Below are 62,719 nucleotides of genomic sequence, written 5' to 3'. Positions count from 1 at the left end.
AAGTTTGAGTTTCTTGTTTTTCTGTACTCAGAAACAATTCACAAGTTTTTTGAGCATCTTAAGTGAAATAATTAAAGCAAAGCGCACAGCACAATGCCTGGCACAAAGCACTTTGCAAATATTTGCTATTACCACCTTTCGGTGATTCTCAAATACACATCTTTTCACATCTCTGAAATCAGAGATGTGTTTTACAATCAGTAGTATATTAGAACTTAATTAGATGAGTTTTTTTTTCTTGAAATAGTACCTTAGAGAATGGTGTCCTATCAATGATGTCTCAGATGTGACAGAGAGTAATGTCACTCTGCTCGTTGACATTAACATAGTAATTGTCATGTTCTGTATACTTTGAATTTGTATTTCACCCCTCCCCCCAACTATTGCAACCTTACTTGAGGCCCTCATTTTCTCTCACTGCAACACTGAAACAGCCTCCGGATTGGTCTTCTCATTGTCTACATTGCTCTCCTCCAGTATGTGTGCCAACTTCCTACCAGAGTGCTCATGTGCCTCCCATGCCTAACTCATTTCTAGACAGCTGCCTGTGGAATGAAATCCAAATTCTTTCTTATGGCACTAGAAGCACTAGAAGCTCTAACTTCACTCTCTGGGTTTATCCCTAAGCCCCAGCCAAGCTGAACTCCCTTTTTGTACTTACAGATTACCTAACATCCCATGTTGTTTCAAAACCCACGTTTCTCACCACACTGACCTATCTACTTAGAATATATTCTGCATGCGTCTGTATCAGCTGGGAATCCCTCTGGCAATAAATAACAGAAAAACAACTACTAGTTGCTTAAACAAATAGGAAAGTCCATAGGTTGACATTTCAAGGTTGCTACAATTGCCCAATAATTCTGGCAGAGAACAAGGCCTTTTCTATCTTTTGGTCTTCCTTAGTAAGCAGACCTTCTTCATCCTCCTCCTGCTGCTTCATCATCTCAAGATGGTCACTGAATCTTCAAGCATCACATCCATTTTCCACACAGGAAGAATGAGGAAAAGCATTCACTGTGGGACTACTGAAACTTTCTCTTTTTATTAGGAAAGCAAAAGTCTTCCATAGCCCACTCCCCAGAAGTTTTCCACTTATATGTCATTGGTCAGACTAGATCAAGCTAGACTCATAGCCTGAAGCTGGCTAAAGAGAAGGATATGAGTAAATAGCCAACAAGCAGTGTCTGCAATAGTCTGCTTGGCAAATATCTTCTCAATTTTTGAGACAGAGCTCAAGAATTATATCTTAGGAATTTAGGAGATATATATATATTCATCATTAAACGAATATTTATTAAACACCTAGTACATACCAGGTACTGTTGCAATCTAGGCTCTGACGATATAGCAATGAATAAAAGCCTTCCCCTTGTGAAACCTCTTCTAATATTGACCTTTTGATCCAGTATGTCTACTTCTAGTAATTTACCTTACAGACTACTCTTCAAAAACACAGATGCCCATTAATGCAATAACTAGAATAACAACAAAAAAGAAAAATTGAATATCAATATGGCATTGATTAATTACAATGTAAGTGTAATAAATCAAATATATCAAATCAATATATCTCTCTCAATATAGACATTTATGCTGACATGGATAGTTATCTTTAAGATATATTTTAATGGAAAAAATGTAAAGTAAAATGTATACTATAGTAAAGCCACACTTTTGAAAGAAAATCCATAATAAAATTCATGTGGAATCTCAAGGGACCCTGAATAGCTAAAATGGTTTTGAAAAAAAAGAATAAATTTGGAGGATCCACACTTCTTGATTTAAAAAATATTACAAAACTACAGTAATCAAAACAGTGTGGTCCTGGAATAAAGACAGACAAATAGATCAATGGAAGAGAATAGAGAACCCAAAAACAAATCCTCACATATATGATCAAATGGTCTTCAACAACAGTACCAAGACCACTCAAGATGAAAAAGGCAATCTCCTCAACAATTGATGTTTTGAAAACTGAATATCTAAATGCAAAAAATGAGGTCGGATGCTTATCTTTTACAATATACAAATATTAACACAAATTTGGTTAAAAAAATAAATGTAGGATCTAAAACTATAAAACTCCCAGAAGAAGAAAACAGAGAGGAAAAGCTTTATGACATTGTACACGGCAATGATTTTTTTGGCTAGATACCAAAAGCACGGGCAACAAAAGCAAAAATAGACAATTGAGACTACATCAAACTTAAAAACTTTTGTACATCAAGACATGATCAACAGAGTGAAATAAAATCTGTAGAAAGGCAAAAAAATACTTAAATCATATATATTTGATTAGGGGTTAATATCTACATATAGATATATATAATATATAAAGAAATCCTACAACTCGGGATCCCTGGGTGGCGCAGCAGTTTAGCGCCTGCCTTTGGCTCAGGGCACAAACCTGGAGACCTGGGATCAAATCTCACGTCGGGCTCCCGGTGCATGGAGCCTACTTCTCCCTCTGCCTATGTCTCTCTCTCTCTCTGTGTGTGTGTGTGTGTGTGTGTGTGTGTGACTATCGTAAATAAATAAAAATTAAAAAAGAAAGAAAGAAAGAAATCCTACAACTCAACATTAAAAAAATCAAATAATCAGATTTGTTACATGAGCAAAAAAAGCTTGAATAGACATTTCTCCAAAGATGATATACAAATGGCCAATAAACCACAAAAGATGTCAGCATCACTAATCATCAGAGAAATGCAAGTCAAAACCATAATGATATATTATCTCATACTCATTAGGATGGCTACTATCAAAAACAAATAAAAATGAGGATGTGGAGAAACTGAAACTGTCCACTATTGGTGGCATTATAAAAGAGTGCAACTGCTACAGAGAAGAGCCTACTTAGCATGGTGTTCCTCAAACACTTAAACATAGAACTACTAAAAAAAAAAAAAAAAAAAAAAAAAAAAACATAGAACTACTATATGGGGATGCCTGGGTGGCTCAGCGGTTGAGCGTCTGCCTTCGGCTCAGGTCCTGATCCTGCGATTTGGGATCGAATCCTGAATCAGGCTCCATGCGGGGAGCCTGTTCCTCCCTCTGCCTGTGTCTCTGCCTCTCTCTGTGTGTCTCTCATGAATAAATAAATAAAATCTTAAAAAAAAAAAAGAACTACTATATGATCCAGCAATCTCACTTTTGAGTGTGTGTGTGTGTGTGTGTGTGTGTGTATAAAGACTGCAGAATAGTTACCAAAAATTAAAATACATTAGCAATCTACACCATACTTTTTAATTACATGGAAAAATTACATCATTGTATCTAATTAATTAATAGAGTTATTTGTAATTACTGCTCTTTTTGAGCTCCTGGACCCAATTTTAATGGGGAGGGCACGGTCCAGCACATACAACAAGCAGGTGTCCAGGTACCAGCTGAGTGTCCTACAATTCAACAATTTCTAGTAGTACTATAGTACCTGTAGAGAGCATCAGGTTCCACAGGTTAAGGGCTCAGTCCTGCAAGGTTGCTCCATCACCACCATTTCAGACCCTGGTTGCAAGCCCAGGCTGTTACCTAAGCTTCTGACTACATTGAAGGTTCCAATGGCTTCCTCATTGGGTTAGATTAATTTACTAGAGGGGCTCACAGAATTCAGAAAAACATTTTACTTGCTAGATTACTGGTTTACTATCAAAGGATATAGCTCAGGAACAGCCAAATGGAAAAGATGCATGGAGCAAGGTATGTAGAGAGGGATATGGAGTTTCCATGCCCTCTCTGAGTGCACTGTCCTCTTGGCTCCTCCACATGTTTACAAACCAGAAGCTCTCCCACTCAGTCCTCCTGGGTTTTTTTTTTTTTAATGGAGGCTTCATTTCATAGTCACAGTTGATTAAACCATTCATTGGCCATTGGTGAATGATTCAACTTTCAGCCCCTCTCTCCTCACCAAGTGTCAGGGGATGGGGGTAGGGCACTGAAAGTTCCAGTGCTCTAATCACATGGTTAGTTCTCCTGGCAACCAGCCCCCTATCCTTAGCTGGGGTTTAAAAGTAATCTCATAAACATAATAAGAAACACAATTGTCTCTTCTCAATACTTAGGAAACTCCAAGGGTTTGTGGAGGAGCCATGGATCAAATATAAATGTGAAATACATATTTGGTCATTTGCATGAACAAATATATATTTTTCTTATAAATCATAATATTGCAGTTACCAAAAGCTAAAAACTGGAAAAGTAGAATTTTATACACCCACAGTTATTAAAGGAATACTATCTTTTTCATACCCTTTGTTTTGTAAATAACATGACTTTACTTCCAAATTATACTGCATTATTTCAAATTAAGTAATAGGAAACTACATATATGTAGCTTGCCATGAAAACACATGAATTATAAGAACAATGACTTTTAAAACTTAACAGTTTTTAATAATATCTTACAAAATATATTTCATTATTTATTTCTTAAACATTGCTATAGTACTACTAGAAATTGTGGGATAAATAACCCACAATTCAACTAATAGTTAAATAACCTTTGGGCATCACAGAAAACCAAATAAATTAGAATATCTAGAGCTCTTAGATCATTACTCAGCTCATCCATCTAGTATGTACTATGTAATTTCTAGGTATCATCACTATTGTTGTTGTTAGTATCGTTAACATCTAAGTAATTAAAGCTTGACAAATAACTTCACCTTTTCCTATTCTTAAAATCTGACTCCAGTGTTTTCTCCTAGACTAGGTATAACTCTCTAAAATAAAAGTTCTGGGGTGCCTGGGTGGCTCAGTCGGTTAAGCATCTGACTCTTGATTTTGGCTCAGGGTCATGAGATTGAGCCCTGCGTAGGCTCTGCACTGGAAGCCAAGCCTGCTTAAGATTTTCTCTCTCCTTCTCAGCAACCACGCCCCCCCCCGCCCTCTCATAAATAAATAAATAAATAAATAGATAAATAAATAAATAAATAAAATGAAGTTTCTGACTCTAAAAAGCTCCACAGTGAACATGAGGCCCTCAGAGAACAAAGTGGATCATATGGTGAAGCGATGAAATAATCCTGTGTGTCAGTGTACACAGGTGCCCACACATATGCACAGAATTTTTCAATCACCAAAGGAAAATTTACCCTGCAACCTATCCTGTACCTTGCTTCATATTCAAAAATAAACTGCATATAGTTAAAGATAAAATATCAACTACAAATACTTAAATTATAAAAACAATATAGCAGGTTTTTTACAATTTTGGGGTGCAAAAAGACTTCCTAATCAGAAAATAAAACGCTTAGACAAAGTTAATGTACAAGCAACAGCCTTCCTATAAGTTAGGAAGGACAATGATGCAGTACATCACTAGTAATCATATACATATAAAAGAAAAGAAATATATAATGCACCACTCTCTACCAGATTGGGAAATTTTTCAAAGATGTAGAAAGGTAGTTTTGGGCATTGCTGGTAGATGATAATTAGCAGAGTCATTTTACAAGGTGAATGTGACAGTATCCCTACAAAGTTTTAAAGTTATGTGCTCATTGACTTAGCAAATTCACTACAGATTCATCATACAAAAAATACTTCTACGTGCCCACAAAAGTATTGTAAGGACAATCACTGAGTTGCATTGTTTGTAATAAGTCACTTTAGTTCAGGCACTCACTCCTCTGTATGGCAATGTAGAATCTAGTAAAATAAATTATTTGTGGATGTCAGTACTCTTTAGAAGCACAAAGGAACAAGTGGACTTTAAAAGATAAAACATTAAGCTTTTTGATAATTTTGAGAAACTAGGGCAAGCATATCGTTTGAATAGAAACAATCTGAGAGTTCATTTTGCTTTTTATCTTTGTACATTCAAATATTTTTCTCATCAAAAATTAAGAGAGAGGGATACCTGGGTGGCTCAGCGGTTGAGCTCCTGCCTTTGGCTCAAGTCCTGATCCGGGAATCCAGGGATCCTGTACCACATCAGGCTCCCCACGCAGAGCCTGCTTCTCCCTCTGTCTATGTCTCTGCCTCACTCTGTGTGTCTCTCATGAATAAATAAAATCTTTTTAAAAATTAAGGAAGTAGCATAAATGAGAAACAATCAAATCTTTAAGACCATCTCTGGAGATACATATGGTCTGAACTCCCAAGGTTCTCCTCAAGGGGTGCTGAATACACCCTCTGATAGAGTGAATATAGTATGCCGTTCATTAAGCTTCCTGACCCTGAATGTGGTTAACATGTAACTGGCTGAAATGTCCTTGATTTCACTGTCAGGGGCCACACTATCCTGAACATTCTCTTCACCTAGACAAAGTAAACCGGGTCTAACAATTGTTACCACTGGAGAAGCCATATTCAGTCCCGGTAAGCACTATACCAAAACAATGGAAACATTTTTTTTCTATGTATTTCTGTTGGAACCCATCTACCTCCTAATCCTATTTTTTCTCAATTCCCAAATAATCCTCCCTTGTTCTTAAGGGCATGAGTTTTCCTGCATTTCACACCCTTACTTTCTTTTTGAGGAATGGCCTTTCTTCTTTCCCCTACTTTCTTTCCTATATTATGCTTTTACCTCAATTTTTTAACACTAAATATTTGTGAACTACTTCAAAATTCTAGAAAACTTGTTCTCTTTTCTATCAAGGATGTGTTACTCAGGTCCCCTAACTCTCTTTATTTGGATACCATCCTAGACCAAAGCCCAGAGCCCTTCTTCAATCATTAAGATTCAAAAGATAGGGACGCCTGGGTGGCTAACTGGTTGAGCGCCTGCCTTTCGCTCAGGTCATGATCCCCGGGGTCCTAGGATCGAGTCCCACAGTGGGCCTCCTGCAGGGAGCCTGCTTCTCCCTCTGCCTATGTCTCTCCTTCTCTCTGTGTCTCTCATGAATAAATAAATAAAATTTTAAAAAATATATTCAAATATAAATATCCATTTTCACTGGTTCACTAAGGTTTGTAGTTTTGAAAACTCTTTTTCCACACAGCATCATGTGTAAAACCACCCCCCAGGAAGCTGAGAGTGCATACATCACCATCCCCATATTTATTGGCGAGGAAGCTGAGACTGAGGGAAGTCAACTGAGTTACTTACAGCTGGGTCAGAAAGAGGACTCAGTGTCCTGACAACTGATGTAGTCACTTTTTCCCTAAGCTCACTTGTCTTCTTCCCAAGAAGAGAAGGCTCTATCTTGGATGAAGGGAGCATTTTTTGATAAAACTTACCTCTTTGTCTATGATTATATGGAAGTGGTGCCATTTCTCCTGAGGATAACTCCTCCACCTACTCAGTTACATCTGCCTCACACAGCTTCAGCCTCTCTCTTGGAATTATCACTTCTCTCTCCACAATACTCCACCTCTGCCCTTTCATTTGGCCCTCCCACTCAGCATTTGGAGAAGCAACATTTCATTTAAATTTGTTCAAGTCTCTCTCTCTCTCTCTAAAAGAAACTCATCACCCAACATGTCTGCCAAGTACTGCCCTAGCAACCCCCTTCCCTTCAGATGAACTGTGAAATTGGCTCCAGTTGCTTGTTTTCCTCTCACTCCATGAGCTGCCATCGGGCTTCTGCTCAACACAGACACTGAAACTGCTGGATCCTGTTCTCCTTGTGCCTAAATCTAGGAGAAGGAAAAAAGATGATAATTTAATATGTTATTAGATTTCACTGTGGTATTTGACATGGATAGCCAGGGATTTAACAATAACAATGTTTACAGACCATCTTTGTAAGTTATAAGACAACAAATTAATGCTCTTAATGTTATTGATACCTCCTACTTTAAGTAACTAATCTTGTGACTAGGTTTTTAGTTATTTCTAGTTTCTTAAAAGCACCTTGAGTTCTGTTATATTTTGAATCAGTACATTATAAAATCATGCAAATTAAAAATAAATAAATAAAATAAATGAATAAAATCATGCAAACTTTTGAAATTTTTTTTCTAATTCTGTATGCCATTTATAGATGCCTTGGCATCAAGCACCAATCACCCTTACTAGTAAAAATCTTCTCCTGACTATACTTTTCTTAAAAATGTGCTTGGGGGAATGGGTAGATAGAGATCCCATCCCATGTTTCTCTTTCTGTCTGTCTTTTCTTGTTCCATTAGGCGCACCTGCCCTTCATCTAGACCCTGGTGTTCCTTGGGGCTCTGTCCTGGGCTCTTTTCTCTTATCACCAACATATCCTACTTGGCTATTATCATCCATTTCCCTAGCATCAGCTTTCCCAACAAACTGATAAATCTCTAATCTATTTAAGTAGGCCAGCTTTCAGTAAACTGGTGGTGTTCCAATTGCTTTAACTTTAACCTGCACTAGCAAATTTTGTACGTTTTCATAGGACAGCTCACAATGGAACACTATAATCACATTTTCACAATGTATGAAGACACTCACAGTTAAGAATAGACATGATAATAATCATAGTGATAAAGAAATAATTTAGTTAGGATATAAGCTTTGCTGCCCCAGCGAAGAGATATCAAAACACAATGAGAGAATGTATTTTTCAATAACATGAAAGTCTAGGCTAGAGTGGCCTTTGGATGATTCAGAAATTCAGACTATATCTTGCTTGTTGCTCTGCCTTCTTTGACACATGGCTTCTATCTTAGAGCCTACAATAGAAGGTCTGAGTATAGTCACCATGCCCACATTCCAGCCAATGGTAAGGAAGGAAGGGGGAACACTAAACACAACTCTTCCTTTTGAGTCATGAAAAGCTACTCCACTTATACTCCAATCACCAGAATATAGTCATATGCCACACTTAACTTCAAGGAAGAAGGCTAGAAAATGAAAGTTTTTAGCTAGGCAAATTGTGCCCAGCTAAAACTCAGGATTTCTTTTTTTTTTAAGATTTTACTTATTTATCTATTTATTTGAGAGAGAGAGAGAGAGAGAGAGAGCATGAGTTGAGGGAGGAGGGAACAAAGGGAGAGGGAGTAGCAGATTCCCCGAAGAGCCGGGAGCCTGATGCAGGACTAGATCCCAAGACTATAACCTGAGCCAAAGTCAGATGCTTAACCAACTGAGAGCCACCCACGTGCCCCTCAGGAGTTCTATTATTAAGGATAAGGATAGAAAGATAGAATTGGAGAAGCAGTGATAGGATACAACCAACAGTTTCTGCTGCATGGATATCAAACAGATGTTCCTGAAATCATTATTTTTACTTATTCTGTTCACTATACTATAATTTCTATTTTATTATATTCTAGCACATTTTTTTAAATCTTGGTCATAACTCACTGATAATATCATAGCTCATTGTAGATGATGACCATAATCTGAAAAACATTTCTCTAAGCCTACTGCATCAAACATATCAACCAGTAGCCACATGGGTTATTGAGCACTCAAAATGCAGCTAGTCTAAATTGATATGTGTTGTAAGTGTAGAATCACACACCAGATTTCACACTTAGTACAAAAAAAGAACATGAAGCATCTTAGCAATTTTTATATTAATTAAATGTTGAAATGATAATATTTTGGATACCTTAAGTAAAATATATTATCAAAATTAATTTAATCTCCTATTTTTGTTTTTTAATGTGGTCACTAGAAAGTGTAAAATTACATAGGAGGCTCACATTATGTTTCTATTAAGGCATATCACTCTAAATTCTAGATGCAAACATTAAACTCCCTTTGAATATTAATACTTGAATATTCTACAAGCACTTCCTTTTTTTTCTTTCTTTTTATTTTTTTTAGAGAGAGAGAACCCATTGGAAAACAGGGGAAGGGGTAGAGGAAGAGACTCCACTTTCAGGGAGGGCTGACTGGGGTCTCAATCAAAGGACCCTGAGATCGTGACCTGAATTGAAATCAGGAGTCGACGCTTAACCGACTGAGCCACCCAGGTGCCCCTACAAGCATTTTCTAAAACTAGACTCTTTGTCCCCCCAGCCCTCAGCTTTTCTGTCCCTCTTTCCCACTCTGTATTTCCTCCATTTCATTCAGCCAGTCAAAGGCAACACAATTCACTCCATATTCAGCCAGGAAAATTTAAAAGAACATGCCATCACATTCATATATACACTGGGTACTGTAATTTTACCTCTTAAATATGATATAAACCTATCCATCTTTTTCTAATGTCATTATGAACACGCTAGTGCAAAATACCATCATCTCACCTTATATCAATTCCCAAATTGGCCTCTCTGACTCCTGGATTGCCTCCTCCCAGTCAGTCTTCCAAATTTCAATAAAAGTGACCTTTCCAAGAAACAAATCTGAAGAAGTCATGCCACTGATAACTCCCTATGCACCTTATTAGTATCAACAAGCTCCTTTTTTATTTGAAGCCAGTTTGTTTCACCACGTTTCTGAGTGCATGGGCACTTTCTCAATACCAAGTATTGTCCGTTTCACTGAATGTGTCATGATTATTCTCACCTCCTGAGACTTTGTATATGTCGTTTCTTATGTGCTTAGAATGCATTTTTCATTGCCTTCTTTCCTCTGGCTAAACACTAGTTATACTTCAAAGCTTAATGAAAATTTTGCTTTACCAGAGATTGCCTTTCCAAAGTCCGAGAGCGGATTGTGCATCCCTCTTATGCACTCCCACAGCATCCTGAGCTTTAATAATACTGTTTGGCTACTAAAAGGATGAGATCATGCCATTTGAGACAGCATGAATGGCCCTTGAGGGTATTATGCTAAGTGAAATAAGTCAGACTGAAAAAGACAAATACCATGTGACTTTACTCATAAGTGGAATCTTTAATATATATATATATGCATATATATATAACAAAAAGAAGAATCAGACTCATAAATACAGAAAAAAAACTGTATTCTCCTCACCAACTGGGAGGGCGGGCGGTGGGTAAGAATGACTTGATGGGCAAAATGGGTGAAGAGGAGTGGGAGGTATAGGCTTCCAGTTTGGAGTAGATAAGTCAAGAGGATGAAAGGTACAGCATAGGGAATATCGTCAATGATATTGTAGAGCAATGTATAGAGACAGATGGTAGTGACACTTACAGTAGTCACAGCATAATGTATAATGTATAAACTTGTCCCTATGTTGTACACCTGAAACAAATGTAACAAGGTATGTCAACTATACTTAAATAGTAAATAAGTAACATTCCATAAAAGCACATGGACAAAAGATATTTCTCAGAGTGCTAGATGCTTCAAAGAATCAATAGAGCTCTTATCTCAGTGTACACATTGCTCAGCAGCATGTGCACTGTGTTGGTAGTGCACTCCTGAAAGAAACATGCACAACAGTTGTTGGTAGAAGTGGTGTCTGAGTGAATGAAATCACGCCATCAATTTTTTAGTAAGACACTGTATTTAACACTTTGTGCTGCATGTTAAACATTCCATATAGGAATATGTTCAGGGATCCCTGGGTGGCGCAGCGGTTTGGCGCCTGCCTTTGGCCCAGGGCGCGATCCTGGAGACTCGGGATCGAATCCCACGTCAGGCTCCCGGTGCATGGAGCCTGCTTCTCCCTCTGCCTATGTCTCTGCCTCTCTCTCTCTCTCACTGTGTGCCTATCATAGATAAAATAAAATTTAAAAAAGAAAAGAAAAGCCCTCCTTTAAAAAAAAAAAAAAAAAAAAAGGAATATGTTCAAAGGGTGATTCTGACAATGCTGGCTTCATGAATGACTCAATTTGCTGCTATTTCAAAATAAGAAGATAGAAAATCTAAAAAAAAAGAACCAATCACAGTTGAAGAATATAATAACAAATAAAAATATCCTAGAGGAAATCAAGAATAGATTAGGAGATGCAGAAAAACATAGAGATCTGCAAGCCCGGGTAATAATAGCACCCAAGTTGAAGAGCAAAAAATAAAAGAATGTTTTTTAAAGATTTTATTTATTGGTTCCAGCAGGGGCCGGGGGGGGGGGGGGGGGGGGGGGGGGGTAGAGTGGCAGAGAGGGAGGGAGAAGCAGATTCCCAGCTGAGCAGGGAGCCTGACTGAGCTTCATCTCAGGACCCAGAGATCATGACTTGAGCTGAGGGCAGAAGCTTAACCAACTAAGCCATCCAGGCACCCCAAGAAAAGAGTTTATAAAAATGAGGATAAGTTAAAGAATCTTTTTGACTGGATCAAATGAATAAATATGCATATTTTAGGGGCCCAAATAAATAATAATAATGTTTGCCTACTGTATTTTTACTGCTAGTTTGTCAGGTTTCACACCCATAGAACTTAAGACCTTTCAGTGCCTATCTGTTTCTACATATGTGACCATTCCACTCCATAATTTTGCATTATACATAGTCTTAGTAGGCTCAATAAATACTTACAAAACAACCAAATGGATAGATGGATGGGTGTAATAGTTGATTTGATTACAGGTTGTTGAGGAGTAGCATATTTAGAAAGCAGTAACAAAATTTGTTTGTATAGTTGATGATAAATTGGGTTCTTTGTTATCACAGTAAGTCAAAGCTTCTTTTTTTTTTTTTTTTTTAGGTTCTGCTACTTCTCTTTTCATCTTTCCACTTTCTTAATTCAGGAAAACATTTTCTATTATCATCCTTCCAGGGTCTGGCTTTTCATCCTCAATTCGGTACTACCCCTAAGGTCAAAAACCTATTAGCTGAATCCAATACCATTCCCATAGGGAACTACTGAGTTCTGAATGTGCTTCAACATTTAAGCAGGCATATCTAACGGAGGACTCGCAGGCACACTGACTTCTGAAGTGAAATCGCTATTTTGAGCCTGGACAGTGTTGCTTAAACTGTAGCTTCCCTTGCCAACTATTCAGGCAAGAGACGTGAGGAAAGCCATAAAAGGAGCTGCGGGGAAGTGGAACGAGGGAGTGAGAGAAGGGGTTGAAAAGCCGGGGGTAAAACAAAGAAAAGAAAAGCCGATTAGCTGCTTTACAGTAAAACCCAGAGAAAGTGAGCACTGATGGAAATGTGGATTTTATCCCTCCAGGAATTCTAGTCAGCCCACCCGGAAATAACCTTGGCTGTAATTAGGCCCCTGAGAGCAATGACCCTTCCACAGAAGTTCAGAGACCTCTGCTTTGTTTAGACACCAAGTGTGGGTGGAACTTCCTGTTTGCACCAGGAGCTGCATAAAGCCTAGTTGCCCTGGGGAATGTTTGGGATCAAACCAGTTGCAGGGAGCCGGGTACAATACAGTCTGGTCTCCTCAGGGCCCTTCTCCCTGCAGCATGAGGAAAAACAAACTCCTTCATCCCAATTTTATTCTCCTCCTTCTGGTCTTCCTGCCTGCAGATGCCTCAGTCTCTGGAAAACCGTGAGTTTCACAGAGAACATAAAGAATCCTTTCCTTTAAAGAGAATCCTTTCTGATTCTTATTTAGATGATTCATTTGTCTTTCTCACAAAACTGTCACCTTCTTAGCTTTAAGATCTCTTCCAGTTATCAGAGTTCATAAATTTGGTTTGTTCATTCTTTCCTTCTTCTTAACTAGTTTTCTCCAACTCTTTCGATCTCTCACTTTCTAAATTTTCTAGGGATATACAAAGACTTTCGAAGGGGCATTTGCAATTGATACTTTTAAAGAATCAATTTTTAGATCCTCACATTCAGATTGATTTTCTCAAGACCATGCTGTTTATCCTTTCTTACTTCTCCTTTTTAATTGCTCATCTCACAATTTATGAGACAAACCTCTCCCTCAGTGCTCAATATTACCATGGAGCATTGTCCTGGAGTATAAAAAATCTGTAGGGCAGAAATATTTGAAATACTGTTAAAGGAACAATTTGAAATATTGATATTGATGTTGAGAAAGCAAAGGATTCTAACAGTGAGGAAGAAAATTCATTTGCAGATTATGTGGTAATGAATTATTTGTTTAACAAAGTTGAGGGATCCCTGGGTGGCGCAGCGGTTTGGCGCCTGCCTTTGGCCCAGGGCGCGATCCTGGAGACCCGGGATCGAGTCCCGCATCGGACTCCCGGTGCATGGAGCCTGCTTCTCCCTCTGCCTGTGTCTCTGCCTCTCTCTCTCTCTTTGACTATCATAAATAAATAAAAATTAAAAAAAAAAAAAAAAACAAAGTTGAAACACCGGCTGATAGGTGATTAGAAGCAATTCTTGATAATAGGTACTGAGTGATTTTTGGTACCTAATGCAGGAGTTGCAAGAACTGATGACAATGATATAATTGTTTTATCTGTATTTTATTTACCTTTAAACAATGTCTCATGGCACTCATGTCCATACAAACTAAAAATAGCAACAGAATTAATGTTAAGCCTCCTTCAGTTCCTGCAGTTAAAAAATATCCATCTAAGGGAGAAGAAATGTGTGGGAAATATCAGAAAGGGAGACAGAACATAAAGACTCCTAACTCTGGGAAAGGAACTAGGAGTGGTGGAAGGGGAGGAGGGCAGGGGGTGGGGGTGAATGGGTGACAGGCACTGAGGGGGGCACTTGACGGGATGAGCACTGGGTGTTATTCTGTATGTTGGTAAATTGAACACCAATAAAAAATAAATTTATTATAAAAAATATATATATCCATCCATGGATACACAAAACAGCTCATTGTTCTTATTTAAGATGTGTTTCAAAAATATTTTGATTTTATATCTAAAATTAAAAATAGCTGAAACATAATTTGTAATATGTTTATTTTGTTTTGATCAGTTGCATACTAGTAAGACTTGAAAATAATTCAATCCAGAAGAAAATGTTTAACATGTACAGCTTTATGAGTTAAAGTTAAATTAAGCACCCATACATAATATTATATATGTATGAGTTCATGTACATATATATACATATATATAGCCCACATATATATATATAGTTAATAAAGAAGCAAGAGTTATCCATAAAAATATTTGGAAGCATAAAAATCTTAAGATAAACTTCTAAGTAGTAAGTGGCATGATAATTCAAGTTTAAGGAGGGCAAAAAAGGAAAGATGTTAAATTTCTGATCATCACAAAAAGAATCTTTTGATGTATTTTTTAAGTAGATCATACTGAGTAACTTATCACTATATTTTAGAACCCATTGAAAACTATAGAAGACTAACGTAAGTTTTACCTTAAAATGTCATCCAAAATAATATCTTTTGGTACTATGTGTGATAAAAATATAGATGTTTACTTGGAAACATGTAAGGAATACGTAGTGTCTAAAAATTATTTTAGGAATTCTGTGAGCAAAAATGTTTGAAAACTACATAGTCAATAAAATCATATATGAGGGTATTGGCAAAGTTTCTGTTCTGCTCATGAGTTACCAAGACCCCAAATTCCATCACTAGAAGGCCATTTTTGGGTGGATCCATTGTCTAGCTATGAGTTGAAAGGCAAATATTTAAAATGCAAACAGTCAGGGTTAGATAATATGAATATTTCATTAGTTACTTACCACAACTGAGACTTTAATGACTCACTTTCCTCAGATTCCCTCTGAAAAGTGGAAGCAAGTATGTGCCGTACCATTTTCACAGGGTTGTTGAATATATATACTTTTGTTACCCAACGAAAGTACTATTTATTGATTGATTTTAGTAGTGTCTCTCCTGAGGCTTTGCTTGCTTTTTACTGCCATCCTAGTGTAGAATTGATTTACCGCATGAAGAAATATAATTCACATATTTTCATTTGAATTTAGATGATCACATATTGTGTTCCTTCAAGTTCCTTCAAGGTATCCTAGCAGATTTTAATCTACTTAAAGCTCACTTCAAGCAAAATGTTCACTGCCATGGCAATGATGATGGAACGAGAAATCATTCTCATGCATGCCATTCAACAGCAGTAATCAATGTCATATTTATCAATCAATATGTCTTATCAATTGGTATAGAACTAATGAGAGTAATAATCATTGTGATGGAAAATAGTGCTGGTGATAACAATACCTCTCCTCCTTCACTCTCCTCTAATTGGATTCCCCCATTCCCAGGCAGTACATGGTCCTGGTCCCCTCCCTGCTCCACTCTGAAATCCCTGAGAAGGGCTGCCTCATTCTGAGTTACCTGAATGAGACAGTGACTGTAAGTGCTACCTTGGAGTCCGTCAGGGAGAATAAGAGCCTCTTCACTGACCTGGTGGGGGAAAAGGACTTATTCAACTGTATCTCCTTCACTGTGAGTATTCCTGTTTGACTTCACATACTTGATTCTATTGGTTAGGGTCATAGGCATCTAGAATTCAGTCAAGACATAGCTTTGAGAGCCTGGCAAAAACTCCAAGAAGAAATCTGCAGGAGATAAATATGTATAGGCATATTAAAGATCAACTTAATGATCAAAGAAAATTTCTATTAGCCAGGGGGGTAAAAAGCAGTATGTACTAGACAAAAGGAAAATGTGACTTCTTAAAATTAAAATGGAGAAAATATTAATAAGGCAAATTAGACCAACCCACCACATAAGTGCACAGTGGTGGTCTGACAAGAACACATCAGCCCATATTAAAGAGGGAAAATTGTAAAATTACCATAAGCAAATATCCAATAATCTCTTCAGCATTGCCCGTATGTAAAATGCTTACAGCCTATGGCCAATAAAATATGGTAGCCTTATTTCCCATATGCTTCTACCATGCCCTGTTAGCACATAGCATCAACTTGGTAAAGTTCATTATATAACTGAATCAAGACTATTAGCTGATCTACAAGGAGATGTGAATCTCACTTATGACCTCTTTTCCTCCATCTTCTGTTCTGTCTTCCCATTTGTAAAATGACAGAAGTAATTCCTGTCCATGCCATCTTCCCCTGATGAAAATGAAGGGGGTGCAGTGAAGGGGCCAGATCTCCAGGGAAGAGAGGAACAGGGAATGAAGGAAGAAACTTGCAAGACTGACTAGGTTCTGGGGGTCTATCCTATATTTCAGGTGCCAAGATCTCCATCCAATGAGGAGGTCATGTTCCTCACTATCCAAGTGAAAGGACCAACACAAGAATTCAAGAGACGGACCACAGTGGTGGTTAAACACCAAGAGAGTCTGGTCTTTGTCCAGACAGACAAACCCATCTACAAACCAGACCAGACAGGTACAAAAAGGCCCTACAGTCAGAACAACTCCAAAAAGGAAAGGCCTTCCAGCCCTGCATTTTCCCCAAAGACTCTGTAGTTCTGGTTCTTTAAGTTTGATTTACAGGCTACTAATCCTGATTTAAAGTTTCTAGGACTCACAGAAAATGTTTCTGTTTCAGTGAAGTTTCGTGTTGTCTCATTGGATGAAAATTTTCACCCCCTGAATGAGTTGGTGAGTCTCTAAATATCTATATAGAATCACTGTTATCTGTGTAGTCTGAGAGTGTATTTTTGGTGCTGGGGGAGGACCAGAGAGAGAAAGAATCTGGTATCACTAGCAGTGATTTCTGGCATTACAATACTGCAAGATCCTCATTTAAACCAGAATCCCACGGGATGCCTGGGTGGCTCAGCGGTTGAGCATCTTTGGCTCAGGGAGTGATCCTGGTCCGGGGATAGAGTACCACATCAGGCTCCTCGCATCTATCTCCCTGCTTCTCTCTGTGTGTTCCTCATAAATAAATAAATAAATAAATAAATAAATAAATAAATAAATAAAATCTTTTTTAAAAAATAATAAAAGATTTAAAAATAAAATAAAACAAAATAAACCAGAATCCCAGGTTAAGAAAGTAGCTAATTCTTTCCATCTTAGTACTGGTAATCAGTCAGTTGTCACACAATTAAACTTACTCTTTATAAAGTTTTCGATTAAGCAAATTAGAAAAGTATGTTAAATTAGGCAAATTAAAAACACATACTACATCATCAAATAACTTAAATTCAAATAACTTCTCAAAGATTTAGAATTTTTATAAATTCAAATAACTTCTCAAAGATTTAGAATTTTTCTAAACACACCTACCAAAACCTCTTCAATAAAGGAAGAATGTAATCAGTGTTTGTTCTTTGAGACTAACACCTGATATTTATAAGGAACAACTTTTTCAACTTTAATGCAAAGATCAAATCAGAAAGTCCTCATTTTTCTCTCCAAATCTACTGCTCCACCACATCTTATTTCAGATGCAATTCTTTTCTTCTAATTCCTAAAACAAAAGCCTATCATGGGGCACCTGGGTGGCTCAGTTGGTTAACTGACCTGCTCTTGATTTCAGCTCAGGTCATGATCTCAGGGTCCTGGGATGGAACCTGGTGTCAGGCTCTGTGCTTCAGTTCAGCAGGAGTCTGATTGAGATTCTCTCTCTCCCTCTGTCCCTTCTCCCACTCTTGCTCTCTAAAATAAATAAATCTTTAAAAAAAAAGATTATTGTATAATCCATTTTCTCTCTTTCTCCCATACCTACATCCACTTTATCAGAAAATCATGTTAATTTGAAATATATCCAGACTATTTCTATTTATTACAACCTAATTGCCAATCTCATCCTGGCCAATATCACCTCTAAACAAGACTGTTGCAGTAGCCTTGAAGCTGGTCTTCTAGTTTCTACTTTCATTCTTCTATCTAAAATAAACACTTCATCCATCACTGTAGCAGCCTTACCATTTTTTCTTCTCAGCATCTAACTACCTGATGTAAATCAGGTGTGTGTGTGTGTGTGTGTGTGTGTCTGTGTGTGTGTGTGTATTTATCATATATTGTCACCCTTGAGATATATATCATTTATATATTTATATACATATGTAAAATGAATGCTGAATCAATGAATCATTGATATATATATCTCAAATGAATGCTGAATATAAAATGAATATCAACTTATGAATATGTGTTTATATTTACATATAATTTACATATTATAAATATGTAAATATTAAGTATATAAAATATTTATCTCCAAAATATATATATATATATGCGTGTGTGTTTCTTTTTTTTAAGATTTTATTTATTTATTCATGAGAGACACAGAGAGAGAGAGAGAGGCGGTTGGGGTGAGGGGGAGCAGAGGCACAGGCAGAGGGAGAAGCAGGCCCCACACAGGGAACTGGATGCAGGACCGATCCTGGGACTCCAGGATCATGCTCTGGGCCGAAGGCAGGTGCTAAAACACTGAACCACATAGGGATCCCCTGCAGGTGTGTTTCTTATATATCCAACCCTACTAGAATCAGATATATTGTTCTTTTGTGCCTTTCTGTACTCCCAGCACCTAGAATGATGTATAGCACTTGGTGAGCACTTAATAAATATTACTTTTTAAAAAATGACTAAATATTGATAGTAGAGGAGCTATTCCTCCTCTTTATTCTTAGGAGTGAGAATTCTGTGACACATCTCAATATTTGGATCTGAGTGTGGTTCTTATAGTTAGTGTTCATTTTTTAATCTGTAAAGTTTCATAAGAAAGGAGTATTTCTCACTGGAATTTAAGTAATATTAGTAAATTCCATTCCTAATGAGTGGCTGTGCACATGGATATTTGTTGCTGATAGCCTAATAGATTCTTAATATTATTTATTAATTGCTTAAAATAGAATAATTAAAATTTTTGTAAAATTTAACCTGGATTTCCTTTCTACTTTACTACAGAGAGTTATTCTACATAAAGCTGTTTTGCTTAAAAAAAAAAAAAAAGCTGTTTTGCTTATAAATCAGAATTGAGAATAGTTGAGAATAATTCTACATTCCTTTATTTCTCTTTTGTCTTTCAGATTCCACTAGTATATATTCAGGTAAGCAACATGAAACATTCCACAATCAGAATTAAAGTAATAAATGTAGAGAAAGTGTTGATTTTTGAGAGGTTTTTACAATATACCAGAAACTTGACATTAAGGCTGAAACCTTCAAGCTCATATAGTGCTAGATGGTTCTGACTCATCTGCCCTCCCCACCCCTCACCACCACACCATTGGTTCTCTTTGTGGATAACATGGGAGTTTCTATAGATGTCTTTTATTGTCTCTAATGCTCTAGGCTCTGTTGTAAGTTCCAATTACTGTATCCATAGGACCCGAAAGGAAATCGCATCACACAATGGCAGAAACTCAGATTAGAGAATGGTCTCAAGCAATTGAGCTTTCCCCTCTCATCTGAGCCCTTTCAGGGCTCCTATAAGGTGGTGGTGCAGAAGGAATCAGGTGAAACGACAGAGCACCCCTTCACCGTGGAAGAATTTGGTATGGATTATGAAAAGTCATGGAGCATTTTTCTTCATATCTAAACTTCTGGGCCCAGAATTTGAGCTTATTTAGAGTCCTTCCATTTCCTATGTGTGAGGTTGGGCTTTGAATAGAGTCATTTATGTCTCACTCCAATGAGATTATCAATGATCTGTGAAGAGAACTTCATATACCTTGGTTATTTTTTGTAATAATTTTTAATCTCAAAGAAATGTAAAACATCTTTGTTTTAGAGAAGTCTTCCATAATTCATTAAGGCTTCAGTGATCTGTCAGAGTCCTTCAATCAGAATATCCATTTGAGGGGTGCCTGGGTGGCTCAGTGGTTAAGCATCAGCCTTTGGCTCAGGTCATGATGGGGTGTGTGGATTCCTGCTCATTGGGGAGTCTGCTTATCCCTTTCCCTCTCCCTCTGCTCCTCCCACTGCTTGTGCACTCTCTCTCTCTCTCTCTAATAATTAAATAAAATCTTTTTAAAAAGAATATCCATTTGATAGTAAGGTAGTTGTATTGGAGAGTATAGCTACCTTTTCAGAACCCTAAAATATTTTTAGGGAATTGTTACTGAAAATACTAATTCCCCAAAAGTTGAAAAATAATCACTAACTTCCTTTATCATCAATGAACAGTGCTTCCCAAGTTTGAAGTGAAAGTAACAATGCCAAGGATAATCACTATCTTGGAAGAAGAAGTGAATGTTTCAGTGTGTGGCCTGTAAGTTACATATTTTTTAATCTTTTGAAAAATTATTTAAAGGAGACTCACCATTTGTGATATTTTGACTCGTTTCTTTAGGAACAGTGGGAGCACAAATACTTAAAGAACATGGGATCATCCCATCTCTGGAACCTTCCTCACCTGTTGCTTCTCTATTTTTCCCTCTTATTTTCTTTCTTGTCCTTATCAACATTATTATAACTATCATGGGTCAAGCAACTGTTCCTAGGGAAGCTGTCTACTAGGATTGATTCTGAAAGTGACAAAGCTACACACACACACACATAGGCAAATAGGACAGTGTTAAAGGGTATAATCACTTTCCCCTCCCCAGGTTGGAAAGGAAATTCTTGTCATCAACAGATCATTTACCGGACCTTGCATACATAGTGGGAAAACAGCTTAGATTCAGAATTTGTAAAGATAGGCATATTACCAAAATCTCAGCTGACTCTTTGGTCTACCTAAGGCTTGTCACATACCTCTCAACACTGCCATTTTTTTTAAAGAATTTATTTATTTATTTGAGAAAAAGAGGGGAGGGGCAGAGGGAGATCCAGAAGCAGACTCTCCACTAAGCAGGGAGTCCAAAACGGAGCTTGATTCTAGAACCCTGAGATCACGACCTGAGCCTAAGGCAGATGCTTAACCAACTGAGCCACCCAGGCACCTTGTCAGCACTGTCGTTTTTACTGATGAGACTGGACCTTTGGTCCAGTTTGGTCCTTTTCAACTTAAAAATTCATGTTTCCAAAATCTTATGCTCCCATCCCAGTAGTCCAGTGGTAGCACTAGCAGATAGAGCACACAGAGTGAAGAGTCCAGCCCTGCCTAAGGGCCACACATGTAAGGCATCCATGATTTAGCTGAGTCCGTGCTCCAGCACTGTCTCAGAGTAATTGCCACCGAGTTCCTGATCCCACATAACTGGTGAGCCAATACTCTTGCAAATAAAGATACAAAGGATATTTTTAGGTAGAGAAGGAAACAAATACCCTTGAAAACACATCAACCATCAATGACAAATAGATGATAGATAGATAGATAGATAGATAGATAGATAGATAGATGATAGATAGATAGATAGAAGATAGATATACACATATATGTGTGTGTATAATCATAACCCCATTTTTGTAAAAAGTAGACAAGTTAAAAGTCATATAAATAGAGCTACACATCGGAAGAGGTTAATAGAAGGAAACATCATTGTATTAATAGTTTGTATTCCTAGATAGAATTGAGGGCATTTTCTCTCTCATTTTCGTTTTGTTGGTGCTGGGTTTTCTTTTTCTTTTAAGAATAGATGTAGCTTTGGTAATAAATCTATCTTTTTAAAGATGAAATTAAAAATAAAAATTATAGGAAAAAAGATATGATCAAAGAAGGCTATAGTCAATTTCAGCATGTGGTACTGGAGATTTTTTTAAAAAGGTCATAACTTAGCCCACTTGCTTCGACACTGTGAGAGCCCTGCGGAGATTAGAGAGAAATACAGAATAAACATACTAAAGGGGAAATAGAAATAGATAGAAAATGGGGATGTTCGATGTCTGCTTTGATTCATTTGGCAATGTTCTTATGGCAGATACACATATGGGAAGCCCGTCCCAGGACATATAACTATGAGAGTGTGCAGAAAGTACAGTAACCCTTCTAACTGCTATAGTGGAGAGTCACAGGCTGTCTGTGAGAAATTCAGTCATCAGGTAGGTAGAAGACTGTTCCTTCTACGGTCTAACAATGGAGACATTGTTGATAAGCAGTGAACTACAACCTGGTACTAACTCAGGAAGAGAGCAAGCTAGAAGAGAGCAATCTAGAAGAGATATTGTACTAATTTTTTATATAGTGACTTAGCACAATGGGAATTATTTATTTCTCGGAATTGTCCACTGTGGGTGTTCTTGGTTCATCAAGCCCCCAGAATAATGGAAGTTGAGCAATCTCTAATACTTGGCCCCAAAGCTGCCTTGGGCATCTACTTGTATGAAGGAAGAAGAAAAAGCATTACACCTATTAATCACTTTGGCTGGGAAGGGCATAGGTTTTGCCTTCTTTCCATGAGTGAGAATTTGTCATATAGCACCCCCCGCCCCCGGTGTCAAGGAGGTAGGAAACAGTCTCCAGATGTGCAGCCCTTCCCAGCAGCAGGTGCATGCTATGGAAGGGGAGTCTGACTTTGGTGAAATGTTAGTTCCCTGCTACAGCAGAATTACCCACAAATTGTTAAGACATTTTTATCTCATTAACTCTAGGGAATATCAGATATTAAGAAATACATCTGATAAACCAGATACAATTGTGAAATACAGTCATAATTAATTCCTAGAGAATATTTAGTGTTCTTATCATAGAAAATCCCTAGGTTATATTGTGCCCCCAAAATCCTACCAGATTAAAAGACCACTGATCTGCCCAGTATTATGTTTTTGTATTTTATCTTATCCCCTCCTAGCTAAACAGCCAGGGCTGCTTCTCTCAGCAAATAAAAACCAAGATCTTCCAGATGAAAAGACAAGGATATGAAATGAAACTTGAAGTGGAGGCCAAGATCCAAGAAGAAGGAACAGGTTTGTGTACCTCATGGGTATGGAAGAAAAAACAATGTACATCGATTTATTTCCTTTCCTGAACTATGAACTGAAAGGGAAATAGTAGTATAGGAAGTTCAGGGATATCATCCTTCAAAAAAAAAAAAAACTCATATTTTCTTTTTCTTTTTTCCAGAGGTAGAATTAACTGGAAAAGGATCCGCTGAAATTACAAGAACCATAACCAAACTCTCATTCGTGAAAGTGGACCCATATTTTAGACAAGGGATCCCCTTCTTTGGGCAGGTGGAGTATTTTCTAAATCACAAATCAAATTGTGTATTATCACCTAATAAGTACATCATATTATGCTAAAACCAGACCTGGTTTATTATCTATTGATTAGTATAACCAAAAGCATAAAACCACATAAAAATAAACCTGTCCCTCTGTAAATTTATAAATGAAATCTACAAAATCATTCTAAAGCACCATCAAAATTAGAAGTATTTTTTTTCACCTTTGAAACAGCATTGTTGTGATATCACTCAATCTTTCTTGGTTTACTGGTAGTCTCAGATTTTTATTTTTTCTCACACGAATCTCAAAATTCATAGTGGCCACTTGTGTTAGCCTTCTAACACTAACTTTGTATGGAAATGAGTGGGTAGGTAGCTTTAATTTTTATTTTGAACTATAAAAGAATCTACTGGACCTAATGTTCCTTTCATTGTTATTATATTTACATTATTTTCTCTATAATAACCAGAATATATTTTTAAAAAACAGTACACATAAGGGTAAAATACTGCTATTTAAGACTTCCAGATTTTAAAAATATAAATTCTCTCATGTATCTACAAAATATCTTGTATTGTTATTTTTTCTATTATAAGCAGATGTGTAAATGGATCTCTCTGACTCCAGAAGTCTGAGATGGCAATTGTATGTCTGTCAATGTATCATTACTGTGCATGATATTCTTAATGGAAATGTTATGAGGTATTAGGTGTGGAAACTGAGAAACAGGGAGGGACTAGACCCCACTAAGGAAGGGTGGAGTATGTTTTAGAATGTTTTGATTATGTTATGACAGAAAACTATTTGGGAAACTTTAGTCACTTCCTAAAAAGAATAATCCCTTTATTTTTAATTTCTCAGAGTATATTGATATTTCAATATTCAGTATTTCTCAGACTACTTTTTTTTGATATTTCATTCCTGCTAAATAATTACCCTATGAGTTGTAAGACTCTCTCATCAAAAAAGAATCAGAATTGTACCTGTCTTTATCATTGTAAATGCAGCCAATATTTCATTGGCAAACTCAGATTTTATTAATCAATTACAAATACTGATCCAAGTCTTCCAGCTGTGTTTCTTTCTACCAAAAGTAGCCTCTACTGAAAAAGAACCATCATCTTTGCAATCTAAATTGGACTACTCACCTACTGAGTTCAATATTAGCAGTAATTTGCCCTTAGGCCCTTATGTAACACTGTATGATTCTCCTCAATTTTGCATTTTTCACATGGGAAGTGCCCAATAATATCTGCCTACCTTCCAAAAATTTGAAAATCTACATTGAGAAGCAGATATTTAAAAAAAAAAAAAAAACAACTAGAAAAGTACACAGGGCAATGCATTAGCAATTGCTAACTTGTGCACTTATTATACTTTAGAATACTAATCCATAGAAAGTTAAGGGTTGGCCACAAATGAGTGTTTGAGGCTCAATTAAATTTGGCTCAGGGGTTAAAAATTTTCATTACATCTGATGTTTGTGCTCTGTGACTCTCTATAGAGTCTCTATCTCTATAGAGTTCTGTAGAGTTCTATATAGTACATGGCATTTCCAAAATATCCACAGAATACCTTTTTCAGGTCACTCTTTTATCATTAGCTCCATGATTCTCCATTCCTTCACACTCCTTTATTTTATATTATTTCTTAGGAGGAGAGGGGCCGAGGGAGAGGGAGAGAGAGAATCCTAAGCAGGTTCCACACTAGGTGTGGAGTCAGATGCGGAGCTGGATCTCACAATCCCAAGATCATGACCTAAGCCAAAATCAAGAGTCCGACACTTAACCAATTGAGCCACCCAGGTGCCCCCACAATGCTTTATTATTCATCTTAGGGCCGATTACTAACAAATAAATATATATCATTTATGCATTTAACATCTATCTCTTTTCTGTGATAGCAGGAACTTTGTTCACTGCTGCCACCTCAATGCCCAGAACTATGTTCAACATATAGGACATAATAAGTATTTGACATAAAATGAATGTTTGGTAACTACTGGATATTAACTATATAACTGATCCACAGATTTTAATCTTCAGGTGCAACTCATGGATGGGAAAGGTGTCCCCATGTCAAATGAACTCATCTTCATCACAGCAAATGAAGCTAACTATAATTCCAATGCTACCACTGATGAGCATGGCCTGGTTCAGTTCTCTATCAATACCACCAACATTATGGGTACCTCTCTCACTGTCAGGGTAAGTTTGATAAGAAGTTACCAACAACCTGAAGTAGACTTGGAAATAAGGTTGCAACCTAAAAGCGATGAAATTTCCAAGTAGTATTTAGTCCTATGGAAATGGAAAATAAGTAAATAAATAAATAAATATAATATCATTTAATTTTCAGGGTGGTGGGATTAAATGTGTTTAATTTCTTTTTTAACAGTTGATGTGTTATTTTGAAATAAAAGTAAATTAAAATTTACTTATGAAAAAAGAACACATATTACAGCACTTAGTAAGCCCCCTTTAGCTTGAATATTATTATTGTAAAACTGCAGTTTAACATCCCTAGCATTTAGTTTCAAGTATATATCCTCTATAAATTGTTGTTCTTACTTTATTTTGGTCCTGCTATTCTAATTTTCTTCAGATTTTTGTTATACCCACATAACTTGCTTGGTATAGCATAGAGTTCTCTATTCATCAGTAGAGATGAAGATACACATCTAGAGATATACAGATACACAATATATATTACATAATAACAATGATAAATGAGATAAATGATATATTTTATTGATTACACTTTAAATAGATGGCATGAAAGCCCAAACCTCCTAGTAATTAAAAATTGAGCTTTCTTTCATTTATTCAATCAAGAAATGTCTTGAGTGTTTTCTATGTGCTAGGCAACGTCTTCATCTTGAGAATAAAAATACTATTTTCAAATAATATGTATCATTTACCAATTATCTCTAGAACATATATTAAAATATAAATTAAGTGTTTTACTGACACAAGGATTCATTCATACCACTTGGCAGGTGAGGATGAGGGTAGAGGAAGCCTGAAAGAATAAGGAAAAACTTCCACATAGAGAAAAGTTAAACTATAACTCAAATAGAGCTTATGAACCTTAAGAGTCAGGAACCAAAAAAGCATTAAAAATAATCAACCTAAGACATCCCAGGAGAGGTCGATTTTACCTAATTCACCAACTCAACTTTTGAACCAAAGCTGTTGACAGAAAGTGTTCTCTGACCTCTACGGTAGCAATATCACATTTATTCATAATACCTATTTGGAACCCATCATAAATAGGCTTCTGAAATGTAGTTCTTCAGTTTCTGGAGAGTATTTAGTCTCCTCAATTAGGTTTTATAGCTCCAGTGTCTCTGTCTGCATAGGTAAAGTGGCTTAAAAAATGTTGAACAAATTAAACAGAGCAAAAGATGCTCTGTACACAGAAATTTGCTCTTCAGAAATTTACATACCAACCCAAGGAGCCTCTGCAGTGTTAAGTTCTCACTTGTTACTGTGGAGCAAAAGCTTTCTAGGTACTAGTTAAGGTAGGACAGTGAACTAATGCACCTTTGTAAGACCATTGATTCTCTATGACGTGATCTAGAAAATAATATCATCTTTTAAATTCTTTAGGTCAGACACAAGGATCCTCGTCCCTGTTATGGTTACCAGTGGCTGTCGATAGAACACAAAGAAGCTGATCACACTGCTAATCTTGTATTCTCCCTAAGCAAGAGTTTTGTCCACCTAGAGCCCATGCCTCGTGAACTGCCCTGTGGCCAAACTCAGACAATCCAAGCACATTATATTCTGAATGGACAGGTCCTGCAGGAGCTGAAGGAGCTCGTGTTCTATTATCTGGTGAGAAGGAAGGCCACTCCATTGACTTATCCGTAGACAAAAGCCCTCTGTGGGGCAAGAAATTATGAAGTTCTTTAGACATCACTACTTTGACTTATTACCCATGTTCCTCCTGAAAGTTTGACTTCTCTTAGGGCTAATTATTGCCAGCTGGAACTCAATAAAACAAGCATAACACATGAAGGGCAAGACATGGGGTATGAGATTTCTGTCAGGCAAGTCATATTCCTTTTCCTTTCCTTTTTCGGCAGATAATGGCAAAGGGAGGCATTGTCCGGACTGGGACACATGTGCTGCCTGTGGAACAGGGAGAAAGTGAGTATTTCCACAATTCCACATTTCTGCCCCAACTCCAACATATTCAGTGTTATGTTGCAGAAATACCAGAAATAGTTTCAAATAAAGAGAGATGATTTCCATCTGACTCCAATAAATGAGAAGTTGAAAGGGGAAAGAATTGGTCTTTGTTTGTTTGGGTTTTTTGCCCTTTATCAAATATTTATTTTCTTTTCCTTCAGTGTCTTCTGTTTAGATTACTTAAAATGCTGATGCTGTTGTTTTAGAATCTATGCTTATTCCAAATTTTCAAAATTTTCAAGCCATAAATATTCATGGAGCTTCTTCACACAGGTACCGCCCTCTAAGGAAGTTTCAAAGACTTCTTACAAGAAAACTATCAGTGAGCTAGTCTTTTAATAGTCTTCATAGCAATGAAAAGGCACCATCGTAGATTTACTTACAGAAGCTTAATGCAACTTATAAAACACCTATGTGGGCATCAAAAAACAATTATCAAAGGAGCACAGTACTCCTCTTTAAAAAAATACAAAATTTGGTTCATAGAAAGTTAAATAAAATATAAGGATAAATACAATGTGTTAGTGGGGGATCCCTGGGTGGCTCAGTGGTTTAGTGCTTGCCTTCAGCCCAAGGCATGATCCTGGAGTCCTGGGATCAAGTCCCACATCGGGCTCCTGCATGGAGCCTGCTTCTCCCTCTGCCTGTGTCTCTGCCTCTCTTTCTCTCTGTGTCCCTCATGAATAAATAAATAAATAAATAATCTTTAAAAAATACAATGTGTTAAACTCTTACTCTTATATCACATACCTTCAGGTTCTATTTCCCTTCTCTAGTGTGAAATCTAGATCAAATAGTAGCCAAGTGGATGTCTCCATACCCTCAGATAGCATCAGAACTTTATATAGATGAGCTAAAGTTGAAAATTGGTGTGAAACCATTATATGATTTGTAAGAGAAGAAAGCCCTTCAATAAAGTTTTTTCTAAAGCTAGAATTCTGGGGGCACTTGGGTGGCTCAATGGTTGAGCATCTGCTTTTGGTTCAGGTTGTGATCCTGGAGTCCTGGAATCAAGTCCCACATCAGGCTCCCTGCAGGGAGCCTGCTTTGCCCTCCACCTCTCTCTCTGTGCCCCTCATGAATAAATAAAATCCTTTTTAAAAATAAAGCCAGAATTCTTAGTGGTGTAGAATCCTTAGAGGTAAACATTTATTTATTACATCTACATTTTCTTATACCTGTTATACCAATTAGTACAAACAGTCCGTAAGCAGACCAGGCTCCTAAAAGTGGCTCTGTGCAACAGGGAAATTTCATGTCAGTCCTGGGGAGTTGTCTAACCCATAATCACTTCCTCATTCTCTCTGTGCTCCAGTGAAAGGCCATTTTTCCATGTCAGTCCCCGTGGAGTCAGACATTGCTCCCGTTGCTCGATTACTCATCTATGCCATTTTACCTGATGGGGAAGTAGTTGGGGATTCTGCAAAATATAAGGTTGAAAACTGTCTAGCCAACAAGGTAGGTTTTTTTATCATAAAATTTTCAACATTTAAAACTAAAAGTTGCTATTACTATCAATTATTTTCTGTATGTGAACACTGGGGCCAGAGGGGTTAAATGAATTTTCCAGAAATTTTCAGCAAGGTAATGGCAGAGTCCCACTAAGAAGCCATATCATAAAAAAAAAAAAAAGAAGCCCTATCATTTGACTCCTAGTTCAAAATTCCCATACATTGTCTCTTACTATATGATACAGTTCAGAGTACCTTGCTCCCCCACTATGAAATGTTGGAAAACCTGTAAGCAAGTTTTTAAGACTACTAAAGAGCCCAAAGAAAAATGCAAGAGCATCTAGAACCATTTACATTCCACCTGTACTTGATAAACACCTTCCCATGTGCCAAAGGTAAAAAAAAAAAAAAGGCATCTCAAATGTAATAACTTATAAGAATAATTAGATATCATTATAATGGTTCAACTACTTCTTGAGAATCAGAGTGAAGTGTAGGGGACAAAAAGCCTCAAGGCTCACATAGCGCCAACCACCACCAAGTCAAACAAAGTGAATATGCATTGAATGTGAGGAACACTCAGGAAATGCTTGTGAATGCACAGTTAAATCAGGACTTTTGTTTTTTCTACCACCATCCCCAATTCCACAGGTGGACTTGAGCTTCCGGCCAACACAAAGTCTCCCGGCCTCACAAGCCCACCTGCAAATTTCAGCATCTCCTCAGTCCCTGTGTGCGCTCCGAGCTGTGGACCAAAGTGTGCTGCTTGCTAAGCCAGAAGCTGAGCTGTCCGCTGCCTCGGTGAGTTCCCCGCAGCTCCCCTGAGTTAGGAGAGGCTGCACCAAGAGCTCAGAACGAGGAGAAATGCTTACCTGAGTAAGATACGATCTATTAAAATTATCTTTCTCTAGTTTAGAGATTTGATCTCCTTCATGGGCACTTTTTTGATGAGAAATATATTACATTTGAATACAAGATTTATATGTATTTACATAATTTATATGCCTATACACATATATATGTATATGTGTGTTTATATATGAATATCAATCAATCATGCACCATTCAAAGCCCCTGAAATCCTTGAGCTCTAGAAATTAGTAATAGGTATTTTCAAACTAGTTGCAATATTTGAAAAAGCCTAACAAAAGTGGTGCACTTACCTGCACTAAAACGGATATGAAATATCAAATTTCTGTTTTTATAAGAATTATATCAAACACCGTATGTCCCAAGATGAAAACAATTTCTGAAGGAAGATATACATTGTCTGATGAATAAAAATTTGGAAAAATGAATTATGATATCATAAATTATATTGATGAGTGAAATCTGTTAAAAGGTTGGGTGAGTAGAAGAGATAGCACAAGCATATGCTCAAGTGGAATGAGGAGAAACAACAACACATGCTAATAACAGTTTGCATGTATCTTCAAATTTTTAATATGCAGCCAACTGAAATAACCTCTTACTTACAGGATTTATTTTTTTCAGTCTCAAAATTTTACAAAGGGAAATTTATATTTTACTCCCTAAAAAAGGAAGTTATAAGAAAATACTTTTAACTTTTTGGTCCTTCCAAATGGAATTTAATTGAAAATATTAGAATTCTTCTCAAGAGGGACACCTGGGTGGCTCAGTGGTTGAGCATCTGCCTTTGGTTCAGGATATGATCCCAGGATCCTGGGATCTAGTCCCACATCAGACTCCCCACAGAGGGCCTACTTCCCCCTCTGCCTATGTCTCTGCCTCTCTCTCTCTGTATCTCTCATGAATAAATAAATAAAATCTTTTTTTAAAAAAAGAATTCTTCTAAAAAATACAATTCAATAGTGGGAACAAAAGGGATACATGGAAAAATAACATTTTATGTTTATACAACATAATTTGGTAGTTCTCAGGGAGGTTCTAAATTATAAGGATAGATAAGATAGACTCTCTTATTCATTTGTCAATAAAAAAGCAGAAGCTTTCAGGTAATTAGTAGTAGGCCTGGGGTAGAAGACTAGCCCAATCCACCCAAGTCTTGAGAGTATTTTACTAATGAAACACTTTGCTCTCAGTAACATAAGTCATCCATTCAACACATTTTTAGTGCCTGCTGTGCTCTAGGTGTGCCCACTGTTTGTTGAACTGCTGGGGATCTAGCAGTGAACTACTCAAAAGACAAAAAGCCATGCTCTCATGGAACTTATATTTCCATAGATGGGATAAACAATAATACATAATATGCTTTGGAGAAAAAAACATACAGGGGAGATAGAGAATAGTAAGAAGGAACTACTTTTGAGAAAAAGCATTTAATTTCATTATACTACTTACTTGGTCAAGCAGTTTTGAATTTCTCTGAATATAATTTCTCTGTGCTCTATCAGCATTTTTACATCTGTCTTACTCTTCCCCTTCAAATTAATTTGAAAGCATCATTTTGCTCTATTTTATGTACTGGGTGAAGCTCTGGAGCATTTTGTTCGCATGAATAATACCTAAGAAAATACTGTCCTGTCCTATATAGAGGATATATACTTATTGATGTGCCAATTTAGAACAAGTATTCAATAACTCTGGTACACACTGGGTCAGCTGCTAACCACAAGGAGAGACAAAACTATCATTGTATTCTATCATCCTAAAGTTTTATACCATGTCTTAACTATAGCAGACATCAACTTATCTCAAGAGAGTTTTAGTTTTAGTCTAGTGTTTGCCTCTGAACTGTGTAACAAACTATCATGATGCTTGGGTACAAAGATGGGAATGTTTTAATTGTCTTTTCCCTCTAAAACTGTTCAAAAGAAATAGGTTCAAAATCATCTCTATAGGAGCACCTGGGTGGCTCAGTGGTTGAGCATCTACCTTGGCTCAGGTCATGATCCCAGGGTCCTGGGATGGAGTCCCATATGAGGCTCCCTGCAGGGAGCCTTCTTCTCCTTCTGCCTATGTCTCCACCTCTCTCTATGTGTCTCTCATGAATGAATAAGAGAAATCTTAAAAAAAATCATCTCTATAAATTACTGAAGCAATAATGGTGCTCAGACAAAGACTGGTTGTGATTATTTTTTTCTTTTCTCTTTGCCCTTAAGAAGAATAAGCCACAAATAAATTTGTCTTTTTGTCATTTGCATTTGTACAGGTTTATAACCTGCTACCAGTGAAGGACCTCAGCGGTTTCCCTGGGAGCTTAAATCAACAGGAGGAAGATGATAGAGACTGTGTCCATCACCATAATATCTATATCAATGGAGTCAAGTATTCCCCTGTATCAAATACAAATGAAAAAGATATGTATAGCTTCCTAAAGGTAAACTCCTTATATTAGAGATGGTCCATTCTAAACATTTACAAATATTATATATAAAAAAGTATTTGTTGTAATGCCTTCATGCCATAATTGAGAGTAATGGGACATAGAGAGGTCAAGTGACTTCAAGGTCACTAATAGTAGCAGATCTACTAATAGCAACACAGCCAAGGCTAGAACTTTTTGGACTATTAAGGTTTTTAATTTTTTTAATTTTTCCTGAAATTCATTGCCTTGTGTCATTTATAAATATCACATATATAAAATATTACTGTTAAAAGAGTCTTAACATCAGAATAAAATTACCTCCACAAGTATACCAATATCACTTCTACAGATATGAACATTAAAAGTTCCACATTAAGCTAATTGGATTGTGAAATTCAATGAAGTCTGTGCTTATATAGATTTTATAATAATTATGTACTGATTAGGTAATAATTTCCTTTGCAGGATATGGGCTTAAAGGTATTCACCAACACAAAGATTCATAAACCCAAAGTATGTGAACAGCCTGAACACAAGATGGCGCACTCATCTCGAAGACTATTTGCTTCTCCAGGTAAAAAACTAATAAAAGTTAATATACTGAATCAAATAAAAGAACTTTTTAAAAGATAAAATGTGATAAAATTAACAAAAACGGCCCTGTGATTCAGATATAGTAAGGTTCTTTCTCAAGATCATAAAGCAATACAAACCCCAAAACTCTGATTGTGTCAATAAGCAACGCTGAAAAGAATAAAAGGCCAGCTATGGAAAATTTTCTGAGAAGTATAGTAATGTTGTGTGTTAACTGCATTTCCCATTTAAAAAAGGAGGGCGGTGCCTGGGTTTAGTCTGTCAGGCATTTGCCTTTGGCACAGGTCATGACCCTGGGGTCCTGGGATCGAACCCGAGTCAGGCCCCCTGATCAGTGGGGAGTCTGCTTCTCCCTCTCCCTTTGATCCTCTCCCTGCTCATGCTCTCTCTCTCTCTCTCTCTCTCTCTCTCTCTCAAATAAATAAAAATCTTTTTTAAAAAAGAGAGAGATGCAGTATAAAAGAAAGGATTAATTCTGATTGAGCAACCAGGAAAGTCATTCATAATGAATCTGCCTCTGGTAAATGGAGATGTATCACTATGCAAGATTGAGAAGGAAAGATCATGTCCAGGCAGAGGATCAATATAAACCAAAACAGAAATGTTCACAAGTTGGGACTACATTCTCACCAGTTAGGTAAGGAAACTCTTTAACATCCCCAAATTATCAGCCAATATTCATGTCAAAGTCACATCCATTTGTCAGTGAAATGGCTGCTTTACTGGTGAATCAGATTGTAACCAAACATTATTTCTAGTCTGATATTGTCAAATCATGGTGGAATATAGATTGAGTACAAACTAAAATTTGTCAAATATCAGGAAAACATTCAATGAAAATTAACTGATGATGTGGAATTTAAATATTATTATATATATTTTATTATGTATAAATTAAAGTCTGTCACCTTTAGAGTAGAATTTATAGAAAACTTGTGTATATACAAGTATGTATATATATATATATATATATATATATGCACAAATTTTTTTCAGAGAGCCGGCTATTGAATATTTACTGGCATACCGTTAACAGAAGGTAAATAGGCAAGAGAACCTGACTGACCTTTTGGCACATTGTGGAAATAATGAATTTTTTTATCCTTGATCCTTCACTCCTTTAACTTTCTGAGACCCATTGTCATCATGTCCGAATACGGTGTTTCTTTGATCTCACAGAGGAACACACCAAATGGACACTGACTCCTGCCCTCCTCCCAACCCACGTCCTATCTCTCTTCTCTTGAGATAATGCACAGTAACCGCAGAGGATTCCTTTTCTACTCCCCAGGCAATCCCAACTCTTCCTGCCTCTAGGTGTCTGCTCTCTGCTTGTGATTCTCTTCCCACAGCTCACTTAGAACTTAATCGAAGAATACAGAATTCACCTAAAATATCACCTCCTCAAAGAAGCTTTGCCTGAACACCGAAGCATCCTCTCCGGGTTCCTGTCTATTCCATTACCCTGTCTATATATTTTGTAAAATCTATTACAATCTCTTTATCTTTATATTCATTATTTCTGTCTCCTCTCTTACCCACCACAGTAATATCTGAATTGCAAAGAGCCCATGAGCTTACAGACATGGTCCATGTTTCCGAGCCTCTCACCGAAACTGTGCGAAAGTACTTCCCTGAGACGTGGATCTGGGATTTGGTGGTGGTAGAGTAAGCAACTTTCTTTATATGTAAAACGCAACAATACAGACTTCTCACCATTTTCCATTTTTAGCTAATTTTTCAATATCCAAGTATTTCTTTTAGATATATTGCTGTTTTCAGGAGGGGTTTAACATAAACACTTCTGCTATGAGAGTCTCACTATTCTATTTATATCAGAGCTAAGAAATTTTGTATACATTTAATCCTAAGACTTCCAGAAAATGGGAATAAAGACTACATATGACCAGTCACTATACAGACTAACACCTATAAGAGATCCTTCCCTGGCCAACAATTTTGAGTTAAATACAGAATCAGTCAGGCCAACTACACACTGTAGTAGTAGAATTAAAGCTTATAAGTCTGCTCTCATTGGAAAAGTATTTCAAAGAGCAAAATTTAATCTCAGATTACATATTTAGTTCATAATGATATTGTCTACAATAGATAATGCTATAATTATATGTCAAAACAGGATTTCGATACTAACTAGAATTGAAAACAGAATTGGAAGGAAAGGACTCCTTCTATTTTCCAACTTTAAGCCTTGGTTATACTCTCCTTCATTGCTTTTTCTACTAAGTGCATTTAAGTCATGACAATAGAATTATTTATAGGGATTCTCTTCCTGGAAAGGATTTATTTAACTGTTTATGTTCTATTCTTCGCATCTCTTTCCTCCCCAGCTCATCAGGGGTGGCTGAAGTGGAAGTGACAGTCCCTGATACCATCACGGAGTGGAAGGCAGGGGCGCTCTGTCTGTCCAACGACACTGGACTTGGTCTCTCTCTTCCCACCTCCCTCCAAGCCTTCCAGCCCTTCTTTGTGGAGCTCACAATGCCCTACTCTGTGATCCGTGGAGAAGCCTTCAACCTCAAGGCCACAGTCCTCAACTACCTTTCCAAATGCATCCGGGTAAATACCTCTCTGTTGTACACTGAACACAAAGTGTAACAGCCAAGTAAATTTAAAATTGCATTTTTTGAAATACAAGTGTAAGATGTGCTCACCCGAGAAGTAATACTCTCAAAGATATTCATATGGTATAGAAGCTATGGTTGATAATATTTCCATATACTTGCAACTTAAAACAAACTTCTGACCCTTACCCCAACCCCATAAGGTTAGGAAGCTTATGCGATGAAGATTTCCGACACAGTGATAAAAAATCAGCGCACTTCATTCTCATGTCTTAGATCCCCCAAGCTTTTGAAAAACTTCTACATTTCAGATATTTAACTTTCATATATCATATAGCATTAATTATAGTAAGCCTTACTTTAAAAGTTATGTGTAAGTATTTGATCTCCACCAAAACTATAACCATTTGTAAATCTTATATACTCTCCTGGGAGACCTGAGGGAATGGTCAAGATCCCAGGCCAGAGAAGTACAGCCCTCACAGGCAACATGCCATCATGACTTTTCCTCATCTCCTGTCTCACCCCATGAAAGAGTAGTTATCCAAAAATACAAAGATTTTGATGTCAGATCCACTGTAAGGTAGTCGCTCTCCATTTGAATCATCTGAAGTATTAGGCAACCTAAAATCTAATCAATCCCCCAATATACATTATTTCAAACCATTCTCCCTTTGGTCACCTTCTCCCTGTGATCTGTCTCTGTCTCACATGTGGTTTCAGGTTAGTGTGCAACTAGACCCAAATCCTGCATTCCTAGTACAGGAGAAGGAACAAGAGTCTCATTGCATCTGTGGGAATGGCCGGCAAACCGTGTCCTGGGCAGTAACGCCAAAGGCTTTAGGTAAGGGACAGTCTCCTAGGGACAATTCTTTACTCAAGGATTATATATATCAGGGCAGGTCGGTGGCTCGGTGGTTTAACGCCGCCTACAGCCCAGGGTGTGATCCTGGAGACCCGGGATCAAGTCCCACGTCGGGCTCCCTGCATGGAGCCTGCTTCTCCCTCTGCCTGTGTCTCTGCCTCTGTGTCTCTCATGCATAAGTAAATAAAATCTTTAAAAAAAAAAAAAAAAGGATTGTATATATCAGTAGAATCCTTATATCTAGTGCTAATTCCCTCAGACAAAGACACACACACACACCATGGTAGAGTATTTTGTCCTTTGTCTTTTATTCTAGGATGTCTAGACTACCCTCACTTCCTTTACCTCCATCTATCGCCACCTTGGATTTCTAGGATCACTAGTCTCTAGTTGATGCTCCTCCCATTCCTGTTCCTCTGGTTTTATAAAACAAAAAGAAGTTACAAAGCATTGAACACTTACAAATCTTGAGGTTTGGAGACATGGAGAAAGGAGATAGTGCTCATCTATACTGACCATTTTTTAGGAAATGTGAATTTCACCGTGAGTGCAGAGGCACTGGAGTCACAAGAGCTATGTGGGACTGAGGTGACAGTGGTCCCTGAATATGGAAAGAAAGACACCATCATTAAATCCCTGCTGGTTGAAGTAAGTAAGCCTACCCATTTGATAGATCATGGTGAGCCAATAAAAACAACGGTGAGTCAAGGTTCCAAGTTTTAGGTAAGGGCTAAATAATCACAGAATTTTTCACAATATTTTCTTTTCTTTTTTTTTTTTTTTACTTTTTTTTTCACAATATTTTCTCCTCTCTCTTTCTCTATCTGTTATCTCTTTCTCCATCTTTCTCTCTTGATATTTACGTAATTTTTCCTCACTTTCTCATCTATCAACCTGTCTCCTTCATATTGCTTATACTTACAGATTTGTTTATGTAATGCATTTGGAAGTCAGCTCCAATTCTTCTCTTCACTATTAAGAAATTTTGGTTCTGCTATCAATATACCATGTCTGTTCTCATCTCTGCCTTTTCCTTCTTTCCCTAAAGCCTGAAGGACTAGAGATGGAAACAACATTCAACTCCCTGCTCTGTGCATCAGGTAAGAGTCATTCATCTCAATTAAAATAGTATTGTCTAAAGTTTCTGTAACATTTTAAGTTCAAAGAATTTTGTATCTTATTCCCACACTTCCCTATGACTTAAGACCCAAAGAACCATCAAACCATTTGATAAACAAGGCACCTGGTTCTTAGAGAAGCCACATAATTTGATCAAGAGACTATCCCTAGCCCATGCTTCTGAGTCTTTATCAATTATAGCACCTGTGCAAACACCCAAATATCTTTCTGACCAGTATATGATGTGGCTATGTAGAAAGTAAGTAGAATCAATGAATATTGCCAAAGGGAATGTTTCCTTGAATATTTAGTATTACAATATATGAGTAGCTGAATTCAAACCACCCCAACATTCAGTTTTGCATAGCTAACAGCATTTGATAACAGGACCATGCTATGTCCTGAAGAAAGAATTGTCCTAGTCTGTACTATTATTGTAGTATCAATATTTGTTTGATTCTACCTTGTACCTCATGCTCTATCAGTCATTTGAGAAGAGACTAAAGAAATTCACAGCAGAAGATATAACTTTATCTTGATGGAGAATTTTCTAGTCTAAACAAAAACACAGAAACTTACTACACTAAGAAAGTTAACAACACACACACACAAATAAAATTAAATAATAAATACTTAACAACACAATGTATTCTCAACTCAAACAATGTCAAATCAACATCATACATGTGTTGCCTTTCTGTCTACGTCCTAATTTATGTTTATTATGCTTATTGTACTGTCAAGATTTCAAATATATAAAATGTGTTCTAAAACCTTAATTGCCTGGTTGTTTAGCCTTATTTCAACATTCGAGTGAATTTACCACCAAATCCTTTTATCATGGCTTCTCTTCCATTCCTAAGTTCTTCATTTTGATTTATTTTGATTTATTTCTTATGTATCTAGAGCATTTAATCATTAAGTAGTTCTATTAAAATTAATTTAATTACCCATGTACTACAAAAATACATTCTCCTTTGCAAAACAAAACAAAACTTCACACTAATGGCAATCTTTTTCTTTTTTTTTTTTTTGGCAATATTTTTCAATACTTGAATGATCATCCATATATGTTTAGAAATAATATGCACAGGTGAATTTGTTTATATACATGTGATTTATGTAAATGTTATAAGTTTCATTCTATAACGTCTATAACTAAGTAACATTTTAGAACTTGCTACTTGGCAACCTGACTTAGAAATCTAACCATGTTAAATTACAGAACTAGGTAATCCCTTTAAGTCCCTTTTTATGCCATACTACCAATATATTACAGTTCTGATTGTTTTTTTCGGCTATTCCTCTATTTTTTTAAGTATTTGCCAGACTGAATGATTGAATACCTCCTTATCTACAGATGCAAGTATATTTAAGGTAGATACCAAATGTGAAATTCATAATTAAGAGGCGACATGTATATTAAGTTTTAATAAACCTTTAAAGACCTTTTTTATTACCTAACACGTTAATATTCCCACCTTTATATTTCCCTGCATCATCCTCATCATCTTTAACCATCAAAGTTTTAAATTTTCCTTGAAAAATTTGGATGAAAAATATACTGTTTTTTCAAACTAATCACAAGTGAGGATGAGCTTATTTTTACTATTTATGAACATCGTCATATTCTTTGACCATTCAGGTTTTAATGGTTTGTCTTTTTTCTGATTCATCTGTATGACGCTGATTCTTTATCTACTGAATAAGTTGTAATTTTTTTTCACTTGGTGATTTGTCTTTTACCTCTGTGGCATCTGTTTTCTTACAAAAGTTTTTTTGAGGTAATGTAAGAGAGTTTTTTAACATACAAATAATATATGAGTAATTTTATTATGTATTTAATTGTGTGGTTAAATTTAAATACACATTGCATATATTAACATAATAACATAATGCATACAATTTGATGAGTTTGGAAATAAGTGTACATCTAAGACTCTTTCCATAATCCATACTATAAACCTATCCATCACCTCCAAAAGTTTCCTCTTACTCTCTTTATTATCATATTTTTATTGTGTGATGAGACGACTTAATATGAAATCTATCCTATTGGCAAGTGCTTAGGTTACAATATGGTTAATAGTAGGCACTGTTCTGGAATGCAAGCTGGTGCAGTGACTCTGGAAAACAGTATAGAGGTTCATCAAAAAATTAAAAGTAGAGATAACCTATGACCCAGCAATTGCACTACTGGGTATTTACTCAAAAGATACAAATGTAGCAATCCAAAGGGACACCTGCACCCCACTGTTTATAGTAACAATGTCCACAATAGCCAAACAATAGAAAGAGCCCAGATGTCCTCGACAGATAAATAGATAAAGAAAATGTGGTGTATATATATATGAATATTACTCAGCCATCAGAAATATAAAATCTTAACCATTTTGCAACAGCATGGGTGGAACTAGAGGATATTATGCTAAGAGAAATAATCAGAGAAAGACAATTATCATATCATTTCACTTGTGTGGAATTTAAGAAACAAAACAGAGGGGACACCTGACTGGCTCAGTCAATTAAGCATCTGCCTTTGGTTCAGGTGTCCTGGGATGAAGCCCCATTTGGGGCTCCCTGCTCAGTGGGGAGCCTGATTCTCCCTCTCCCTTTGCTGCTCCTTCTGCTTGTGCCTGCTCTTTCTCTCTTAAAAAAAATTTTTTTAATCTTAAAAAAAAAAAAAAAAAAAACACAGGATCATAGGGGAAGGGAGGGAAAAATAAAATGAGATGAAATCAGAGAGGGAGACAAACCATAAGAGACTCTTAACTATGGGAAACAAACTGAGGGTTGCTGGAAGGGAGAGGGTTGGGGGATGGGATAGCTGAGTGACAGGCATTAAAGAGGGCACGTGATGTACTGAGCACTGGGTGTTATATACAACTGATGAATCACTGAACTCTGCCTCTGAAACTAAAAATATAATATATGTTAATTAATTGAATTATAATTAAGTCAATAGTAGGCATTGTTCTATAAAAGAGATCTCTACAACATAATCCTCCAACATAATCGAAATTTTGTACCCTCTGGCAAAAATATCAATATTAATTTCATGAGCAAGGGGATGCAGCATGAAAATACTACATTTTTCTTTCATTGTCCTGAAATTTACCAATACTAAAATAACAGTAAATGTTTGCCTATTAGCAGCAATTTTTTTTATTTTCAGTAAGTCATACACTGTTCATCTTCACCCCCACTCCATGTCTAGGGCTTCCATAGAAATACTACCTTCATAGCTGGTGAAATTTGATGGCAGTAAGGCAGAGCATTATTATAAAATTCAGGAAATTTCAGAGATTTTTCCTTTGCCTATGTATACATTAGGAGTTTTTTCATAAAACTTGTGATTAAGGAGGTTAGGGATAGACACTAAACAGATCACCTTACATCTCCTGCCAGTCACAGGATGACTACAGCAGAGTCAACCTCGTGGGCACTTTGTAGCCTTATGGAATGCACTCTACATGCAGGGGAAAAGAGGGATGAGGAAGGAGAATTTCTGGAAATCTCAGAATCCTGTCGGTACACATTTAAGATACATATATTTTTGAATGCAGGAATATTGTAAGGAGGACAACTTTTCAGAAGTGTAAGTGTAAGTAAGACACAGTTCTGGATTCTTGGTTTGGAACTCTTCAGGAATATATATGGTGGAAATAATTTTCATTATTCCTCTAGATGCTGAGGTGTCTGAACAATTATCTTTAAAGTTGCCAAAGAATGTAGTAGAAGAATCTGCTCGAGCCTCCATCTCAGTATTGGGTAAGCTCTGGCCCTAGTGAATTATTCTACTACATTGATAGTTTTTACTATATTTCTTTTCCATAAATACTTGAAATCCCAACTATAATGTCAACTTGATTCTCCTCTCCTGCTTTGGATTGCTCCCAATCATACTTCTGTCCCTGGACAACTCACACTTCCTAAAAATCTTCATTTTTCAATCTTCCTAAAGTGATTCATTTCTTCTTAATGATTCTGATAGATTATAATATATAAGCCTCATGACCTCCCATCTCTCCAATTCCCTAGGAGACATACTGGGATCTGCCATGCAAAACATACAGAATCTCCTCCAAATGCCCTATGGCTGTGGAGAACAGAACATGGTCCTCTTTGCTCCCAACATCTATGTCTTGAATTATCTAAATAAAACACACCAGCTGACTCCAGAAGTCATGTCCAAGGCCATTGGTTACCTCAATACTGGTGAGTGATTAAATGAGTGAGTGAAGACTTCTCGGTGTTATTTTAACAATAGATTGGATTTCCCAAAAGACTTGAATTACTTAATAATTCTATGATATGTTAGCTTATCAGAGGACCATAGTTACTATGATAATGCTATAATAATTAATTTTGTGGTTATTATCCAGTGTCCAGTCTCTAATAAAGATTTAAGAACCTTGTAACATAGGACAGCAAAATTTAAGAACTATCATAAGAGAGACCAAGGCATTTTAGTAATTTCTCTGGCCACAACGCATACAACCTATCATATTGTTTCATTAACCTTCCATTTTAGGTTACCAGAGACAGCTGAAGTACAAACACCGTGATGGCTCCTATAGCACCTTTGGAGAGCAATATGGCAAGAATAAGGGCAATACTTGGTAAGGAACAGACAGTTTTTTTGAGATCCTATTTTTGTACTAGCTCTTTCACAATTATATTCCTTGTAACCTTGTCAGATATGTATTATTAAACCTATAGCTGGTTATAATAAATAATATACCAAGAGTAGCAAGGTAACAAACAGAGAAGCTGACATTTAAATACATGTATGTTAGATTGGTCCCCAAAGTTCATCTTGTTAATAAAAGGTATTCTTTCTAAATAGTTTTCTTTTTGTGAGAGAGAGAAAGAGTGCACATGAGCAGGAAGAGGGGCAGAGGGAGAGAGAGAATCTTAAACAGGCTCCATGTTTAGTGCAGAGCTTGACTTGGGGTTCAATCTAATGACCCTGAGATCATGACCTAAGCCAAAATCAAGGGTCGTACACTTAATTTCAGGTGATTAACTGACTGAGCCACCCACACACCCAGAAATAGCTATTTTTTTAATCGTTATTTTTTTCTAAAATAGCTCCCAGTTTTTTACTATATGGCCAGTGACTGTATCATATAACTTCTAGGTAAACCATGTTAACTTAGTTTTTAGTATGTTTTTAGATCATACTCATCTTGACTACAAATAACTTCAGTAATTTATTCCTTTTTTCTGAAAGAAATGAGGAGGACCCAGTGACATGAAACATTGTTTTAAAATCCCTAAGGCAGGGCAGCCTGGGTGGCTCAGCGGTTTAGTGCTGCCTTCGGCTCAGGGCATGATCCTGGAGACCTGGGATCGAGTCCCACATCAGGCTCCCTACATGGAGCCTGCTTCTCCTTCTGCCTGTGTTTCTGCCTCTCTCTGTATATATCTGTGTCTCTCATGAATAAATAAATAAAATCTTTATAAATAAATAAATAAATAAATAAATAAATAAATAAATAAATAAAATCCCTAAGGCAGGGACGCCTGGGTGGCTCAGTGGTTGGGTGTCTGCCTTCAGCTCAGGTTGAGATCCCAGGGTCTTGGGATTGAGTCCTAAAACACACTCCTCTTAGGGAGCCTGCCTCTCCCTCTGCCTATATCTCTGCCTCTCTTCCTGTCTCTCATGAATAAATGAATAAAATATTTTTAAAAAATAAAATAAAATCCCTAAGGCATGGGGCACCTGGGTGGCTCACTCAGTTAAGCACCTGACTCTTGATCTCAGCTCAGGTCCTGATCTCAGGGTCATGAGTTCAAGCCCCTTGTTGGGCTCCACGATGGGTGTGGAGCCTACTTAAAAATACATGAATAAATTAAATCGCTAAGGCAAAGCAAAGCGGTTCACAGTTATTCAGTTTTCAATATAAGAAGATTCTGTCGTCTACAGATGGAAATCTCTAGAGAAGAAAAATGGCAAACCTTACTCAGATAAGTAAAACTAAGTAACATCAGAAGTACTTAGACTCTCTGTAGCAATGAGAAAATGAGTTAGCAAGGAAATACTAGATCTAGCAGATTAACCAAGCAGTCTAAAGGAGATAGGAGTTCCAAATACACAGGAATGCCTGTCAGGTGACTCACATCAATATAAACATGTCATACGAAGCCTTTACTGTGCCATAGTTATAAAACTATTGTAACAACAGAAATATCATCATCTCCTTCCCCCTGCTCAGGCTCACTGCCTTTGTACTAAAGACTTTTGCCCAAGCTCGAACCCATATCTTCATTGATGAAGCACACATCACCCAAGCCCTCATGTGGCTCTCCCAAAAGCAGAAGGACAATGGCTGTTTCAGGAGTTCCGGGTCTCTGCTCAACAATGCCATTAAGGTGGGGTGTTCTCAGAGTTAGTTTCGATTTGTCCATTTACGATGTCTACAGGGATGAGAAGAAGTAATAATGTAGGAATTCCTTAGGAAAGGTAACTAACATAATTAATTAGTTAACTAATTAATTACTTAACTAATTAATTGATTAATTTTAAAAGCCTGGATAGTACCAAGAAAGAGGGGATAGAACTTAGGTTGATTGGGATCATTTGTCCCCTGGAGATGAATATGAGTAAGGATAAATTCCAGGACACAGTAGAATGCAAAGAGCCGATCAAGAGCATTCTCAGAAGTTAAATTACTCAAATCCCTCTCTCTTGTTCACCGTTACAGGGTGGAGTGGAAGACGAAGTGACCCTCTCTGCCTACGTCACCATTGCCCTTCTGGAGATTCCTCTCTCAACCACTGTATGTACCACCTCATTCCCTCACTGAGCCATCATTCTGGATGCAATGAAACTGCTGCCCTGCTCAGAACAATCACCCTACTGAAAATCATGTCCCTTTATGCCATGCTGGTGTTTCCCAGGTCAACTGAAAATTTGGCCAATCCATTAAGAAAGATTTACACTATCCCAGTGAAGCCTCTAAGCTATTTTTCCCCTAAGACCTCCCACTACTGCCATATACACATGCAAAATGAATTCTAAAAATCTGGCCTGTGTGTCCACCCTATGAATGTAATAATAGATAAAAATATTTTTCTCTCTATCCAAAAGAATGAGAACAGATGGACACATGCATTTGAAAAATGATCTGTGTTTACCTAGGAATGTTAGCATCCCTATTCACATAGCTTGGTTGCCTCCTTTTTTCTCTTTCCTCAGCACCCTGTTGTCCGCAGTGCTCTGTTCTGCCTGGAGTCAGCCTGGAAGTCAGCAAAGGAAGGACCCCATGGAAAGCATGTCTACACCAAGGCACTGTTGGCCTATGCTTTTGCCCTGGCAGGTAACCAGGAAAGGAGGAGAGAGATACTCACCTTACTTAATGAGGAAGCTGTGAAGGAAGGTGAGTACACATCTGAGATCCTCTCCCATCCCCCATTCTCTATATCCTCCCACACCTACCTCCTGTGATTCCTTGCACCCCCTCTTCTTTTGTCTATATCATTAGAAAATCGGGGATTTCTCTTTTTTTAAGATTTTATTCATGAGAGACACAGAGAGAGACAGAGACATAGGCAGAGGGAGAAGGCTCCCTGCGAGGAGTCTGATGTGGGACTTGATCCCAGGACCCCGGGATCACAACCTGAGCTGTAGGCAGATGCTCAACCACTGAGCAACCCAGGTATCCTGAAAATCGGTGATTTCTTAAGCAAGTCACACATCAAAAGATAAGAGGCAGTATACTCTAATAGTGAGAAGCTCAGCCTCTGGAGACTAGCTCCAAAACGTTTTACCTATGGGACCTTGGGCAAGTCACTTAACTTATTTGTGTCTCAATTCCTTCATCAGTAAAGTGAGGATAATAATAGTATTTACCTCACAGGATTCTGTCAATATTAAGTAAATTAATACACGTGAAGCACTTAGTAGACTATATGATGGTACATAGTAAGTGCTATAGAAGTATTACCCATTATGATTACAATAGCTGTTCTTTTTTTTTCTTTAAAGATTTATTTATTTATTTATTTATTTATTTATTTATTTATTTATGATAGACAGAGAGAGAGAGAGAGGCAGAGACACAGGCAGAGGGAGAAGCAGGCTCCATGCCGGGAGCCCGACGCGGGACTCGGTCCCGGGACTCCAGGATTGTGCTCTGGGCCAAAGGCAGGCGCTAAACCACTGAGCCACCCGGGGATCCTCCACAATAGCTGTTCTTAATATTCACCCAATCCTTACCTGGTGCATCATATCATCTTAAACATAAGAAAGGGCTGAAGGAAGTCACTCACAAATAAATTCTGGTATTTTATGTTCATTTCACAAGTCTGATCATGCTGACAAATCTATTTGTATTCACACAATATTTCTATGTATACACTGATCACAGACGGATCAAAGAAATAGAAAATAAAATGCAAATGATAATATTTTATCCAAATAAATCATATTCTACCTTTTTCCCTTGGTAGTGCCATTAATTGCTCATTTTTAGGGATGCTAAAAATGGGTGGCTCAGCGGTTTAGCACCTGCCTTCGGCCCAGGGCATGATCCTGGAGTCCTGGGATCGAATCCCACATCGGGCTCCCTGCATGGAGCCTGCTTCTCCTTCTGCCTGTGTCTCTGCCTCTCTCTCTCTCTCTGTCTCTCATGAATAAATACATAAAATCTTTTAAAAAAATTGCTCATTTTTAAAATGCACTGGGAATATTTCAGATATATAAAAATGCTCAAAGAATCATTAGCAAACCACTTTATACTTTCCCCCCAGCTGAAGAAATACAAAATTACCAGTACAGGAAAAATTCCCTGTGTACCACGCCCACCCCCAGAGGTAACCATTACCTGGAATCTAGCGTTACAATTTCCATGGATTTCTTTATTTTTACTGCATATGCATTTCTAGACAACATTCAGAATTTTTACGTGTTCTTCATCTTTAGATAATCAGTATTACACCTTTCAGTATTTCTGCATCTTGTTTCCTTGTCTGCCTTTTCTTTTTTAAATTCAACATTGTACTAATAGGATTCCCCTCTATGAGTGCCTGTAGTTCATTATGTTCACTGCCACATGATATATTGCAATATACACATAAGCCATAATTTATATTAAAGAGTCTCCCCACCTGGATCTTTTCTTCTTTTTGTCGCTCCTGCAAACCATGCAGCAGTGAACACTTAATCAACATGTCTCCTTGAGCCTATGTGTGAGTTTCTCTAAACTATCCTTCGAGAAGTGAATTGCTGATTAGTAGGCTAAGCACATCTTGCCCTTTGCTGGATATTCCCCGCTTGCTCTCCCACAGCAGTGTCAATCAGTTCCCATTATTTCACACCTTTGTCAGCCTTTGGTATCTTAAGGATTAGTTATTTTTTCTGGCCTAACGAGGATGAACTCTAGACCTTGGGTCATCTGTGATCATCACAAGAAACCGCTATAGAAAAATTTATAGAAAATTTAGCAAAGCCCAGATAAGGTCTGGCTAACATCAGACAGAGGAAATCACCACAATCGGTGAGGGCACTTGCTCTGCAATTTCTCTGCAACAACCCAACCATAGCAACCATTTGAAAACTTGGACGACTGTGGGCTTCTGACTCTGGCAAATCATCTGCCTTAGGCTGGCTGAGACAATCCAAGTCCAGATTTACACAGAAGAAAAAGCATCTAGATCGGGTTCAAGAGAATATGATTGGAATGTATCCCTCACTTCAGCTCTGGTTTAGGTACTTTCACCTTAAATTAAATAAGAATATGTAGTCACTCATACATCTCTTTTTCTCATCTCCAGAGAGTTCCGTCCACTGGGAGCGACCTCAGAAACCCAGGGCACCAGTGGAGCGTGTTTACCAACCCCGGGCTCCCTCAGCTGAGGTGGAGATGACGTCCTATGTGCTCCTGGCTTACCTCATGGCCCAACCTGCCCCGACCTCAGAGGAGCTGACTTCTGCCTCTCGCATCGTGAAGTGGATCACAAAGCAACAGAATTCCCAGGGGGGCTTCTCCTCCACCCAGGTCTGTGTTTACCAGAACCTTTTACTTCACCTTTAGGTAACAAAGTTTTGAACAAGATATAAAGACATGCAAGAAGAAAACCTGAAGTTGAGAATAACATGAAATGAAAATATTATTAGTATTCAGGGATGGTGAGAAATAAGGAAAAATGCCTGCAATTCTGGCATCCTATCCCTGTTATCATCATGGCCCCCTCTTCCCAATAAGAACTTTATCTTTCTAAAGAAACAGGACCCTGTATGCAATGGTCAGAGCAGAATGAATTAAAAAAAAAAAAAAGAATCTACCTTCTGGAATCTTCTGGAAGTTCTAAGAGCACCTTCCAAACTGTTCCCAGGAACGCTACTCGAAACCCACTAATCTCTCCTTGCAAATGTCTCTATTTGTAGGTCCCCTTTAACTGGCTTGTTGTAAAGCTGACACATTTTATGCTTCCACTAGTTACCTCTTACTATACAAACATCTGTTCACCAGGAGCATGAAGAACTTTCTTTATTGTACCAACATCCTAAGCCTAACTATATAATCTTATATATAAAAAAATTCATCAGTATGTAGACAGCAGGAAGTTTCTTCTTCAGAGAATTTAGAGGTTAGCCTATAGGGTAAACCTCAAAGAGAAAGAGAATATGACAAAATGGCATCTCATCTTTTGTCCATAGTACTTAATCTCTTATTTTTCTATATGAATGGAAAAAACTGAATACTTTTATTAAAAGCTATTCTTCCTTAGAAATCTATTATTTAAAGACTGTCATTCAGATTTGAATGCTGACGAGAATTGAGAATATGACATGCAGGGACGGGGAATCCAGACTTCCAATAAAAAAGAGAGCCAAGGACACCTGGCTGGCTCAGTAGCTGAGCATCTCTCTCTGGCTCAGATTGTGATCCCAGGGTCCTGGGATCGAGTCCTACATCAGGCTCCCCACAGGGAGCCTGCTTCTCCCTCTGCCTCTCTGTCTCTCTCATGAATAAATAAATAAAATCTTTTTTTTAAAAAAAGAGAGCCAAAAAATTCCATAAATCAAGAAAATAATTATAATTAAGCATGACCCCAATGATGACTGCAAAGGACCTTGGATTTTCTCAGGCGCTTACCTCAGCAGCAGAGTAGAGTTTAATCTGGAGTGAGAGCCAGACTGAACTATGGTTGGGTGGTGGCAGATATGACCACGATTATCAAGTAACACTTCTTAGGCAAATAGCTAATGCCAGTAAATGATTCCCATTCACATATATTTTCCACATTCCATATCCCACAATATTTATAAATAAAGATCAATTTTCTGAGAAATAAAGTAAGCTTCCAAAGCATACAGTCCAAGGCACACATGTGAATGTTATGGGTCTGCTATCTATCTAAGGAATATAACCAATCTTGAAATTAGAACTCCAATATTTAAGTAGTGAGGGAAGAGGAAATCAGCTAACATGGGCCTTTGGGCCCTCAGTAGGTTACCATGACGATGCAGGTTCTCTCCCTCATCTCTTCCAGGACACAGTGGTGGCTCTCCAGTCCTTGTCCAGATACGGAGCAGCCACTTTCACCAGGACTGGGAAGCCAACCCAGGTGACCATCCAATATTCAGGGACATTTTTCACAAAATTCCAAGTGGACGATGACAACCGCCTGTTACTACAGCAGACCTCATTGCCAAAGGTGCCTGAGGAATACACCATGACGGTGACAGGAGGAGGGTGTGTCTACCTCCAGGTGAGACTCTTGGGGACATGGGGCAGTGTCCACATAACTGTTCTCACCGAAAACTCCTCTAACTCAGCAAATGATAGGGCAAATCAGAGAAAGAGTTGAGGAAGTTGGGAGGGGTGCCGGTGAAGAGAGAAACACAGATTTTTGTCTCTGATGTTCCACAGACATCCTTGAAGTACAATATTCTTCCAGAAAGGGAAGAGTCCCCATTCGCTTTGGAGGTACAGACTCTGCCCCAAACTTGTGACAGACCCAAAGCCCACACCAGCTTCCATATCTCGCTGAATGTCAGGTGAGACTTCTGAATTAATCATCTCATAGATATAACAACCAGTCCTCTTACTGGAACTCCTCCCAAAGCTGAGCAGTGTGGCAATAAATGGTTGCACTACATTTATTGAAAAAGCAATGTGTCCTCATGCTCATACAGAACTTCTCCATGGTGGGGTTTATATACATCGTACATCGCCTGCCTCCAGGATCTATGATTGTCGAACCTCATTATTTAAGGATTAATTCCCCTCAACAGTAACTAAAAACAGAAGAATATTAGCCCTTGCCTCTGACCTGAATTCCTGATTTAATTCTGATGTAATCGATTCATTCTCTGATTTCATTCTATTGTAATGAAATTCTATATTATCTTTGCTCTATCCAGGGCAGAGATGGAGAATTCCTGAAAAGTATGAATAGAAGGAAGTAGTGACTCTCTAGTTAGAATTACTACTGGCAATAAATAACTCTCAGGTTATATACAAAATAATCAATTTGGGGGGAACATACATATATATGCAGCAGTATTCAAGTAGCTCCAGGGCTTACCAAAAAAATGTGTCTGTCCACAAGAGTATTCTAGCCTTGATGGGGATATGATTCAGGAAAAAAAAGTTAAAGTATACGTAACAAATAAGTGGCAAAGGTTAGAGATCTCAGACCCAGCTATGCATCACTTATTGTCTTAAATTTCAGAGGTTGGAGTCCACACCCTTGAAGTCCTGATTCATCAGGTCTAGGGGACAGCCTGGTCTTTGTGGCTTTAACAAGTTCCCTGGAGACTCTAACGCACACCGTCGTCCACATAGGGTGGATATTTAGGGAGACTTCCATGTACCTTTGAAGGCTGTAAGGGCTTGCTACGGGCATAGAAAAAGAGAATATTTAACAACAGAGAAGACCCTAATTCCTTTCTTCCCTAATTCTTCAGTTACACCGGGAGTCGTCCTGAATCCAATATGGTGATTACTGACGTGAAGATGGTATCTGGCTTCATTCCCCTGAAACCAACAGTGAAAATGGTAGGTCTAGTATAAGTTCAGGAGGCTCTATTTTATTTGATGTTTTAGGTATCTTCACACTAAGAAAATACTAAAATACTTTAAATCACTTCTGATTTAAATAATACTTTCTCCAATCTGAGAAATATAATTTAACATGCTTGTATACTAGGATTTTTGGTGTGGGTTTTTTTCCTCATTAAACTTTGTTTTAATGAATCTCAAGATTCTGTGACAGATATTTGGTCAAGTTGTTCCCATTAAAAAGTACTTATTTTAAAAACTAATAAATTAAAACACACACACACAAATGGTCCACAAAACATTCACCCTTCCCTCTGAAGGTTTTCTGAGACATTTTCATCATTAACCAGTCTTCCTTTTAAACTTAACTGTCCAATTGAGGCAGAGTTCTGTGGTCATTCTTCCACAACTGGTTAAGACTGGGATAATATAATATTAGGTATAATATTCATTTAGCCTCCTGAGCTTCTGGGCAGATGTGGTGATCTTGCCAGCTCCAGCAGCCCTTTCATCCATTGCTTTGATACACCTAAAGGGACTGTTTCATGTTACAAACAGCTTTTCTATGAGCCACATCTACTAGAAGGTCAGCAGGTTCCCACTTTTCATGGAGCTTAGACTCTTAAGAAGATAAAGATTAGGGGCGCCTGGCTGGTTCAGTAGGAAGAGCATGATCTCATCATGGTCCCAAGCCCCATGCTGTGTATAGAGATTACTTAAATAAATAAAACGTTTTTTTAAAAATGAGATAAAGTTTATGCACCAGTAGAAGAAAAAAAAAACATGAAAATGACAAATAGACATTAACTGTAATTATTACAGAAGTTCGGAGAAAAATGAAATTGCTGTAAATTAGAGAAAGCAAAATAAAGTTTAATAAAAAACAGCCCTTCACAAAAGAATAAAATGTAAACTTAACATCAAAATATGGGGAATTCCCAAGTTTCGGATATTTATTTCACTCTTCTTCAGATGTATCAACTTTATGCATAGTCATGTGCCATACTAATATCAAACCCTGCATCCCATGCAGCCCAATTATCTTTCAGTTTTTAATTTGAAAACATTACCCTCTTCACTTACAAAAATCACTTGAAGAAACTTTCCTCTTAGGCTTAATTTGGTAATAACAATTCTTCTTTTCTCTGGTTTTCCCAGAGGTTTCATCTGTTTATTAACATTTGTGATGTCTTACTTTTCTTCAGCTTGAGAGATCTAGCCATGTGAGTCGAACAGAAGTCAGCAACAACCATGTGTTGATTTATCTGGATAAGGTGAGAGCCCTGCCACTCTAGTAGCAAAAAAATACAGATAATAATCTCTCTAAGAGGACTATAATAATCCTATTCTAAAGGACGTGAATGAAGGCATTTTGGAGACATCACCTCCATGGCAAAAATTTGAGCATTCTAATATTAATTCCAGTAAATATTCTTCTCTCCTTTATTCACATTTCATGTGAAACTATGGGAAGAAATAGCTTATTATAATTTTGGGGTGTAAATCCTTCCAGAATGTTATAAGCAAAAAATTCTCTATACAATGTGTTTGTTATGTCCATAAGCTATTTTGAAGCTTTGAGTAATATAAGGAAGAAATCCAATGGTAAATCCAATGATTTCTTCCTTCTATTATTATATCAACATCAATTATTATGTTGATGTTGATATGTCAATTATATATTATATTTCAAATACATCAATTATATAAATGACATCTCAATTTCAACAGCACATCAACAGTATAAAAGGGGAAAATACTCATTTCAGCAAGGATGCACCATAAAATGATAAGATGAGTTGACCAATAAACCAATCTCATTTTATAGTTATGTGTTCTAACATTATTTATTCATATATTAATGGACATTTTATTTTACAAGTGTTTTGAAAGTGTAATAAGGCTGTAACAATCGACCTTTTACATTACTTTTTAAGTCAACACAGTATTTCTACAAAATAGAGGAGTAAAACTATACAAAATCACTGGATTTGTAAAAATGAACATTGCCATTGCCATTCAACCAACAAAAATCATATTATCATTCACCCATTATAAATAGAATGCACATACCAGCATTGATAGGAGTATATGAATTGTTTGAGTTATTTAAGAAAAATTTAGGGAATTTCAATTTTCAAGCACCCTGGGAGCTTTCTATAAAACTTAAGGACACCATTAGTTGATAAAAAGGTTTTTTTTCTTGTGATGCCTGCGGTTAAGCATCTGCCTTCGGCTCAGGGCGTGATCCTGGAGTCCTGGGATCGAGTCCCACGTCGGGCTCCCTGCATGGATCCTGCTTCTCCCTCTACCTATGTCTCTGCCTCTCTCTGTGTGAGAGAGAGGTCTCTCATGAATAAATAAATAAAATCTTTTAAAAAAAAAAGTTTTTTTCTCCCCAGAAGTAGATGAATAATTAAACTCATTCAAAGAAGAGAGAAGAAAGCTTGTCATCTCCTTTTGCTTTCTAGGTGACAAATCAGACACTCAGCTTGTCCTTCATGGTTTTGCAAGATGTCCCAGTAAGAGATCTGAAGCCAGCCATAGTGAAAGTCTATGATTACTATGAGACAGGTGAGTATGAACAACTTTCACTTAGAAATTAAATTTCTGATCACAAGAATTTAGATTTGAGAAATGTGTAGGGGCAAATTATTACACTAATTATTCTTACTACTTCATTTTGTTTCCATCAAGTCTGATTCTTCTCTGTCTTCTATACATTCATTGTAGAAACTATCTTATCGTGTAAATACATCAACTACTAATAGAGACCACCTGTGGGATGTTTCATTCCCTTTTCTTCAGATTAGTTAACTATAAGACAACATGAGACTTAAATAAGTATAACATTTGAACTGTCTTTCAGAAGTTAGGGGAAAGAGAAATACAACATATTGTATTTGAAGAGTTAGCAATATAAGACAGCAAGCAACACATCAAATGGATGATACTTATGTTTCTGATACAATTCTTCCCATAATAAAAGATTTTTTAACTGACTTGCATCCCATAGATGTTTTCTTTCCCTCTCACTTCACCTAATGGTTTTGTTTTGATTCAGATGAGTTTGCAATTGCTGAGTACAATGCTCCTTGCAGCAAGGGTAAGTAATGCACACTCTTTCCAAATGCAGTCAGACCCGCTTGGCTTGTCTCTCACATTTCCATAAAATTCTGGCTAAATATTTTTCATAGACATCATCTTGCTCACAGTGCAACCTATTATAGAAAAACGCATTTACCGGGAAAGGGCCGCTGATGGGCAAATTTCAGATAGCTCATAGGTTTATTTGTTGGATACTTATAAGTAATAAATCTCATTTCCCACTGTGCTAATCAGGCTTCCTTAGGCAGTATGCTACCCAGACCTAAGGGGAGGAATATTCACTGTTCAGGAAGCCCAACTCCATCTTGATTCTCTCTTTTTTCCACTATCACAGATCATGGAAATGCTTGAAGACCATGTCAATGAAAACCTCTTTGCTGGTGTCCTCATTCCACAGACTAAGGAACTTTTGTGTCTATGAAGATTTGAGGAATAAACTTTTTTTTTTCTGGTCAGTTGTTATCACTGCTTCCTCATTCACACAATAGACATTTATTACATTTTCATATAATTCCCAATAGAATTCTGAGATTAAAAATTCATAGCAATCAAGGGTTGAGGGACTTCAGAAAATGAAAAACATTACAGTGATGGTGGTCTATAAGTAGGCTTCATTAGGGGTTGCAGGGAAAGTACTGGATTATTTGCTGTAAGAATGTGAAGTATGTTTGGTTACAGGAATCCCCTAAGAAAAAGCCAAAGTGCATGGAAAAGACTTTCCATAATAAAGAGAAATAATGAAATACGGTGTTGGATAAGTTATATTGGGAGGCAGCATAATTAGTTGGAACTTCACCCGAACTGGGGTTATGTGTCCTCAGAACCAAGTCTGCCATTGATACAAGTAATTAGTCAGTTAACCGTGGGTGTCAGATGATAAAGGATGATAGAAGGAAAATGCTGAGGGTAAAAAAAGAAAAAAAATGCTGAGGGTGATACATTAGAAGCAAGCTCCCATAGGGGTGCCTGGGTGGCATAGTCGTTTGAGTGTTGGACTTTTGATTTCAGCTCAGGTCATGATCTTGAGGTAGTGGGATCGAGCCCCACATTGGGCTCTGTGCTGAGCATGGAGCCTACTTGGGATTCTCTCTCCCTCTCTTTGCTCCTCCCCCAACACTCTCTCTCTTTCTCTCAAAAACAACAACAAAAACAACAACAAAATGAACTCTTTTAGAAGAAAGTATATGACTCAAAAGTCTGAATAGGAGTGTTATATGGGAATACTTTTTCCCCAGAACTTTGAGTCAGGATCAAAGGATAGGTGTAAACTCAAGGAGACATTCAGACACAGAAATAAGTGTCCGCACAATATCCAGTCTTTACACATTCTTCATGGTAAGTATTGAAATCATTTATTGTATGGATAGAGGGGCAGAAGACTCAGGAGTTCATAGAGATCTTTGGAGTAGTCCTAGGAGTCTATAGGAGTCCATGTCTTCATTTGGGTTAGTTTGATAGATGCCTCAATGGTATAAACTAAGAACTCTAAAGGACTTTGAAGTTAAGCATTCTTAGCTCTATCTCTGGAACTGGGTACAAGTAAAAAAAATAAAAACTATCACTGAATTCCACACATCCAAGTCTCCCCATCTCAACCCTACCAGATCTCTTGCAAAGCTGCAGTAGCACCACAGAGGCCCCACAGACAAAAACTCACAAGGCTGAGAGAGCACCAGATTTATTCAGCACAAACTTGATAACCAGGGCCAGGCTAAAACCCTGTCAAAACACCGGGAAGAAATGATTATCCTAATGGTGAAGGGAGCAAGGACAGGGTTTCCTTCTTCAGAGAATCATCTACCTTCCACATTTTTTTTAAAAGATTCTATTTATTTATTCATGAGAAAGACAGAGACCTAGGCAGAGGGAGAAGCAGGCTCCCCATGAGGAGCCCGATGTGGGACTCGATCCCAGGACCCTGGATCACGAACTGAGCCAAAGCCAGACGCTCAACCACTGAGCCACCCAGGTGCCCTTTATTTCCACATTTTACGCAATTTTCAGTTTGATGTGGTGCAAAAACCATGTGCTTTTCTGGCACAAAAACAGACACATAGATCAATGGAACAGAATAGAGAATCCAGAAGTGGACCCTCAACTTTATGGTCAACTAATATTCGATAAAGGAGGAAAGACTATCCACTGGAAGAAAGACAGTCTCTTCAATAAATGGTGCTGGGAAAATTGGACATCCACATGCAGAAGAATGAAACTAGACCACTCTCTTTCACCATACACAAAGATAAACTCAAAATGGATGAGAGATCTAAATGTGAGACAAGATTCCATCAAAATCCTAGAGGAGAACACAGGCAACACCCTTTTTGAACTTGGCCACAGTAACTTCTTGCAAGATACATCCACAAAGGCAAAAGAAACAAAAGCAAAAATGAACTATTGGGACTTCATCAAGATAAGAAGCTTTTGCACAGCAAAGGATACAGTCAACAAAACTAAAAGACAACCTACAGAATGGGAGAAGATATTTGCAAATGACGTACCAGATAAAGGGCTAGTTTCCAAAATCTATAAAGAACTTATTAAACTCAACACCAAAGAAACAAACAATCCAATCATGAAATGGGCAAAAGACATGAAGAGAAATCTCACAGAGGAAGACATAGACATGGCCAACATGCACATGAGAAAATGCTCTGCATCACTTGCCATCAGGGAAATACAAATCAAAACCACAATGAGATACCACCTCACACCAGTGAGAATGGGGAACATTAACAAGGCAGGAAACCACAAATGTTGGAGAGGATGCGGAGAAAAGGGGAACCCTCTTACACTGTTGGTGGGAAAGTGAACTGGTGCAGCCACTCTGGAAAACTGTGTGGAGGTTCCTCAAAGAGTTAAAAATAGACCTGCCCTGCGACCCAGCAATTGCACTGTTGGGGATTTACCCCAAAGATTCAGATGCAATGAAAAGCCGGGACACCTGCACCCCAATGTTTCTAGCAGCAATGTCCACAATAGCCAAACTGTGGAAGGAGCCTCGGTGTCCATCGAAAGATGAATGGATAAAGAAGATGTGGTTTATGTATACAATGGAATATTACTCAGCAATTAGAAACGACAAATACCCACCATTTGCTTCAACGTGGATGGAACTGGAGGGTATTATGCTGAGTGCAGTAAGTCAATCAGAGAAGGACAAACAGTGTATGTCCTCATTCATTTGGGGAATATAAATAATAGTGAAAGGGAATATAAAGGAAGGGAGAAGAAATGTGGTGGGAAATATCAGGAAGGGAGACAGAACATAAAGACTCCTAACTCTGGGAAATGAACTAGGGGCGGTGGAAGAGGAGGAGGGCGGGGGTGGGGGGCAATGGGTGACGGGCACTGAGGGAGACACTTGACACTTATCGAGCACTGGGTGTTATTCTGTATGTTGGTAAATTGAACACCAATAAAAATTAATTTATTAAAAAAAAAAAAAACCATGTGCTTTCCAAGATGTGGAAAATAGAATGGACTCAAAATTCAACTCTGCCACTTAATACCTATGTAATCTTACCCAGCACTTAACTCCTCTTGAAACTCAATTTTCTGATCTGTAAAGAAGGAGAATATTATCAACCTCCACAAGTGTGTGTAAGGATGAAAAGACAAAGGCCCTGCACATAGCGGACCTCGCCAGACACAGCAATGCTGACTGGAGTCACTGGCCACCTTGGTTCTATCTGTGAAATGGGAATAGAAGCAGCAACTATCTCAGGAGACAGCTGTGAGGAGTGTGCTTGCTGAATTGAGTCCTTGACACACATAAACACTCAGTAACTAAATGGTAGCTATTTCTCAAATATCTTTTAAAGCCTGCCAGTAATAACATGACTTCTTCAAGGGAAATTAGTTCAGAAATAGGGGAGCTCAAGGTTGTTTCTGAACAATAACAATGCACTGGAGAGCAATTTACCACAAAAAAAGCAAATCTGAAATAACTTACCATTTTAAAAATTACATTTAGAAGTCCAATTATTTTCTCCAATTTCCTGAACACAAAGTTAATAGAAATCTGAGGCTTTAAAAATATACTGGAAAATGCAAGTAATTGGGATAAGGCTGTTATATTCATTCTGCTAGCAGGGAAGGAAGTGGGGAGATGACTAGGCAGGTGGTGGGGGACACTGGGCCTGAGCCTCGGGGGGCTCTGGGTCATCTCCTCCCAGGGGCCTCTAGACCCTGTGCAAGTCAACAACAAAAACAGAAACAACCCAGTTTCAAAATGTCAAAGCACTTGAATAGAGATTTCTCCAAAGAAGATAAGAAATGGAAAATATGTACATGAAAGATGCTCAACACCATTAGTCATCAGGGAAATGCAAATCAAAAACACAATGAGATACCTCTTCATGCCTACTAGGATGACTATAATTTAAAAAAAAAGAAAAGGAAAATAACAATTGTTGCCAAGGATGTAGAGAAATTGTAACCCTTGTATATTGCTTGGGTCATTTGGGGAATGGCATGAAAGAAACAAGATTTTAATGTTCAGAGGTTGACATGATTACCAAAGTATTTTGTTTTTTCATCACTTTTAGAAATGAATGAAATTCATTTTAAATTACCAAATTCAAAAATAAATAAATAAATAAATAATTTAAAAATAAATTAATTATAACTTGACAGATAATAATGGTCTGGAAAATGTTTATTAAGTTTTTTACTTCATATTCTGATTAGCTTCCAATTAAAAACAAGTACAAAGAGTTAACATCATAGAATAGTTGGGCTTGCATTCTGAGAAGAAAGTGTTCATGTCTAGTTATTGGGTGTTATGTGTCTGAAAATGGTTATTGTTTAACCCGACAAAATGTCCCTCAGCCCCTGTAGGACTCAGGCAAAGTGCGACTAATGTACTCTTGTATAACTTATATTGGGTAGAGTTCAAATACAACACTGGGACTGATAGAATGCAAGAAGATAGGAGAGTTAATTCAGTCACATAGTAATTGTTACAGGAAACAAATATTTCATGCAATTGACTTGAGGCATCTGACTTCATAGTCCCCATTTGTGTCCAATCTCAAATATTCCTGCTATTTCATGTTATCAATCATGCATTCATCCAACAATTACACTGTGGCCCAATAGGAAACAAAACACTCTCCACCTTCACCTTCAGAGAGCTGTATTCTAGAAAGTGGAGAAAGATTTTTTAAAAACAAAAATATAAACAAGAAATTTAAATTGCAGACAAGAAATGTTTCCTGATATGGGAGGGAAAGACAGGGAGGAAGATGGAAGTAGGAATGGGGTAGGACTACAGTTCTATGTAGCAACTCAGGAAAGACTTCCGTAAGAAGCTGTGGGTGCCTGGGTCGCTCAGTGGCTGAGCATCTGCCTTCAGCTCAGGGCATGATCCTGGAGTCCTGGGATCAGGTCCCACATCAGGCTTCTCATGGGAAGTCTACCTCTTCCTCTGCCTGTGTCTCTGTGTCTCTCATAAATTTTTAAAAATTAAAATTAAAAATAATGTTATAGGAAGAGACCTATAAAAGGTGAGAAAATGTTGCTCATTTTCCTGTCTCTGTTTCCTCCTCTTTCTTGTTCTTGATCTCTCTTCCTTCTTTCCTTCCACCTTTTCTCTCTGTTCCTCTTAATTAGAGAAACTCATGGGATGAAGTATTCCAAAGCTATAGAGTCAGTATCAAAGTTACAATGGCTCTCTTCTCCCAGAAAATTCTTTTTTTTTAAAGATATTATTTATTTATTCATGAGAGACACAGAGAGAGAGGCAGAGACACCGGCAGAGGGAAAAGCAGGCTCCATGCAGGGAGCCCAACATGGGACTCCATCCCAGGACTCCAGGATCATGCCCTGGGCTGAAGGCAGGCGCTGAGCCATTGAGCCACCCAGGGATCCCCCTCCCAGAAAATTCTTACAAAGATTATCTAATATCTGTACTGTCTAGAGGTTGGCACATTCCCTCCCTGTGCTGATATCAATAGTAGACTTGAAATTATTCCCCTTATCAGCCCTTGGGAACAGTGATAATAAGTGACTATTATTATAATGAGGAGTAGGGGAAAGAGAGGAGCTCCAACACGATGTTGCTTACCTCGTGCCCTGCATGGTGATAAGGACATTACATGGCTTTATTTCTCACCCTCACAGTGCCCCCACGAGTGGATGGGATTATTATTTGCATTTCAAGGTTGAGAAAATGAGGCTTAGAGATGCTAAGTCAACTAGAGAAGCCAGGATCTGATGAAGATGACATTCTCAATCATGACACTAGTCTTGCACTTTTGATGTGCTTCTCTTCTCATGAAATACCACCTTCAGGGCAAGGCAGAGAAAATCTTATCGTTCCAGTGTTACTGCTCAGAAAGCTGTGGCTTGGATCAGAACCAAAAATGATTTCATTGGAAGACATGACTTAGGCATGCAGTGTAGTGATGATGAAGAACTAGGCCCCTGCATCTAGACCATGTGAGTTTGGATCTTAGATCCACCACTTAGTACCTGTGAAATTTCCAGTTGGTTACTTAACCACGGGGTATGCCATCTGTGAAAAGGGAACGATAAGAGTACCCACTCCATGATATTGTTGGGAAGATTAAATGAGGTAGCATAAAGCCCAGCTTTTGGTAAGAGCTCAATAAATATACCTGTTAAATGTGAAGCCAGAACTAGAGCTCCATTTGGACTCACAGTTCAGTGCATTACTGAACTCCAGTACCCAGAGGACTGTATTTTCCAATCTTGAGGAGGAGAGGGATCTAACTTGACAGAGTGAAATTTCAGGCAAGCAATCATCCTGTTACAAGAAAGTTCTGGATATTTTATCAAAATAAAAAGTATAAATAGCAATAAATAAAACACTGGAGGAAGAAAAAAATTAATAGAACCAAACACCAAATGATGAATTTTCTATATGGAAATTAGACTTCATTATGCTTGAGTCAAAAAAGCCAAATATAACCAATTTTACAATTGCCTAATTTTTTAATAATCCTTATATATTTTTATACCTCTTAAATATGTATGTGTTTTTTTCCTTAACTTCCATGATACACCATATTGCCCTGCTTTTTCTACTATTCCTCTGTCTATTTCTTCTGGGTCTCCTTAAATGTACTTGTTTCTCAGAGCCCTCTTTCAGACTTCTTCATAATCTGCATACTCTACATGGGTATGTCATCCTACATGGGGGATGTCATGGGGGGGATGTCATCCATTCCCCTGTAAAGTCCTCCAGATATGATGATCCACACTTGTATCTCCAGCCATGAGCCCTTTCCTGAGCTTTAACCTCTCCTATTCAACTCAATGATAGACCTCCACATGCACGTCATGTCTAAACCACATTCATCACATTCATCACACACACGCACACACACACACACACACACACACTGCTGTGCTTTCTGTTAATGAAAGCATCATAATCCACCCAACTAGAACAGAGACTAGAAATCATCCCCAACTTTGTTTCCACCCTAAATATCCAATCAATCAAAATATTTAATTGATTTTTATTTTCCTTCTAAATACCGTGTAAATTCATCTTCTTTCCATTCCCACCACCTCCATCTTGGCTGAGAATCCGATCACAACATTTCTAGATAACTAAATTCACCCTTCAAATGAGTCTCTCTGCTTTCAGTCATCCTCCAAACCACCATATCAAGAATCCTAAGCCAGATTCAAACACGTCATTGCTTAAACACTTATCTGACCCCAAATGTCATTAGTGCTGAGGCTGGGAAACTCAGTTCTAAGATGAGGAGGTGGGTTCTGATGAGAGGGTGATTTGCATTCCCTGGCCACTTTACTAACAGCATCTGCTCTGACACTGCTTCCGGCCACTGCTGAGAGCAATGAGCTCTTTCAGGGAGTTCCTGCCAAATTCCACACACTCTGCTTGGAAGCCTTGGGGTGGGGCATTCTGTTTGCACAGAGCTCCCTCATAAATAAATGCCTGTGAGCTGGGGAGTTTCTGAGACTACGCAGAGTGCAAGGAGGAAGATACCATATTCTCGGATCTCCTACACCATGGGGACAGACCGATGCTCTGTCACGTCTTGTTCTAATTCTTCTTGACCTCAGTACATGGAAGACCATGAATACCACCCATGGTCTTATTTTTATATCGTCCCCTTTTCTTTCCATCTCTCTTCTCTTCTGTCATTCCATTGCCACTTTTCCCTCCAAGCCACTAGCTGTTTTCTTGAATGCCCCTTCCTACTTTAATATTATATAAATTTGTATAATTTTTTTTCAGAAGTGATTCATATGACTAAACTTATATGTGATTTTATTTCAGAAAACTCCCTTCCTGTGAGTCTGTCACTGTTGGTTCATAACCTCCTCGGAGCTTCCCAGGCAAAATCTGAAACCAGCTCCTGTATACAGAGGGCAGGGAGAGGTCAAATAAGTGAAGGGAATGTACATAGGAGGCTTGTGTTCAGCGACTGCAAAACAAGTAGATCCTCACACCCAGCTGGTAAATCTTTTTTTTTTTTTAAGATTTTATTTATTTATTCATGAGAGACACACAGAGAGAGGCTGAGACACAGGCAGAGGAAGAAGCAGGCTCCATGCAGGGAGCCCAACATGGGACTCGATCCTGGGACTCCAGGATCACACCTTGGGCTGAAGCCACCCAGGCATCCCAACTGGCAAATCTTAAAAGTGTATACAAAGGCCTTACCTGGGTTCAGCCACATATACCGTGCAGGTGTTCTCATCACCACATCCCTATCTCCAGGCCCTGTCCCAGGGGCAGTCGCTGGGAATAGAAAAGGCAAGCAGAATGTATTCCAAGGACAGTAGAATGGGTAAGGAGCCTCTGAGTGCCAAGGTCAAGCTCACGGGTCACCTGTGGTCACATCCTCTTAACCTCTTCCAACATTCCACTAGCTGTCTTCCCCAGTGTGCTCTGAGAGGTCAGCAGGGAGTTTCA

At 37.7% G+C, this 62,719-nt stretch overlaps 1 protein-coding gene across 1 annotated transcript; it reads left to right on the top strand.

Moving 5' to 3' along the window:
• Positions 1-13,044: 13,044 nt before the first annotated feature.
• A2M (alpha-2-macroglobulin) lies at positions 13,045-54,254 on the top strand. Its single transcript, XM_041736281.1, has 36 exons — positions 13,045-13,225; positions 15,862-16,045; positions 16,797-16,956; positions 17,119-17,171; positions 19,559-19,579; positions 19,858-20,026; positions 20,658-20,742; positions 22,334-22,454; positions 23,204-23,318; positions 23,476-23,585; positions 25,625-25,786; positions 27,191-27,418; positions 27,670-27,733; positions 29,091-29,233; positions 29,878-30,027; positions 32,360-32,527; positions 32,981-33,089; positions 34,657-34,777; positions 35,458-35,686; positions 36,415-36,535; positions 37,083-37,204; positions 37,605-37,656; positions 41,363-41,446; positions 41,717-41,893; positions 42,210-42,297; positions 43,897-44,053; positions 44,386-44,460; positions 44,880-45,060; positions 47,456-47,679; positions 49,178-49,396; positions 49,558-49,685; positions 50,598-50,688; positions 51,897-51,965; positions 53,163-53,265; positions 53,756-53,797; positions 54,134-54,254. The coding sequence occupies exons 1-36, from the start codon at positions 13,140-13,142 to the stop codon at positions 54,148-54,150; spliced, it is 4,428 nt and encodes a 1,475-aa protein (XP_041592215.1). The 5' UTR covers positions 13,045-13,139; the 3' UTR covers positions 54,151-54,254.
• Positions 54,255-62,719: the final 8,465 nt, after the last annotated feature.

This window comes from Vulpes lagopus, chromosome 21 (genome assembly GCF_018345385.1).
Source record: "Vulpes lagopus strain Blue_001 chromosome 21, ASM1834538v1, whole genome shotgun sequence".
Lineage (NCBI taxonomy): Eukaryota > Metazoa > Chordata > Mammalia > Carnivora > Canidae > Vulpes > Vulpes lagopus.
This window is presented reverse-complemented; position numbering and strand designations above follow the sequence as displayed.

Coding starts and splice junctions, on each gene's coding strand:
- A2M (XM_041736281.1), top strand. CDS start 13,140: ATGAGGAAAAACAAACTCCTTCATCCCAATTTTATTCTCCTCCTTCTG. Junction 32,528..32,980: donor ATATGTATAGCTTCCTAAAG/GTAAACTCCTTA, acceptor TTTCCTTTGCAG/GATATGGGCTTAAAGGTATT. Junction 47,680..49,177: donor GGGGCTTCTCCTCCACCCAG/GTCTGTGTTTAC, acceptor CATCTCTTCCAG/GACACAGTGGTGGCTCTCCA.